Raw genomic sequence first — 72,089 nt, 5'->3', positions numbered from 1 at the left:
CTTCACGCTCTCGATCTCTTGGAGCTCCTCCTCTTCTTCTTCCACGGCAGCGATGGCGCCTCCCAGCGGCTCGTAGGAGGGCTCCTACATGACGGAGGACGACATCGACTGCCTCGTCCGCCTCTGCCGGAGCCCGTCGCAGGTGGTGACGCGGGCTCCGGGGACGGAGATCGAGCCGGACCCAGAGCCCGGCGAGCGCGTCGTCTTCGGTGCGCATTTCGACTGCGGGCTCGGGCTGCCGGCTTCACCTTTCTTCTGGCGGTTCTTGGAGTTTTTCGGCCTCCAGCCGCATCACTTGCCGGCCAATGCCTTCGTGCAGCTGAGCTGCTACGTGGCCTTCATGGAGGGCTATGCCGGCTTTTGGCCGGAGGTTGAGTTCTGGTGCCGGCTATTCTACCTCAAGGCCCAAACGGCAGACGGCAACCTGCGGGCCTGCGGGGCCGCCTCCATCTACTCCCGCATTGGCACGCCCTTCCCGAAGATCCCCACGGTCGACTCCGTGAAGAAGTGGCAGCAGTCATTTTTCTACGTGAAGAACGCGAACCCGGAATTCGACTGGGTGAACCTGCCAGAGTACGATCCGGCGCCTCCGGTTGCCCGCAGGAACTGGGGCACCAACTGCAAGCCGGCGGATCCGGAGGCGGAGGTGAACGCCCTCTGGAGCTATCTTCAGGACTGCGTCACCGTCGAACGGCTGTGCGCAGCCGACCTCCTCTGCTGCTACGCCGCCCGCCGGGTGCTGCCTCTTCAGGCACGCTCCCACAAGATCTGCCACATGTCCGGCCGGCTTGATCCGACCCGGACATCCAAGGTGGAGCTTACCAAGGCCCAGGTCGCCAAGCGAGTCAACCATATCTCCCAGGCGAAGCTGCCGGAGAACTGGAACTGGGGGCTGGAGCCCTACAACCGGCGTGAGCTGCCGCCCCAGGTGAGTTTCTTTCTGCTGGCCGAGTTCCGGCTTGGGGCTGTGAGGCTGGCTTTGACTTATTGTTGTTGTTGTAGAATTTTGCCCGGCAGCGGGCCGAGGATGGCGACCTGGCACGCAAGGAGTGGGCATCGGACCACGTCGACCCGGATGATCAAGCCGGCGACGACGAGAACCTGGAGGCGGCCGAGCAGGGGCACGACGACGTGCCGCCATCTCCGCAGCCGCACGAGGAGGAGCCGGAGCCGAACGTGTCGGCCTCTTCGGTGCCCATTCCCGCGGTGCCGCTGTCGGCGAGGCCGCCTGCCACCTCATCATCTTCTACAGCCGCGCCTCAGGGGCGGAAGCGGCCGACCGAACGAAGCACCGCCCGGCTCGAAGCGAAGGCGAAGAAACAGCGCCGGGCGGGTCCGAAGCCGGTCCCGGAGGCAGCCGGGTAAGCTTTCTCCCTTGCAATCTTGTTTGATTCCTTTTCTTTCCTCTATTGTTCATCTTCTTTCTGTTTATCTGCTTCAGGGCCGCCATCAAATTTTCCCAGGGTGCCGGCTCCGGACCGGCCCTTGGAGCGGAGTCGTCACTGCCACGGCGGAGGAGGGAGCCGACTCCGCAGCCTCCAACATGCTCGCGCACACCGCCGATCGTCCCGCCGCCTGCTACGGGGGCGGGCCTTTCTTCAGCTGCACCTTCGCCAGGTGCATCCACCTCCGGCCCTCGGGGCGAGCCGGCTCGTCGTGCCGGCCAGCCCACGCTGGATGAGATGTTCCCGCGCCGGGTCCGGCTCCTGGATCCTGCGGCTGGGGCCAGCAGGGGTGCGCATGGCACAGCCGGAGCTAGCGGGGCCGTGCCTCCCGCAGCCGGAGCCGGCGGGGCTGCGCCCGAGGTTGTGGTCCTGGACACGGGCTCGGATGAAGCGCCGCCTATGCCCGACTCTGCCGTCCCCACTGGGCCAACACTTTCAACCACGCTGCCTCCATCTTCGTAGCCGGCGAGGGAAGAGCCGGCGGAGCAGGAGCCGGCGCGAGATGAGCCGACGGAACAGGAGCCGGCGCGCATGGCTGACGCCGACGCCAGGGCACTGGTAACGGTGAGGGGCCCGGCGCAGGCGCCCCAGGGTCTTCATGTCACCAAGGCCGCTATGCTGCTGAACGTGGTGTCCGCCCCCGAGTCTAGCCTTGGCTCAGCCGGCACCATGGAGAAGGACTGGCACCGGGCGGACGCCTGCGAGGTGACTAGCAGAGAGGGCCGGCCTGGTGTGGCGCATGTGGAGATGTTCTTCTCCGGCCTCCGCGCTTTCGCCAAGAAGCAAGCCGCCGAGACTGAAGTCCGCCTGGCGCGGCTGGAGGCGGCCGAGAAGGTTAGTACACAACTGCGCTTTTAACTTTGGTATTATCCTGGTAGCCCTCCGAGGCATGGGCCGGCTGCTTCGAGCCGGTCCGGGTTTCGTTTAAACACTTATCTTTGTCTTTTCCTCAGGCGGTGTCGGACAGGCGGACAGCCTTGTACAACCGACTCGTGGTCAGCTAACATAAGGCCAAGAACGAGCGAGCTAGCATGGCCCGCGAGCTAGAGGCCGCCAAAGGTCTGGTTTCTTCTTTTGACTTGTTGTTTTTTTTTTTGCTTTTTGGTTCATCCGGCTGATGGCTTGCGCTTGCAGCCGTCGCTGCCCTGGTCCCTCAGCTGGAGGAGGATCTCCGAGTCGCCCGCGAGCAGTGCGCCGAAGCCAAGGAGGCGGCCAAGGCCGCAGCTGCCAAGGCGCAGGAGACGAACGGGGAGCTGGCGCGGCTGCGCTGGCTTGAGGCCAACCACGTCACCGAGCTCGAGGCTGCGAAGCAGGTTGGGCGAGAGGAGGTGGAGGCCCTCAGCAAGCGGCTGGAGGAGGTGGGTCGGCAGCGCCTGGAGCTCCGAAAAGAGGTGATCTCCAAGTCTGAAGAGCTGTCGGCCACCGCCAAGCGGTGAGTGGAGGAGATTAGCGCGCTCGACCGCCGCTTGGCGGGTGAGTCTTTACTTTTTCTTCCTTTCCTTCTTGCCGGCTTTCGGCTGTCGGCTGTCGACTTAGGTTGGCAGGCGGCAGCTGAAACTACTTCAACTTTTGATATCTCCACCTTCAGGCTAGGGACAGGCGGTTCTTGCCGGCTGCCGCCAGTCTTCTTTTTTAGACTTCGATATCTCCATCTTCAGGCTGGGGGCAGGCGGTTCTTGCCGGCTGCCGCCGGTCTTCTTTTTTAGACTTCGATATCTCCATCTTCGGGCTGGGGGTAGGCGGTTCTTGCCGGCTGCCGCCAGTCTTCTTTACTGAGACATCGAAAATTTGCATTTTTCTGTCCTTTCCCCGGCTTGCGGCTGATACGGTTGGCAGGGACCTGCCGGCTGCTGTCAGCCGGATCTTCAAATTTTTAACACTCTTTTTATTTTTGCAGCGGCTTTCCCGGAGGCGCAGGAGGCAGCGCTAGAGGCGGCCGGCAAGGCGCGGGATGCCCGGAGGCAGGCTACCGGCGAGCAGAGTTCCGACTGCTTCTCCATGGACGACTACCTGGCGTCCATGGCCGCCCGCGTGGGCCCAATTACCACGCTGGCTTGGGAGCTCAGGAAGGCGGCCGAGGAGCTATTCCGGCTGCTCTGGCCGATGGAGACGCTGCCGGGTGAGCTCACCAATCTTATCAAGTGGCTGGAGATGGCGCCTGACCGCTTCCTCGACTGGAAGGACTCGGCCGCGCGTGCCGGAGCCGACATGGCGCTGTCTTTTGTGATGTCTTGGTATAACGAGGTCAGCCTCGACCAGCTGAAGTACCGGCGAGCTGACGTGGAGGAAAACCTTCCTGCTGCGAACAAAACCGCCCGGCTTGCTCGCGCCTGCGCCATCGCCGACTTCGTCGACAAGGGCATCTTCATCCATGATCCGAATCCGCCTGCTGAGGACTCGGATGAGGAGTCCGAAGACGAGGAGATAGAGATGGAGGACGCACCGCATCCGCCCGAAACGGACCGGGCGGCCGGCTCGTCAAGTGCTCCTCCGGCTGGTCCTCCTCCAGCCGGTGCTTAGTTTACCTTTCTGTATTTCGCTTTTGCCAAGATAGATTGTTAAATCCCTGGAATGTCGGGTGCATATGTAAGACAGTGTTATTATCCTTTTATTAAGTCACATTTTAATGTGTTTGTTAATCATTTGTGTGCCGGCTTGTTTTCTTCCGACTCGCTCGCTTTTTCCCATCCGTCCCACTCTTTGGCTTTGTTCTTGCCGATCGCACGTCCGACTTGCGGTCCGTCGCCGGATCAAAAACGTGCCGCTGGGTGAGACTGATAGTATTTCAGCCAAACGAGCCGAGTTCGACAATCCGGCACTTTCATGAAAAGTTTGACAAGGTCAATTCGCCTTCACTCTTTCCCTTGGTCCTCTTTCGCGTGCCGGCTCCTTAAGCATCTACCCCCGCCAGCCGGACAGCCGGGTTGCGGTCTGTAGCTGGATCGGGAGTCGGCTGTCGGGAAGCCGGTTCACGGTACTAAGCCGGCCGCGTGAGAGGGTGCAAGCCAATCGGCGAAAGCAGTAGGGTACGCGAAAAACTTTTTGAAACCGGCGCTCTTGGCGCATGCTCTTTCATTAGCATAGATTACAAAAGGAGTTCAAGGGATACATACATTCCTTCTCTCAAGTATAAAATGGGCGAAGCAAGTTGACATTCCAGGGATGTTTAGTCTCCTCGTCAGTCTTGTTTGACTTGTTTTTCTTAACCTCTTGGGCATCTATGAGATAGTAGGAATCATTGCCTACCGCCTTGCTCACGATGAAGGGACCCTCCCATGGGGATGACAGTTTATGCTGTCCGGCTGTCCGTTGGATCAGCCGGAGCACTAGGTCTCCTTCTCGCAATGCTAAGGGCTGGACCTTCCGGCTGTGATAGCGTCGGAGGCTTTGCTGGTATATGGTAGATCTGGACGCGGCCAGCAGCCGGGACTCTTCGACCAAGTCGACTCCATCTTCACGAGCTTCTTTAGCTTCAGCTTCTGTGTATAACTTGATCCTTGGCGCATCGTGCTCGATGTCAGTCGGTAGGACGGCTTCGGCCCCGTATACGAGGAAGAATGGTGTGAAGCCGACAGAGCGGTTTGGCGTCGTGCGCAGGCTCCACAGTACATGGGGCAGTTCTTCGATCCAGCAGCCGGCTGCTCGCTCGAGCGGCTCCACCAGCCGGGGCCGGATGCCGGCTAGGATCAAGCCGTTGGCCTTCTCCACTTGTCCATTGGACTCCGGATACGCTACGGATGATAGGTCCATTTGGATCCCCATTTCCCCGCAGTAACGCTTGAAGATGCCTTCGGCGAAGCTGCTGCCGTTGTCGGTGATGATGCTGTGGGGGTAGTCGTACCTCACGATGATTTCATTGAGGAATGTGACGGTTGTGGAGCCGTCCAGCTTCTTGATTGGCTTGGCTTCAATCCACTTGGTGAATTTGTCAATCATCACCAGGAGATGTGTCATGCCACCTCGGGCAGTTCTGAATGGGCCCACCATGTCCAAGCCCCATACGGCAAACAGCCAAGTAATGGGGATGGTTTTCAAGGCGGAAGCCAGCGAATGCCTTTTCTTGGCAAAGCGCTGGCAACCATTGCATTTCTTCACCAGTTCTTCTGCGTCTCTGAGCGTAGTCAGCCAGTAGAAGCCGTGCCGGAAGGCTTTGCCTACTATGGCTCTGGAGGAGGCGTGGTGGCCGCACTCTCCCTGATGGATTTCTCGTAGGAGTTCAATCCCTTCAGCCGGCTCGACACACCGCTGGAGCACCCCACTTACGTTGCGTTTGTACAGCTCGTGGTTGATGATGGTATAGGCCTTGGCCCTTCTCTCAATCTGCCTGGCTTGAACCCTGTCATTGGGCAGCACACCATCGGTGAGGTAGGAGAGGAATTCTTGTGCCCATGACGGTACGCATTTTATTTCAAATTCGCTGACAATCAGAGCCTCCATCTTCGGAGCTTCCGTGTTCGACTGCATGGTCGCCGGGTTGGGCTGTGAAGCCGGCAGGTTCGGCTGAGAAGCCCCCGAGTTTGGCTGAGAAGCCCCCGGGTTGGACTGAGAAGCCCCGGGGTTCGGCTATGGAGCCGGCGGGTTTTGCTGAGAAGCCCCCATCTTTGATTGCGGAGCCCCTGGGTTTGGCTGAGAAGCCCCCGGGTTCGGCTGTGGAGCCCCCGGGTCAGCCGGCACGAATATTGATCCGAGTCCGGTAAAGGCGTGATGGACGGCTTGCGCAGGTGCTGCAGGGCTACGCTCGGCGGGATTGCCTGCCGGGTTGAGCCTATCTTGGACAAGGCGTCAGCCACCTCGTTGTTGGCCCTTGGCACATGGTGGAACTCGCACCCTTCGAAGAAGCCGGCTAGCTGCTGGACGTGGAAGCGGTATGATGCCATGTTGGCATCCTTCGCGTCCCAGTCGCCAGACGCCTGCTGCACGACCAAGTCGGAGTCGCCAAAGCAGAGGATGCAACGGACACCACTTTCTTTGGCCAGCTTGAGCCCATGGATGAGCGCTTCATATTCCGCCACATTGTTGGATGCAGCGAAGTGGATTTGCAGGACATAGTCTAGCCTGTCCCCCTTAGGAGAGGTGTGATGTCTACGTGTGGTTCTATTCTTGTAGACAGTGTTGGGCCTCCAAGAGCAGAGGTTTGTAGAACAACAGCAAGTTTCCCTTAAGTGGATCACCCAAGGTTTATCAAATTCAGGGAGGAAGAGGTCAAAGATATCCCTCTCAAGCAACCCTGCAATCACGATACAAGAAGTCTCTTGTGTCCCCAACACACCTAATAAACTTGTCAGATGTATAGGTGCACTAGTTCGGCGAAGAGATAGTGAAATACAAGTAGTATGGATGTATATGAGTGGTAATAGCAATCTGAATAAAATATGGCAGCGAGTAAACATGCAACAGAACAGTAAATAAACGGAGATTCGATGTTTGGAAACAAGGCCTAGGGATCATACTTTCACTAGTGGACACTCTCAACATTGATCACATAATAAAACCACTCTACACTCTCTTGTTGGATGATGAACACCATTAATTGTGTAGGGCTACAAGAGCACCTCAATGCCGGAGTTAACAAGCTCCACAACATTCGATGTTCATATTTAAATAACCTTAGAGTGCATGATAGATCATTGCAATTATACCAAGTACTAACATAGCATGCACACCGTCACCATCACACTATGAAAGGAGAATAAATCACATCAATACTATCATAGTAATAATTAACTCCATAACCTACAAGAGATTATGATCATAACCTATGCCAAGTACTTCACGATGCACACACTGTCACCATTACACCATGAAGGAGGAATAGAGTACTTTAATAACATCACCAGAGTAACACAACTAGATCACAAAGAGAGAGATGAACCACATAGCTACAGTAGAGCCCTCAGCCTCAGGGGAGAATTACTCCCTCCTCATCATGGAGACAGCGATGGCGGTGAAGATGGCGGTGGAGATGGCTTCCGGGGGCAATTCCCCGTCCCGGCAGGGTGCCGGAACAGAGACTTCTGTCCCCCGAATTGGAGTTTCGCGATGGCGGCGGCTCTGGAAGGCTTTCTGGTGTTTTCGTCAATCGGTGTCGATGTTTTAGGTCAGGACGGCTTTAATAGGCGAAGAGTCGGAGTCGGAGGGGCCACGAGGCCTCCCCACAATAGGGGGCGCCCCCCCTGGGCCGCGCCGGCCTGGCGTGTGGGCCCCCCAGGGCTCCCCTCTGTTCCCCCTTTGACTTTCTGGAAGGTTCGGGGAAAAATAAGATGTTGGGTCTTCGTTTCGTCGAATTCCGAGAATATTGCCTGAACAGCCTTTCTGGAACCAAAAACAACAGAAAACAGCAACTGGCCCTTCGGCATCTCTTCAATAGGTTAGTTCCGGAAAACGCATCAAAACGATATAAAGTGTGAACAAAACATGTAGGTATTGTCATAAAACTAGCATGGAACATAAGAAATTATAGATACGTTTGAGACGTATCAAGCACCCCCAAGCTTAGTTCCTACTCGCCCTCGAGTAGGTAAACGATAACAATGATAATTTCTTAAGTGACATGCTACCAACATAATCTTGATCAACATTATTGTACAGCATATTAGATGAATGCAGCGATTCGAAGCAATGATGAAGACAATGAGTAAACAACTGAATCATATAGCAAAGACTTTTCATGAATAGTACTTTCAAGACAAGCATCAATAAGACTTGCATAACAGTTAACTCATAAGTAATATATTCTTAGTAGAAAGCTTTGAAGCAACACAAAGGAAGATATAAGTTTCAGCAATTGCTTTCAACTTGTAACATGTATATCTCATGGATAGTTGTCAACATAAGGCAATATAACAAGTGCAATAGGTAAATATGTAAGAATCAATGCACACAGTTGATACAAGTGTTTGCTTCTAAGATGGAAAGAAGTAGGTAAACTGACTCAACATAAAGTAAAAGAAAGGCCCTTCGCAGAGGGAAGCATTGATTGCTATATTTGTGCTAGAGCTTTTATTTTGAAAACATAAAGAGAGCATAAAAAGTAGAGTTTCGAGAGGTGTTTGTTGTTGTCAACGAATGGTAGTGGGCACTCTAACCCCCTTGCCAGACAGACTTTCAAAGAGCGGCTCCCATGAGATTTTATTTTTGGGTGGCACTCCTTCCAACCTTGCTTTCACAAACCATGGCTAACCGAATCCTCGGGTGCCTGCCAACAATCTCATACCATGAAGGAGTGCCTTTTTATTTTAGTTTTGTTTAGATGACACTCCTCCCCACCTTTGCTTTCTCAAGCCATGGCTAACCGAATCCTCGGGTGCCGACCAACAATCACATACCATGGAGGAGTGTCTATTTGTAACTTTATGAAAGTTAATTAATTCGGGGCTGGGAACCCCATTGCCAGCTCTTTTTGCAAAATTATTGGATAAGCGGATGAAGCCACTAGTCCATTGGTGAAAGTTGCCCAACAAGATTGAAAGATAAACACCACATACTTCCTCATGAGCTATAAAACATTGACACAAATAAGAGGTAATAACTTTTGAATTGTTTAAAGATAGCACTCAAGCAATTTACTTTGGAATGGCAGAGAAATACCATGTAGTAGGTAGGTATGGTGGACACAAATGGCATAGTTTTTGGCTCAAGGATTTGGATGCACGAGAAGAATCCCTCTCAATACAAGGCTAGGCTAGCAAGGTTGTTTGAAGCAAACTCAAGTATAAAACGGTGCAGCAAGACTCACATATGAACATATTGTAAGTATTATAAGACTTTACATCGTCTCCTTGTTGTTCAAACACCTCAACCAGAAAATATCTAGACTTAGAGAGACCAATCATGCAAACCAAATTTTAACAAGCTCTATGTAGTTCTTCATTAATAGGTGCAAAGTATATGATGCAAGAGCTTAAACATGATCTATATGAGCACAACAATTGCCAAGTATCAAATTATTCAAGACATTATACCAATTACCACATGAAGCATTTTCAGTTTCCAACCATATAACAATGAACGAAGCAGTTTCAACCTTCGCCATGAACATTAAAAGCTAAGAACACATGTGTTCATATGAACCAGTGGAGCGTGTTTCTCTCCCACACAAGCATGAATTTATTCAAACAAAACAAAAACAAACAGACGCTCCAAGTAAAGTACATAAGATGTGACCGGATAAAAATATAGTTTCAAGAGAAGAAACCTGATAAGTTGTCGATGAAGAAGGGGATGCCTTGGGCATCCCCAAGCTTAGATGCTTGAGTCTTCTTGAAATATGCAGGGATGAACCACGGGGGCATCCCCAAGCTTAGGCTTTTCACTCTTCTTGATCATAGTATATCATCCTCCTCTCTTGACCCTTGAAAACTTCCTCCACACCAAACTTAAAGCAAACTCATTAGAGGGTTAGTGCATAATCAAAAATTCACATGTTCAGAGGTAACACAATCATTCTTAACACTTCTGGACATTGCCCAAAGCTTCTGAAAGTTAATGGAACAAAGAAATCCATTCAACATAGCAAAAGAGGCAATGCGAAATAAAAGGCAGAATCTGTCAAAACAGAACAGTCCGTAAAGACGAATTTTCCAGAGGCACTTAACTTGCTCAGATGAAAAAGCTCAAATTGAATGAAAGTTGCGTACATATCTATCTGAGGATCATGCACGTAAATTGGCAGATTTTTCTGAGTTACCTACAGAGAACCCTGCCCAAATTCGTGACAGACAGAAATCTGTTTCTGCGCAGTAATCCAAATCTAGTATCAACCTTGCTATCAAAGATTTTACTTGGCACAACAATGCAATAAAATAAGATAAGGAGCGGTTGCTACAGTAGTAACAACTTCCAAGACTCAAATATAAAACAAAAATTGCTGTAGTAAAATAAACACATGGGTTATCTCCCGAGAAGTGCTTTCTTTATAGCCATTAAGATGGGCTCAGTAATTTCAATGATGCACTCCCAAGAAATAAGAGTTGAAGCAAAAGTGGGCATCAAGAAGCAAATTCAAAAAACATTTAAGTCTAACCCACTTCCTATGAAAAGGAATCTTGTAAATAAACAAATTCATGAAGCATAATGCAACAAGCATAGGAAGATAAAACAAGCGCAGCTTCAAGATTCTCAACATAAAGAGGGGAAACTTAATATTATTAAGATGCATATAACCATGTTTCCCCCCTCTCATAATAACTTTCAGTAGCATCATTAATGAAATCCACAATATAACCATCACTTAAAACATTCTTATCATGGTTCATATGCATAAAAGTATCGTTAATTTTGGCATAAGAAGAGTTCTTCTCATTAATAGTAATTGGAGCAAGATTATTATCAAGAATTTGAACATGGTAAACAAGTTGCATACTAAGGGAATTGTTTTTGGCAATCCAATCATAACTATGACAAGTTTCATAAGGATAGTTATAACCTATATCATAGCATTCTTTATAATAATCATCAAAGATTGGAGGCACAGTGTCATCATAAGAAATAGAATAGTTATCTTTCACAGTATTATCGTCGTGGTGAACAGACAGATGCCATAGGATGGCTTGAGTTGGGGCCGAATGGACGCTAGAGGATTCGGGGGAGGGTTTGTGATTAGATGGGATGAACTTCCGGGTGGTTTCCTCAAGAACTTAGCCAAGGCTAGAGGTTGAAGAAGAAAGACAGAAGGAAGAACTCGCTCTAGATCATCTTCTTTATTGATCTCCACAGGTTACAAGTTTCTCAGTACATGTGTTCGTCGCCCGTGAAGAGGGCTGCCCCCTCTCCTTATATAGGGGGAGAGGGTGGCTTACAAGGCAAGAAACCCTAATGGCATCTTTGACTAGACAAACTACTTTACAAAGTTACTTTAATCATAGATGACACCGGGGTCCTCTTTAATCAGGGAGGCTGACGTTCTCCGGCTTCTTTCTTCGTCATCCTCCTCTTTATCGTCAGCCCTTCGTTTAAAGCTACTTTGCTTAGCTCATCTTTGTCCTCTAGCTCTGGAGAGAATCTTTGACCAGTTCTGCCGACATGCTCATCCTTCCGGTATCCCGGTATCTTCCTTACCCGGTTCCGGTATACCCACTTGGGGATACCGGCTTAGCTTTACTTAGCCAAACTCTTATCTTCGTGCTCTGGTATGAACATTAAACCGGTATCTTGATGGCCTAAACCATCCGGTTTGGCATGCCTTTGGCATACCGGGGGTGATCCCCCCAACATTAGTCCCCGAAGCTGGTATAGTCTGGCGGATTCTATCCAACAGACCATGCCAGGTTCTCACGTCTTTGGATACTGGTTTAATCTATCCGACGCTTAGCTTAGATCCGGCATCTTTGCCCGGACTCACGTTTTCTCTCCTGCAAGGCATTTTCCGGTATGTTATCCTCCGGCATCTTATTCATTAAATACCTCCTCGGCGAAGTCGAGAATATCTCGGGCCCCGCGCCTGTCAGAGACATGCGCACTGTGACTGACGCGCCAGTGTCAGGGGTCACTTCCCTTCGGCTTCCGCGCGCGTATTAATTGCTTCACAACGGATCCCAACCACTCCTCTGGATCTGTGTGTACCTCTTTGTGGCTTTTCATTGTTACGCGTGTATCGCCGCGCCACGCGGCGGCCCGTGGAGCGAACCGTCGCGGCCCGCGGACCGAACCGCCGCGGTTCGGCGGTTCTCGGCCCACCTCTCTCTCTTCCTTTATAAGGCAAAACCGCTCCTTCTTCTTCCTCTTCTCGCATTCCCCACTTCCTCGCGCTCTGTGTCCCTCGCTCTCGTGCCTCCGCCGCTTCGTTCGCCTCTTGAGCTCCGCCGCCCAGCGAATCTTCGCCACTGCTTCGCCGGACGCCGCCGGACTTCGCCGCGCGAAGAACGCCTGCGGTGCTTCTTTCGCGGCTGCAACATTGGTGTTTCCTCAAGGTTTTCTCCACCTCGCCGTCGATGGACCTCTCCGTTAACCGCGAGCTTGCCACTTCACCGGCGAGCTATTTCCTCTGCGACTCCGCCGCCTCAGGTTAGGCTTAATCTGGGTTTACCCCTCTTTTGCTTGTTTTCTAGATCTTGAGTTGGTAGTGTATTTACTTCTCCTTTTCTTTTGCTTTTTCTCTTACTCGTAGATCTTCGCGCGGGGGTAGATCGTGGGATTCTTGTTTCTCTGCATCAAATTTCATGTCTAGTGAGGAACCTTCTTCTACCTCTTCTTCTGCCTCTTCTTCCGCTAGCCGGCGTAGCCAATCCTCCGACGGATTAACCGCTGATCTTGTCCAGATGGACATTGATTCCGGTAGCAACCAAGAAACTGGTAGCTCTAGCGAAGCTTCCGGCGTAGATCCTGCCGGCATCACACGCGGGGCCTGGATGGGCTCCAACGTTAGCCAGTATGAAATCGACTGGCTTTACCGGTCCAGGAGGATTCCGGAAGGAGTATCCTGCCGGCTCCCTCGCGACGAGATTGAACCGGTGCCTGAACCCGGTGAACGCGTTGTCTTTCTCGCTCACTTCGAGCGCGGCTTCGGCCTTCCTGTCTCTGATTTTTTCCGGACTTTCCTCAATTTTTACCAACTCCAACCTCACCATCTTCCCGGCAACACCATCTTCTACCTCTCTTGCTATGCCACCTTTATGGAGGCTTACATCGGCATTCGTCCCACTCGCGAGACGTTTGCCCGTTTCTTTGCTCTTCGGATCAACTCCGTTCAGGGCAAGGAAATTCCTAAACCCAAACCCCCCGTACAATGCGGGTCTTGCATCATTGGCTCCCGCCAAGGGAGCCCTTTCTTCAAGTTTACCGGTCTCGAGTCATGCCGGCTATGTCAAGGGACCTTCTTCTATGTGAAGAACAACGGCGCCGCAGATCTCATCGATTTGCCGTGTTTTAATCCGGCGCCGCCCACGAGGGCCAACTAGAGCTACAATCTGAAGGACTCTCACATAGAGACCAACCGGATTATACGCTTCATGAAGCAGCTGATGAAGGACACCAACATCTGCTCCGATGATATCATCCGCGCCTTTATCTCGCGCCGGGTGCTTCCTCTTAAGCGCCGCATGCATAAGATGAGCGCGATGTACGGTCCCGGTGATCCTACCAAGATCACCGGAATTCCTCTCAGCAAGAAGGACATTGTCCTCAAGGCTAGGCAGATCTGCCAGACTGCCATGCCGGAAGATTGGGAATGGGGCCTCCGGCCTCTCAGTTCCACTAACCCCCCGACCCAAGAAGTAAGAAATTACGCAACTCGGGTCGGTATACCGGTAGCCTTTGCACTGTGACTAACCCTTTTTTCTCTTTTGCTTTTCAGGCCAAGGACCGCTTCCCCGGCATTGATTCTGACCGGCGAGGCCCTTGCCGGAAGCGGGCTCTAGAAAAATTCAACCCGGACCCCGTTATTCATTGGCAGGATCTGAAGATGGGCCGGACTCCAGCCTCGCGCCTCGGGAAATCTCCACCGGAACCATCCGGTTCGTGTGACGACCTGAACTTGCTTGAGGTAGCTCTTCTTTTTGATCTCTCATATTCTTCTGTTATTGTTTCTCTGTAGATGTTCCCTCAGCCAAAATCAACCCACAGGTCCATGAGCACGTCGCTCCCCTGCAGGCCGAGGCAGGCCATGAGTTTGTGGAGAAACTCATGGCCCAAGGCCAAAAGAACAAGGCCCCGGCCTCTGACGCCGGTTCGAGCCAAGCCCCTGCATCCAAACGCTTCCGGACTGAACCCTTCGCGGGGAAGGTCGCAGGCGTGAGGCGCTACAAGGGCAAGCAGATGCCGACCTCTTCCGGGTAAGGCCCCGTTTTTCTGCTTATTTTGTTTTTACCAAGCTTTTTTCCGGTTCCTTTTTTCCAACCCTTTCTTTTTCTCTCTTTTAGCGCCGCGCTCAAGCTTGGCCCCAGGCCTGAGGGCTCTGCCGGATCCGCAAGGACCTCAACTCCTCCTCCTCACTCAAGCCCGGCACCATCTGGTGCCGGCAACACCCCTGCCTCCCCTCTGGGAGGCACTACAAGTTCGGGGCGCGCGGCCCCTACACCGCCAGATCACCACGCGGAGGAGAACCTTGTCTCCCCTCCCGAGAACCAAGATACCGGCGCCAGCAACATCGGCGCCGGAGAAGAAGCTGACGGGCGGGCGGAACCTCTGGTTCCTCCCGTCCTATAAAAGAAGAAGAAGAAGACCAAGATGTCTTCCCCCTCCAGAGTCGTGCCGGAAACTTCCGCGCCGGCAAGCTCCAACCCGGGTGACGCGCCTGACGCTCCCCCTTCTCCCAGGACTACGCCAACGCCACCACCGGAAGCTCCTCATGCCGAACCAGCCGGTGCCACTTCAACGACACCGCCGCCCAACACCTTGACGCTCGTCAAGGGGAAGGAAACGGCCCCTAGCGCCTCCTCCAGCGGCCAGCGGCCCTTGGTGCTGCACGTCTCCCGCGCCGCTAACGCAGCCGGCGAGAAGGCCACCGGCCTGCTTGGCTGGATCACCACGTTCCAGCGCGAAGGCCGGGAGCTGGGGCACTTGCTGCTCTATGCTGAGAAGTGGAACGCCGCGGACATGTCCAAGGCGACCCGCGGCCTGGGCAAGGACCGGCTACCGGCCACGAACAACATGATGGTAAGTCTCACAAAACCTGTTTTACTTTTTGATTTATCTTGGTTCCTCTCTTTCTGGCTTTTTTCTATCTTTCCTTGAACTTTCAACTTATGCTGGCTTCTCTTTTTTGCTGAATCTTGTCTATCCTCCCAGTCCCCGAGTTTCGTGTTGAGAGCGTAGCTCTTAGCGCGAAACTTAACTAGAAACGCGTGAAACCGGCATGGCCAGTCCCCGAGTTTCGGGTTAAGGTCTTTGCTCTTAGCTCACATCATTTTCTTGAACAGACCACGGCTGACGCTCGGAAGATCCTCTTTGAGGAGCTTCTTTGGGAGCACCGGGATCTCGCTGAGGCACATAGCAAGTGCCAAGGTAAATTTCTGCACCTCCGGCATCTTTTTACCGGAAAGCCTTCTTTCTCTCAATTCTTAACACTTATGATATTCTGTTTCAACAGCCATCCCGGAAGCTTCTATTGATGCTCTCAAGATGCAGCTTGCCGCCGCCCAAGGTACAACTTCCTGTTTTCCGGTTAACTTGCTTTCTCTGCATTGTATCAGTACAACTTGGCTAACAGTTTCTTTCCGGGTTTCAGAGGAGAAGGACAAACTTAGCCGGAAGCACCAGGAGGAGCTGAGCGCCCAAAAGGCCAGCTACAAGGAGCTCAAGGACCAGCTTATCCAGCTGGGTCTTGACCATGCCAAGGCCCTCAAGGCTGCTGAATCCGCCGCGGAGGCCAAGCTGAATGAGGCGCTGGAGGATGCCGGCAACGCCAACGTGGTGTTGCAGGCTGAGCTGGAAGAGGCCGCCAAGGCGCGGAAAGCAGCCGAGGATAAGGCCGCGCGGCTGGATGCGGAACAGAAGGAATATGACCTTCTTGTTACGCAGACTGACGCGCTTGCCCTCCGTAAGTTTCTCTTTTTTTTTGGTTCCTGCTTATATAAGCTTATCTGTTCCGGTAGCATGTACTTAGCTTCTTTTCTTTGTCTTGCAGGGCTCTTCTCGGACTCCCAGGCGCATGCTGCAAAGAAGGTTGGAGAGCGCCGGGTTGCCCAGGCATACAAGAACCTGGCTGCGCCATGGGACCCCTATGACCATCTGGTTGCGCTCAACGCGCGGGTCTCCCACATGCGCTGCGTGGATCGGAACCTTTCCGACGTTCCGCAGGTGGCCGCCCAGCTCTACAGGACTCTCTGGCCCGGAGAAGAAGTGCCAGACAGCTTCTCCCTCATCTGCGATCGCCTGAAGGGTGCCGGTCGAAGGATCCGGGAGTGGCAATGCTCTGCTGCCCGTGCCGGAGCAGACTCAGCGCTTCGCGTTGCCTGCTCCTGGTACCCGGAGCTGGACCTGGACGCCCTCACCAGCGTGCGCGAAGGGGCTCCAACCGACCTGGACCCGGTCCTCACCGCTAAGCGGCAGGATCGCGCGTACCATATCGCGGAGTTCGCTGAAGTGCGCACCTTCATCCCCCCTCCTCCAGACGTCAAGGACTATCTGAGCGACGAGGAGGAAGATGAAGACGCTGATGAGGCCGGAGCCGGTGATGCGCCTCCAGAGGGTCCTGACACCCAAGACGCTCCTCCTGAAGCCCCTGTTGCTTGAACTTTATCTGAATGTTGCCTGTGATATGCTTGTCTTGTTGCACTTGGAAACATTGCCCGTTAAATTCTACCTCGGTATGCCGGGGTTTATGATGTAAGATAATACTTAACCTCTATTTTGGTTGTGGTATAACAGCTTATGCCGGTACACTATATCGGTAGTTAATTAAGTTATGTTTGCCTTAGCATATTTGCTTGTTGATTTGCTTTTTCTTGCACTGCAATGATTCCGAAATTGTTTCCGCATCCAATTTGATGCATACTTGGCTCTTTTGCTTTGGCTCTGCCTACCTTCTCTGGGCATTTTTTGGCGTATGAGCACAAAGTTCTTTTACCAAGCAAGCACTTTCTTGAACTTAGAAATAACTCGAAATTTTTGCAAAAAACCGGTATAACCGGGGTTAGTTAAATTTTCCGGATTGTTCTTTCCTGCTCTCCCTCTTCGCAGTTCATGTGCTTATCCCCTACCGGTTTATCTTGCTTGCCATGAAGCCGAGTTACGGACAACAGCAGAGTCGAAGATTCCGGTAGGGTCTAGCACACTACTAAACCGGAAAGAAAAAACGTTCAATAAGCAACCGGTAAACTGAAAAAATAAACATGTTTCATGCAACCTTAGTAGGGGTAGTCCCCGAGATTCATTCGAGGTTCCAACATCTTTTATTCATAGCAAATACGGTACAAAAAAAGGAACTTCTTACACCACAACTTCAAGAGTAGAAAGGACGCAACAGAGCAACATTCCACGGACGCTTGGTCTCCTCTCCGGACCTGTCCGCCTTTCCTTTCTTCCATTCCTGTGCATCAATCAGGTAATAGGCATCGTTGTGGAGAGCCTTGCTCACAATGAAAGGTCCTTCCCATGGGGGGGGGGAAAGCTTGTGCCGGCCTTCAGTGCGCTGCACTAGGCGTAGCACCAGGTCTCCTTCCCGGAATACCCTCGGGTTAACCTTCCGGCTGTGATAGCGTCTGAGGTTTTGCTGGTAAATGGCTGTTCTTGCCAAAGCTAATTCTCTTGCTTCTTCTAGCAAGTCCACATCGTTTTCTCGGGCCTCCTTTACCTCTTCTTCGGTATAGAGTTGCACCCTTGGTGAATCATGGAGAATGTCGGTTGGTATGACCGCTTCTGCTCCATAAACCATGAAGAATGGAGTGTATCCGGTAGACCGGTTTGGAGTTGTTCTTATACTCCACAATACGGATGGTAGCTCATCGAGCCAACACCCCGGTGACTTTTCCACCGCATCGATAAGTCTTGGTTTGATACCGGAAAGTACCAAAGCGTTTGTTCTTTCAACTTGGCCATTACCTTGTGGGTGTGCCACTGAGCACAAATCCAACCGGATATTGTTGTCTTCACAAAATCTTTTGAACTCACCTTGAGCAAAGTTTGTGCCATTATCAGTGATAATGCGATGCGGGTAACCATACCGCAAAATTACATCTTTTAAGAACTTCACCGCTGTGCGCCCATCACATTTTGCGATGGGTTTCACTTCTAGCCACTTGGTGAATTTATCCGCCATAACCAAGATGTGGGTCATGTTTCCCCTTGCTGTTTTGAATGGGCCAACCATGTCTAGGCACCAAATAGCAAACGGCCAAGTTAGCGGTATGGTCTTTATACCAGATGTTGGGGTATGGTTTTGCTTGGCGTACCTCTGGCACCCGTTGCATTTTCTTACCAGATCCTCCGCATTTTCCAAAGCCATTGGCCAATAGAACCCATGGCAGAACACTTTTGCCACCAGCGCCCTCGACGAAGCGTGATGCCCACATTCTCCTCGGTGAATTTCCTCGAGCATTTCTTTTCCCTCTTCCGGTTCCACACACCTTTGGAGGACACCGGTGACACTTCTCTTGTACACCTCGCCATTGATGATAGTGTAAGCCTTGGACCTCCTCTGGATCCTTCTGGACTCATTTTCGTCAACCGGCAAGGTGTCGTCGATCAGGAATTCCTTAATAGGCTTAACCCATGATGGTGCCTCCCGAACCAGGAACACCGGTACGTCTATGTCCATGTTATCCACCAGCATTGCTTCTTCCGGTACCGGCACAGCAGTCTCCGAGCCTACCGGAGCAGTCCCCGAGCTTCCTTCGTCGATATCCATTGGTACAACATGTGATTCCGGTACAAAAATTGACTCCGACTCCGGACTCGGTTTGATCGATGGTACTCTTAAGTGTGCTAAGGCTATTCCGGGAGGAATTTCTTGCCTCGACGAGCCCAGCTTGGACAAAGCATCCGCGGCTTCATTTTCTGCACGCGGCACATGGTGAAACTCACATCCTTCGAAGAATCCGGCAATCCTCTGCACATGAAACCGGTACGAGGCCATGTTGGCATCTTTTGCGTCCCAATCTCCGGAACATTGTTGTACCACAAGATCTGAATCTCCGTAGCAAATGATCCGGTGTGCACCGATTTCTTTTGCGACCTTAAGCCCATGGATCAAAGCCTCGTATTCAGCGACATTGTTTGATGCCCTGAAATGCACCTGTAAAACATACCGAAGATGATCTCCCTTTGGTGAGGTGAGCACCACACCGGCACCTAGACCCTCTTTGAGTTTGGATCCGTCAAAGTGCATCTTCCAGTATTCTATCTTGTGTTCCGGCGGCTTGTATTGCATTTCCGCCCAATCAACCAACAAATCAGCTAAAGCTTGTGATTTTATGGCATCCCTTCTTTCATACACCGGTACATATGGTGATATCTAAATCGCCCATTTTGCGATCCTACCGCTAGCATCTTTGTTGCACATGATATCGGAGATGGGTGCCTCACTCACCACCTTCATGGGGTGCTCCTCAAAGTAGTGCTTGAGCTTCGTGGCGGCCATGAACATGCCATAAGTCATTTTCTGGAAGTGCGGGTAGTTTTGTTTTGAGAGGGAGAGCACCTCGCTCAGGTAGTATACCGGCCTCTGGACGGTTTTTCCTTCCTCTTCTCTTTCTACTACCACAACCACACTCACAACCCGGTTAGTTGCTGCTATGTATAACAACATGGGCTCTCTTTCCAGCGGCGAAGCCAGTATTGGTGCAGTGGCTAGCATCGTTTTTAGCTCCTTAAACGCCGCGTTTGCCTGAGGGGTCCAGACGAACGTATCGGATTTTTTCATCAGAGCGTAGAGCGGCAAGGCCTTTTCTCCTAGCACGTGTATTGAGGTAGGCAGTATTGGTGCTGGCATCTTCATCTTGAGGTAAGCTGTATGAGTTGAGGCCATGAAGGCTGCCAACGCTGGTCTCCCCAACAATGCATGGTACGGGCTATCCAGGTCCACCACCTCAAACTCAATGTTTTCAACCCGGCAATTGTCACGTCCTCCAAACGATACATCCACCCGAACTTTTCCTACCGGCGCGCAAGACAGACCCGGAACGATTCCGTGGAATGTTGTACGAGTTGGCTGTAGCATGTTCTCTGTTATGCCCAGCGTATGCATGGTGTGCCGGTACATTATGTTTATGCTGCTCCCATTGTCTATCAGCACTTTGCTGAACTTGACGCGAGTCGTTGGCCCTTTCATGATTGGGTCCACCACGAGAGCGTAACCTCCTGGGTTCGGCATGATTTTGGGGTGATCTTTGAACGACCAGGTGATTTCCTGATCTGACCACAGCATGTATTTTGGTACTGCCGGCATCACCGCGTTCACTTCCATGGAACGGCGACGTAGGCTTTGCTTGTCTGTCGGCTCAGTGACGAACACGACACAGCACACATCTGGATCCTCATAAACATTCCGGCCCAAAGGCGCCGGTGGAGGTGGTTGGCCATAGCCTTCTCCCACCTGATTGACTTGCTGGTACTGCTGCCTGTTTGCCTGAGGCTGTACCGGTAAGGCATTTGGTCCAGTAAGTGGCGGTGGTGGCGGTAGTTGTTGCTGGCGCAGCATATCTTGTGATGGTGGCAACATTGTGGTGCACCCTTGTGCTTGCGCATCCTTTACTGCTCCCTTTTGCATCAAGTACTTGGTCCAAGAACAATCCTTCGTCGGGTGGTTTGATGGGTGAGCCAGGTTTGGCGTGTGCCACTGGCAAGGTTGATCCATGGCGGCTTCCATAGTGTATTTTACGGGTTCTTGCCAATTCTTTTTCTAGCCCCAGGGTTTCTTTTCGACCTATTGCTTTTTAGGACCTGCCCATGGCTGCGATCCGGTTTTCTGCCTCTGGCTGCCGCTGGCATCAGAGTTTTCTTGCACAGCAGCAACTTGCTGCGGAGCGTACCTTCGATCCGGGAAATCTTCCCTTCTTTTGTTGCTCTGGTTGTCCCGGTATTGTTCCTGGCGCTGCTGAGGCGGGTTTGTCTGTTCCGGCTCAGCTTGCACTGCCGGTTGCATTGGGTCTCCCAACGCATAGTTATCCGCCACACGTATCATCTCCGCCAAAGTTGTTGGCATGTTTCGCTGCAGCTTTTGCCACAAAGGCGAACCTCGCAGGCATCCCTGGCTAAACCAAGCAATGGCTTGTGCTTCTATCACTCCTTCACAAGAGTTTCTAATGGAGTTCCATCGGGTCAGGTAATCCCGGTATGTTTCCTGCGGGCGTTGCACGCACAAAGCGAGCTGCTGAGGCCTGTTGGGCCTTCGGTAGGTGCTACTGAAGTTACTGACAAAGGCTTCCTCAAAGTCCAGCCAGCCATTTATGCTTCCTGCCGGCAAGTTGTTCAACCAGATTCTTGCCGGTCCCACTAAAAATGTTGGCACAATTCTCACGGCCCAACGCCGGTTTCCTCCTCCGGCTACACATCCTCCACCGCCAGCGACGTATACCGCGGTCACGTAATCCGCGAGCCAATCTTTCGGCTTAGTGGTGCCATCGTATGTTTTGGTGTCACGGGGCAACTGGAAGTTGCGAACCGGTGGTGGCTCTTTCATGATCCTTGGGCCAAAACACTTTGGACCCGGAGGACCTTCTGCCTCTATCATTTCAGACAGGTACACTCTATCCAAACGGTGCCTCGCATCCCGTTCTGGCAGGTGTCTTTCTCCCACGCGCTCTCCCAAAGGATTTCGGTAAGCGGTGAATCTTGTTGAGTCAGCTTCATCGTAGCGTTCCGGTGCCGCGGCCCTTGCCTGCCGGTACCTTGGTGGAGGCATTTCCTCCTCATCATACGCTGCCCTTGCAGCTGGATAATTTTGCCCGGTTTCATATCTACCGGCATGATTGTTTCCGGCATAGCCTCCTTTGGCGTAGCCTCGATCTGCCCCTTGGCTTTTCCTACCGGCATCGTGTTGCCCGGCTTGTTGTTTTCCGGCAAGAACCGGATCGTACACAGTCATCTGCTGTGCGTTCATTTCTTTTTCTCTCCTTCTGTCCGGATGGGGCGACGAAGCCTGCCCATGGGACTTGCTTCCGACGTTCTTTGTCGAACGCGCGGATTTTGAGGCCGCAGGCTTGTTCAGCTTAGCCAGCTGCTCAGCATTCTGCTGCTCGATAGTTTCTAGCAGCTCTCTAACACGCTCTTGCTGTTTTGCCAAAGCATCTCCGGAAAGCGATTCACATAGCTCTACTGCAGCTTTAGCAGCTTTTATAGTTTTATCCGGGCTGCTGTACTTAGGTTTTTCCACGATGCTAACAGATGCAGAGGTACTTTTGCCGGCAAGAACTTCCTTACGCAAATCCTGATCTAGATTGCGAGCCTTAAGCCGGTTCTCCGGTACCCTAGCAGCATGAGCGCTAACAGAAGCAAAGCCATGGTCAGCGTTGTACTCACGTAAGGTTAGGTTCAGCTCGCACTGCGCCCGGACGATGTCGGCGCCGTTGGCGAGCAGCTTCTGGCGTTGTGCCTCCAGCTCCGCCTGAGCCGCTGCCGGGTCGATGTTCTGCGCGATGGGCGTTGCCAGCACGTTCATCGCCGCTTGGAGTGGTGTTGCCGGTGGTGCGGATGATGCTCCCGCAGCGCCAGCGTCGCGCTCCAGCGGTGGCTTGGCCGCACGGGTCGAAGCCGCACGACCAGCACCTTCATCCACAGCTTCTTTTCCTGCACCAACCACGCCGGTCATCATTACCTCGACGCTACCGGCAGTGCGGCCAGCACAGAGCCACCTTGGCGGGTCCGGTGCCACCAGCACCGGCGAGAGGCGCTGGCGCACGGGGACGGTGCCGAAGTAGATGCGGTGGCTGCCGAACTCGATGATGCGGCCGTTCTTGGGGGAGATGCCGCCGTTGGCGAAGCAGCCCGCGTTGTCGTTGATGAAGTCCATGGAGTAGATGCGCTGGACGAGCGCAGACACCGTCCGCTCGCCGGCGACCTCGAGGATGCCCGCCCGAATATGAACTCCTGCAAGCGCCACTTCATGCCCCACGGTGGGTGCCAACTGTCGTCGTGGTGAACAGACAGATGCCATAGGATGGCTTGAGTTGGGGCCGAATGGACGCTAGAGGATTCGGGGGAGGGTTTGTGATTAGATGGGATGAACTTCCGGGTGGTTTCCTCAAGAACTTAGCCAAGGCTAGAGGTTGAAGAAGAAAGACACAAGGAAGAACTCGCTCTAGATCATCTTCTTTATTGATCTCCACAGGTTACAAGTTTCTCAGTACATGTGTTCGTCGCCCGTGAAGAGGGCTGCCCCCTCTCCTTATATAGGGGGAGAGGGTGGCTTACAAGGCAAGAAACCCTAATGGCATCTTTGACTAGACAAACTACTTTACAAAGTTACTTTAATCATAGATGACACCGGGGTCCTCTTTAATCAGGGAGGCTGACGTTCTCCAGCTTCTTTCTTCGTCATCCTCCTCTTTATCGCCAGCCCTTCGTTTAAAGCTACTTTGCTTAGCTCATCTTTGTCCTCTAGCTCTGGAGAGAATCTTTGACCAGTTCTGCCGACATGCTCATCCTTCCGGTATCCCGGTATCTTCCTTACCCGGTTCCGGTATACCCTCTTGGGGATACCGGCTTAGCTTTACTTAGCCAAACTCTTATCTTCGTGCTCCGGTATGAACATTAAACCGGTATCTTGATGGCCTAAACCATCCGGTTTGGCATGCCTTTGGCATACCGGGGGTGACCCCCCCAACAAGTATGTTCATCTGTGACCATACCATCATTATTACTAGAAGGAGATGTATCAAACATATAATGATCAGTAGCAAAAGGATTTTCAAACACCTCATCCCCAAGCTTAGAGCTTTCTATATCATTATGGGAGGAAGCATGGATAGTACTGATACTATGGCAATTATTAACATTATCATTTTCAGAATTAGTTTCCCAGAGATTTGCAATATCAAAAGTAGTGTGCTCTTTCAAATCATGATCACTAATGTAGGTAAAGGGCATAGGAAGATCATTGTACTCAGATTCATTATCATAATAATCATCAGGAGCAACATACTTACGGTTCCCTATCGTTATCTCATACACGCGGGGATATGCTGTTACCTCTTTCTTTTTATTCCCCTTCTTCTTCTTCGTTCCCTTCTTCTTCTTCTTCTTCTCTTTCTCCTTCTCCTCGTTCCCTTCTTTAGGAGGGAGAGGCTTGATGAGAGGCTTCTCCACATAACCTGCTTTATTTCCAGAAACAGTAGAAGAAACTTGGGAGGATTCCTCCTTTTCATTAATAAGTTTGAAACACACAGCGGTCCTATCATATTTTGGCAAGGTGTCATCTTCTAAAATATTTTGTATGTAAGTATTTGTATGGCAATTATCAATGCAATAAGAAAAACACCCATGCAGGACATCATCAACATCAAGATCGTTAATATCTAACAAAGAAATTTTTCTTGATAACTCTTCACACCACAAAAATAAAGTAAGTTCATCATGTTGATTAGGAGTAATTTCATCATCACAATACAAATTTGCAGCACTCAGTGGGTTCGAATTATCATTGGAGGAGCATTGAAAATTAAAATGACCCACTCTATGGCAAAGTTCACAAATAAAAGGATAGAGGACACAAACTTTTTTACCAAGATCATCTAGCGCCCTAGACCACTTTCTAGTTTTTTCATTAGTATGATGGATACAATATTCATTTCGATTTGATTAATTCCACAAGGTCTATGCATTCCACAAAAATTAACATGCTTATAGGAAATAGCATTCTTAGGAGTTTGAGCATGTTTATTGCAATCATTAACAACAATTTCATCCTTCATACAAGCGTCTTTAAAAGGTTCATGATACTTATCAAAATTCTTCCTAGGCAATTCAAAATGAGAGGCAAAAGCTTTATAAAGATTTGCAACAACTTGAGAGTCAAGACCATAAGTAGCACTCATATTTCGAATTTTATCAGTATCCATAAAAGTTTCAATGCATTCATAATCATAATTTATACCTGACTCTTTACCTTTGTTGTTCTCCCAATCTTCAGCGTTCTCCTGAATCTGATTAAGAAGGTCCCATTTAAACTCTTCTTTATTGCGCGTGAATGATCCAGAACAAGCAGTATCCAGCAAGGTTTTATCTTGAAAAGAAAGTCTTGCATAGAAATTATCAATGATGATATTACCAGGAAGCTCATGATTGGGGCATTTGAGCATTAAAGACTTCAATCTCTCCCATGCTTGGGCAATACTCTCTCCATCATGAGGCCAGAAATTATATATTCGGTTTCGGTCTTTGTGAATTTCACTTGGAGGATAGAATTTAGAATAAAATAGAGGCATAATATCCTTCCAATCAAGAGAATGCTCATCCTTCAGCAGTTTATACCAATGCGCCGCTTTACCAGACAACGACATAGAGAATAATTTATTCTTCACTTCATCCATAGAGATACCTGCACACTTGAATAACCCGCATAATTCATGCAAAAACAGTAAATGATCTCCAGGATGGACAGTTCCATCCCCTTCATAGCGGTTATTCATAACATGTTCAATGTTTTTTATAGGTATTTTATATGGAATACTTTCAGTAGGTGGATTTAAAATATCACAAGCATCATTAGAGTTATCGCATATGGGAGATAAAGTATTATCAGAGCAAATTTTCTCCCCTAAAGATGGGAAGCTAAAAAGATCACAAAAACTAGCTTCCCCAAGCTTAGACTTCTCCATAGCATTAGCAGTAATTGCATTCATACTAATAACATTGCTACTAGCATGCAAATAAGGTTCCATAGGTTTTTTAATTTTCGCATCAAACAATTCTAACTCAGGAAAAAGATTAAGAAGCTCATTGTTATTTTCCATTATGCCTTACTAGTGTAAAACAAGAAACAAAAAGATGCAATTGCAGGATCTAAAGGAAATAGCTTCGAGCACTCACACACCGGCAACAGTGCTAGGAAATAGCTTAGTAGTCGGAGGATGTGAATACCTTTTACCTTACCTCCCCGGCAACGGCGCCAGAAAAGTGCTTGATGTCTACGTGTGCTTCTATTCTTGTAGACAGTGTTGGGCCTCCAAGAGCAGAGGTTTGTAGAACAGCAGCAAGTTTCCCTTAAGTGGATCACCCAATGTTTATCGAACTCAGGGAGGAAGAGGTCAAAGATATCCCTCTCAAGCAACCCTGCAATCACGATACAAGAAGTCTCTTGTGTCCCCAACACACCTAATACACTTGTCAGATGTATAGGTGCACTAGTTCGGCGAAGAGATAGTGAAATACAAGTAGTATGGATGTATATGAGTGGTAATAGCAATCTGAATAAAATATGGCAGCGATTAAACATGCAACAGAACAGTAAATAAACGGAGATTCGATGTTTGGAAACAAGGCCTAGGGATCATACTTTCACTAGTGGACACTCTCAACATTGATCACATAATAAAACCACTCTACACTCTCTTGTTGGATGATGAACACCATTAATTGCGTAGGGCTACAAGAGCACCTCAATGCCGGAGTTAACAAGCTCCACAACATTCGATGTTCATATTTAAATAACCTTAGAGTGCATGATTGATCATTGCAATTATACCAAGTACTAACATAGCATGCACACCGTCACCATCACACTATGAAAGGAGAATAAATCACATCAATACTATCATAGTAATAATTAACTCCATAACCTACAAGAGATTATGATCATAACCTATGCCAAGTACTTCACGATGCACACACTGTCACCATTACACCATGAAGGAGGATAGAGTACTTTAATAACATCACCAGAGTAACACAACTAGATCACAAAGAGAGAGATGAACCACATAGCTACAGTAGAGCCCTCAGCCTCGGGGGAGAATTACTCCCTCCTCATCATGGAGACAGCGATGGCGGTGAAGATGGTGGTGGAGATGGCTTCCGGGGGCAATTCCCCGTCCCGGTAGGGTGCCGGAACAGAGACTTATGTCCCCCGAATTGGAGTTTCGCGATGGCGGCGGCTCTGGAAGGCTTTCTGGTGTTTTCGTCAATCGGTGTCGATGTTTTAGGTCAGGACGGCTTTAATAGGCGAAGAGTCGGAGTCGGAGGGGCCACGAGGCCTCCCCACAATAGGGGGGTGCCCCCCCCCTGGGCCGTGCCGGCCTGGCGTGTGGGCCCCCCTGGGCTCCCCTCTGTTCCCCCTTTGACTTTCTGGAAGGTTCCGGGAAAAATAATATGTTGGGTCTTCGTTTCGTCGAATTCCGAGAATATTGCCCGAACAGCCTTTCTGGAACCAAAAACAATAGAAAACAGCAACTGGCCCTTCGGCATCTCGTCAATAGGTTAGTTCCGGAAAATGCATCAAAACGATATAAAGTGTGAACAAAACATGTAGGTATTGTCATAAAACTAGCATGGAACATAAGAAATTATAGATACGTTTGAGACGTATCAAGGTGATGACGACTCCGGCTCCCAAGCCGGTGCGCATCTTCGAGCCGTCGAAGTGCAGCTTCCAGTGCGTGGAGTCCGGCACAGGCGGCAGGTACTGTATCTCCGCCCAGTCGACGAAGAAGTCGGCTAGGATCTGCGACTTGATGGCTGTTCTTGGCTCGTAGCGGATGGAGTGTGCCGCCAGCTCCAGGGCCCACTTGGCAACCCGTCCATTGGTGTCCTTGCTGCCAATGATTTCTGCCAAGGGCGCTGTGGCCACCACCTTGATGGGGTGTTCTTGCAAGTAGTGTTTGAGCTTCTTGGCCGCCATGTACACGCCGTAGGTGACCTTCTGGTAGTGGGGGTAGTTTTGCTTCGACTGGGAAAGCACCTCAGTGAGGTAGTAGACTGGGCGTTGAACCGGCTGCTCCTTGCCGGCTTCCTTCCGCTCCACCACCAGGACAACGCTAACCACTCGGTTGGTGGCTGCGATGTACAAAAGCATCGGCTCTACTGAAGCCGGCGATGCTAAGACGGGCGCAGTTGAGAGCATGCGCCTTAGATCACGGAAGGCTTCATCCGCCTGGGGCGTCTAGCTGAAGGAGTTTGTCTTCCTGAGCAACTGGTACAGGGGCAGTGCCTTGTCCCCCAGCCGGCTGACAAAGCGGCTCAAGGAGGCCAGGCATCCGGTGAACTTCTGGACGTCCTTGAGGCACTGCGGCAGTTCCATCTTCTCTATTGCACTGATCTTCTCCGAGTTGGCTTCGATTCCTCGCTGAGAGACGAGGTAGCCCAGGAGTTGGCCGGCTGGCATGCCAAACGTGCACTTGGCCGGGTTGAGCTTCATCCGGAATCTTCGCAGATTGGTGAAGGTTTCTCTCAGGTCATCAAGGAGGGTAGGCATCTCCTTGGTTTTCACAACGACATCGTCCACGTATGCGTGAACGTTTCTGCCGATTTGATCTTGCAAACATTTTTGCATGCACCTTTGGTAGGTGGCGCCTGCATTTTTCAAGCCGAATGGCATAGTCGTGTAGCAGTAAGCCCCGTACGGGGTAATGAACGAAGTCTTTATTTGATCATCCGGATTCAAAGGAATCTGGTGGTAGCCTGAGTAGGCGTCTAAAAAAGACAACAGTTCACAGCCGGCAGTCGAATCTATGACTTGATCTATGCGCGGCAGGGGGAAGGGGTCCTTCGGGCACGCCTTGTTGAGGCTGGTGTAGTCGATACACATGCGCCAGGAGCCGTTCTTCTTCAAAACCAGGACCGGATTCGCCAACCAGTCCGGGTGCAGCAATTCCATGATGAAGCCGGCTGCGAGCAGCCGGGCGATTTCTTCACCGATGGCCTTCCTTCTTTCTTCGGCGAAGCGGCGGAGAGGTTGCTTCACCGGCTTGGCCTCTGGCCTGACATGGAGGTGGTGCTCAGCCAACTCCCTCGGCACACCCGGCATGTCCCTTGGAAACCATGCGAAGATGTCCGGATTCTCACGGAGGAAGCTGGTGAGCTCGCTTTCCTATTTGCTGCTCAAGCCGGCACCGATGTTGACGAACTTGTCCGGCTGCGCCGGGTCGAGCAGGATCTTCTTGGTGTCGTTGGCCGGCTGGAAGTGAGTCGTCCCAGCCGGGTTGCCCACAGCCGGCATGTCCGACTGCGCGGCTTTGGCCATGGCGACGGTGTCGTGGATGAGCTGCTTCTCGGTAGCTATGACCAGAGTCTGGGCCATCTTGGAGCTCTGGGTGGCGCATTCCATGGAGCGGCAATAGTCGCCGGCTATGGTGATGACCCCCTTTGGGCCCGGCAGCTTCATTTTTAGGTACCCATAATGGGGCACCGCCATGAACTTGGTCAGGGCTGGCCGGCCCAGGAGCGCGTGGTAGGGACTGACCAAGTCCACCACCTCGAATTCGATGTTCTCCGTGCGGAAGTGATCCGGCTTCCCGAACATAACCTCCAGGGTGATCCGGCCGATCGGCTGGCACGAGTGGCCTAGCACGATGCCGTGGAAGACGGTGGGGGTGGGGCGCAGCTTGGCCTCCTGGATGCCCAGCTTGCGAGCAGTGTCGCGGTAGAGGATGTTGATGCTGCTGCCGCCATCGATGAGGACACGCGAGAAGCGTAAGCTGCGCCGGGTTGTGCCGATGGTGGGGTCAAGGACCATGGCATAGCTGCCCGGCTTCGGCAGGATAGCCGGTGTGTCACGGCAATCGAACGTGATGGCCTGCTCTAACCAGTTTAGGTACTGGGGGACCGGCAGCATGACCGTGTTGACCTCGAGGGAATGGCGCTGCTGGCTCGTTTTGTCCTCCGGCTCGGTGGTGAAGATGATGTAGGTGGCATCCTCAGGCAGGTATCTACCATGGTGCACTTGGTTAGCCTCGTGGTGCTCGAGGTTGGCGTTCTCTGCGCCGGCTTGGCCACCCGGCCCGCCGGCTGGTGGAGGCGGGGGTGGAGGCGGAAGCGGTTCGCCGCTTGTCAGCCGCTTCATGAAGTGGCAGTCGCGGGTGGTGTGGTTGGAGGGGTTCTTGCCTCTGTGGTACTTGCACGGTGAGTCGAGCATCTGCTCGAATGTGTACTTCGGCTTCCAGGGCCAGTCCTGTTTCTGGCGCCGGCTGCCGCCGGCGCCGGCTGCCGCCAGCGCCGCATGGTCCGACACGGCTGCCACATGGGCGGAACCGTACCAGCGGTCCGGCTGATCGCTGTGCCGCTTGCCGCGGTAATTGTCCCGCCGGCCGCCGTGAGAGGCGCCCTCGGCCAGCTTGTGCTCGGCCGGCTTGTTGTTGTCCGCCTGGATGGAGCCGGCGAAACTTCGGCCGGAGCCTTGCCGGCTTCTTCAGCCAATGCGTACTTGTCGGCAATGGCCATCAAGGCGGCCATCGTCTTGGGCTCGCTGCGGCGCAGCTTGTGCCACAGCATGGTGTTGGGCCGACAGCCTCCCATGAAGAAGCTGATGGCCTGGATCTCGTGCACGCCCTCGCAGGAGTTGTGCATCTCGCACCAGCGCGTTAGGTACGCGCGATCCGTCTCGTCTGGGCCCTGCTTGCACATTTCCAGCTGCTGGGGGCGACCCGGCCGGCGGTAGGTGCCGGTGAAGTTGCTGACGAAGGCCTCCTCGAAGTCTAGCCAGCCGTTTATGCTGCCGGCTGGCAGGTAGTTGAGCCAAGTGCGGGCGGAGCCGAGCATCATCAGGGGTGAACAGCGCACGGCCCACCGCTTGTTGCCCTTGGCGATGCCGACTGCCGTGGAGTAGTTCAGCAGCCAGTCCTCCGGCTTGGCGGTGCCGTCGTACTTGGGGGTGTCGCGCGGAAGCTGGAAGTCGTCGATCATGGGCTCGTTGAGGATCCGCGGCCCGAAGCACTTTGGGCCGGCTGGACCTTCTTCCTCCGCGATGCGGGATTCGACCAGCCGGTCGAGGCGGTCTCTAGCGTCTGCCGGCTCGATGCATGGGCCCAGCCGAGAGTGTGCCGGCTGGCGCGGGCCGCTTGCTTCTGGGGCCGGCCGGTGCGGGCGTCTTTGCGCCGGCTGCTCGGAGTCGTACTCCTGGTTCCGGCTTGGTGGAGGCCGGCGGCGGCCGCTGTGGCCACTCGGCGGACGGCTTGTCCGGCTTGAGCTTGCGTGCGTGGCCCGGGAGTCACGGTGCCGGCTTGGCGCTGGGGAGGCAGACTCGGCCGTGTCCCTGGCGCCGTCTCTGGCATTGCCTGCGGCACCACGAGCGTGAGAAGCTCTGGGAGCGTGGGCGTACCTGGGGTCCTTCGACTGCCGGGTGGCAGCACGCAACAGCTCAGTTACCCGCTCAGTCTGGCGGCGTAACTCTTCTCCTTCGAGGCGGTGCAGCTCTTCTGCGGCGGCTTCGGCCGCGAGCATGTTCTTGTCGGGGGTGTTGTAGAGGGGCAGCTCCGTGGACGGAGCCGGCGCTTCCGCGCCGTCGCGGTCGATCTCGGCGCCTAGGTCGCGGCCCCTGCGGCGGATCTGGCCGGCTCGGTTGGGATTGTCGCCGCCTGGAGTGAGGCCGTGGGCGCGGTTGTACTCGCGCTGGGTGATCTCCCACTGGCGCTTGGCGGCAGCCAGCTCTTCGGCTTGCCTGAGGAGGAGCTGGCGGTGCGCCTCCAGGTCCTTCTCGATGGTGGAGGGGTCGCTGCCTGCTGTGAGCGGGGAGCTCAACTTTGCCCAGACTTCTTCCAGCCGGGATGGTGGTGGTGGCGCTTTTGCGCCCGAGCTGGATGCGCCAGCCGCGCTGGTGCGCTCCAGAGTCGGGCCGCGGACGCGCGTGGACTTGTCACCGGCGTCGTCACCGGCTGCCATGACCTCGTGCATGATGCGGGGGCTGGCGGTGGTGTTGATGATGCCGGCTCCAGGAGGAGGGCTTGCGCAGCGTAGCACCTGCCGCGGGTAGCGCAGCGGTGCGACGGTGGCGACGTAGACGTCGAAGCCGCCGAAGGAGATGACGCTGCCGCCGGCTGGGAAGGGCCGGTCGGCGAAGCAGCCAGCGTTGTCGCTGACGCAGTCGAGGGAGCGGAATCTCCAGACCAAGCCTGAAGCGACTCGCTCGCCGGTGGTGATGGTGAGGCCCGTCCGGATGAAGACACCGGCCGCAGACGCTGAAGGCCCCACGATGGGCGCCAAATGTCCTGGTATCGTCACGGCATATGCCATAGGATGGCTAAAGAGAGTGGTTCCTAGATGATCTTACGGCGGTATCCGGATGCGGGTATGGGCACGAGCGACACGGCGACGTACCCAGGTTCGAGGCCCTCCTGTGGAGGTAACACCTCTACTCCTGCTATGACTGTATATGATGTATCACAGTACAATGGTGCTCCTAGAGCTGTATCCGGCTGCTCCTGGGAGGCTAAGGAAGAAGATGATCTCTCTCACAGGGCAGCGCTAAGACTAGAAAGAGTATGGAATGATCGATCCCCTGTAAGAGAGGGGGTAGTGCAGCTTATATAGGCGCTGGCACTTTACATAGAAGTCCCTAGAACCTAGTGGCCGGCTTGGCCGGCTTCGGCTCCCGCTCCTTCCCGAGGCGTTGACGTCAAGAGCCGTTGAGGCCTTATGGCCTGTCCCATCCGCCTGCCGGACTCAGCGGTATGGAGAGGAGGTGTCTCTGTCGCCATCATGCCCTGTAGCCGTACGGATCGGCACGAGCCATGATGGCCTGTCGAGCGAGGGGCACTGTTGCTCCACAGTGCCCCTTACTTTACGGAAGGGGAGGTCAGGGTGGACCTTTGAACCCGGACCACCTACCCAGCTCCTTCTCCTGCGAGACCCGCCAACCTCGAGTCGGTCAGGAGTGTAAGAACCCAGTCGGATATGGCTTGTAGAAGCCGGCCCAGTCACAGCGCAGACGGCTGTTGCCAGTCCGACTAAGACTTAGAGACAGCCGGCTCCCAAGGCAGCCGGCCACGACTCCAGCCGGCCGCTCCTCAGCCGGCCGCTCCTCAGCCGGCCTTTGCCGCGGGCCAGCCGGCCTTGAGCCAGCTGCTCCTCGTCTATTGCCCTACCCGGGGTCTTCCCCCCGACACACCCCCCTTCGCAGGCGTCCCTGCAGGGCATGACGTATGGGCTAACTTCAGACTCCGCTACGCTTCGGCCCAAGCCTCCGGCGACGGGCCTCGCTCCGCTCGTCAGAAGTTAGCCTCCCTTTAGTATATGAATTTGAATCACAATACAACAATGTGTATGCATTGACATGCCTTGGGGGATTTTGATGATACGTTTTCTTTAATTCCAGATCCGATCTCTACTACCAGGCTACCTCAGATAAGATTCATATATTCTGTGTTTCAAGCAAATATATTCTCTGTTTTCAGTTTACTTTTGCCCAATGATCCAATAGGATATGAGTACAGAAACTATGTTCTTTTCTGTTGGCTAAACCTCTGATTGTACTATTTGCAGAGAAAGAATATTATGCATTCAAGATATCAAGATTCAAGCAAATATATTCTCTGTTTTCAGTTTACTTTCGCCCAATGATCCGATAGGATATGAGTACATAAACTATGTTCTGTTGGCTAAACCTCTGATTGTACTATTTGCAGAGAAAGAATATTATGCATTCAAGATATCAAGAAAGTGGCCTCTTGATGCAGCAACCAAGAGATACAACATTGATGCTGAGGTTATCATCTTAAATGTTTTTCCCGAGTTTCTACCTTTAATCACTCCAGCGACGATGATACTAAATTTCATAATCGGCTCTATATTTTGTTTTTGAAACGAGCCAAAAGCTTTGCCTTTCATTGATATAGGAGAAAAGAGTTGGCCCGTTTATGAGGAAAACTGACCGAAAAACCGTTACAACACGACACCACACGCCAGCCCCGAGGCTGCGCTCCACACGGGTCGACGACCAACCAGGTCGACACCACACCTCAACGCAACAGGCGGAGGCGAAAGACCGGAGCTACCGCTCCAACTACCACACCGGCCCCGAGGCCGCGTCCCGCCTGGCCAAAGACGAACCCGCCTCCGCCGAAACCACCAAAACACTCCACAAGTCCCTTTGTCCCGTGGACATCCAAAGCGAGGCCTCAAGAGGCAAAGCGACGCAAGAGCGCCGCCCACGCCCGATCCCGTGAGGGATCTAGGGTTTCCCCCGGAGAGCCCGAACGGAGAACAAGAAACACCCGCTTCGACGACGCCTTCAAGAAGGATGCGGCGCCCACAGGCGTCGCCATCGTCGGTCCTGGCCGGCCGCCAAGACAGAGCATTCGCCCAGCGAAGAGTTCCAAGACCTCGCGCCCGCCAACAAGGACCGGCACAAACCACCACCTCCAACCGCTGAGCAACCTCCAAGCCAACCTGTAGCCGCCGACGCGCAGAGGGCAGCCCAGCCCGAAGCCAACGGAGTACCGCCGAAGAACACCGTGGGCGCCGCCGGAACGCCACATAGAGGGGACGCCGACCAACTCCGACACGGGGGTCGATGACAAACACCGAAGTCCGCAGACATGAACTCCCCGCACCACCCGAAAGCCGCCACCACACAGCCAACCCGGCCCATGACCGGCCAGCACCGCGCCACCCCAACGCCGCCAACGCCAACAACGGCCGCGGTTCGCATGGCCCGACAAGCCCAGATCGGGGCCCGCCCATCGCCGCAGCCTCCCGAAGCAGCACCGCCGCCAAGACCTCCGGCAGGCTCCTCCTCCCAAGCGGCCACCGCAGCCACCGCACATGCCCACCATCACGCCGCCGCAGCACGGGGCCGCCGCCCCGGCATCACATCAGAAACTCGCAGCCGCCAGGAGCACCTCGCCGCGGCCGCCGCCGCTGCCCGGGGGCACCGCCCCGGCACTTCACCACCCAGCTGCAGCAGCACCTCGACGGCCAGGGAGGCCCGCGCCGGCCAACCGCCGCGCCGCCACGGCCAGCCGCGCCCCCAGCCGGCCCGCCCGGCCCAGATCTGGCCCGGCCGCCACGACCGTCGGATCCCCACACGCCGCCAGCGGCCAGGAGAGCCGCCGCTCCCGCCCGCAGCACGCCGCCGAAGCCACCGCACGACGCCGCGCCCGTCGCCCTGGCCGCGCCCGAGCGAGCTCCTCCTCGCCAGGGACGCGGGAGGGGAAGAAACTCCCCGCCGCCACCTTCCTCGGGGAGTGCGCGGCTTTGCCGGCCCCCCTCCGGCGGCGGCGAGGCAAGGAAGGGAGGAGGTGGGGGGGCTAAGGCGGCGGCGGCTAGGTTTGCCCCCCGGCCGCCAGAGGAGGGCGACGCGAGGGGTCGTCGACTCAGCCGTAATCGGCTCTATATTTTGGCAAGTTGAACAGAACAATCTGCATGTAATAATCCCTAACTTGAAGGTTGGCTTGAATGGCTTCTACAACCAGTCTTTCTGGCGACAATGCACAGAACACAGAAGAAGGGAAGAACTAAAAGAATGCAAGAACTACAGTTTTAGGCTTATTTTGACTTTTGGCGTATCATGCAACAAAATATTCAGGTAAACGCCATAACCTTCACTTACAAGCCAAGATGCAACAGCTTCGGTTAATGTAGAACATTACAGACTCTGGGCATGTTCTTTAGTTTTATAGGTGTGACATAGATAACAGTTTGTGGAATACATGAAAATAGAGTTTCAGTAAAATCTTTTGGGTGAACGTCAGGTAACTTTTACCTCTTGCATTCTTTTCCGTTTCTCGAAACAGTAGTTCAGTTTCATAGATCTGTGGTCAAACAATACTATGCATGTTTACTGAGCTCTCATGTAAATCATCAAGGTGGGAAAATATTGAGGAATTTCTTAAGAAATTAAGCAGGATTGATAACTGCATGATTTGAAAAAAATATCAGTCTATAATGCTCATCTCGCTCTTAAGAACATGTATGATGTATAAAGGATTGGGTAAAATATTTAATAAAGTGTACATAATCATTGGAAATAATTTGAGTTCTTTTGTTTTGACCTTTAGAGATGCGTAAATTTTAGAAGATGAAGAAATTCAAATATGGCACTTACAGCTATACCTAAATTACTGTTAGAAGTGATACATTTTTGGAAAACTCATACAAAGCTAGGATGTCTGTGTAAGTGTGCCATGTTTAATCGTATACTTTTGTGTCTGACTATTGAGTTTCTATCTGTTGTATTACTCACATGAGTCATGCTGGCCTGGTGCGTTGGGTAACTTGGGTTGGTGGTAGAAGATGTGTTTGAAGTCTGAACTTGAAGGTAAAATAATTCACTATGAAGTGTGTAATTTCAACTGTTTTTAGTCTACATATTATGTATTATATTTTTAGATCACTTCACTGATAATGCCATTAAATTTAAAATGATCATCATTTTGGTTAGTATGCTGCACACAAAACAACCTTGCTTGCAGATGTGGCTGGGTGGAAACTACCACAGATCTCTTTTTCACAAAAAAAGAAAATCCCTTAATGGATCCTGCTCAGTTCACGTAAAACAATACATTATTTGTTTATGGATCCTTTTACGTAGTGGTTTTTGGAACACGTGGCAATATAATTTAAGTAAAATTATTTGGGAAAATGTCAGGTAGCAATTACTTCTTGCTTTTTCCCTTGCAGTTAAATGTCTGTATGATCTAGCTCTGTCTCAGAGAGTTCATGTCAGCTTAAAGTAGCAGGCAAGTGACATGCTGGAAATAAACATGTAGTATGTCAGGTAAGAAGAACCGGCAAATCCATTCCAATGTATCTGTATTTAAGCGTGTGTATTGTACAATCAAATAGAAGGAGTGTTGTATTAACAACAGGAACTACTCACTTATGTGAGTTCGAGTAGATACTATGAACAATGATTACGTGCATGAAGAGAACAAAAGGTTTACGTATAAGCCACATATATTTGGATTTAGTTTGTGATGAATATAGGAAAACAATGCACCATCAGGAAAATACTAGCAAAGATAGGCGCGGCGGCACGCCGCGCCCAGCCAAAAGTTGAATAAGGATGCTTACATGTTAAATCACAAAACTGTGATGGATGATAAGCAATGTGTTAAAATACTTAGAAGCGGGTATTATTCTGTATGTTGAGAAAATCCAAGGTGAAACTGATCATCTTTATTTGGACATCCCACTTTATTTGGACATCCCATATGAATAGCTGAACAATAAAATATATGATTTCAAAAGAATCAAGTCGTTGAAGCCGTGCGAATATTCTTTGCATCTATCAACAATAAAACTTATCTTGATAACAGGAGAGGGGCATAACTCTTCAAAGGTAGATGCTCATGAGTCATGGGTAAGAATAAGCTAGCAAAATTGTAGTACTTATTTCTGTCTCAAATCTAGGAAAAAACATGTCAGCCACTTTACCTCAATAATTGGTGGCTGATAGTCCTTGAAGATTCCAGCAAAGCTTAAATATCTATAAGTTAATACTAACGTGAATGAGTTACAGTGTGATGGGCTCAACAATCACAGTCAACTATCACAGTGCATGAAAATTGGGAGCAAGCTAGTTTTGGGTGGTACCACACCAGTCCTACAACAACCAAGCATAGATGCAATACAACAGGCATGCTTGATGTTTTCTGTCACGAATCTGCACTCGAAGAGAAGAAAAGTATGCTAAAGAAAGGAAGGCAGTAGTTCTAGAATCAACCCGAAACAATTCGAATTCGAAGATGGAGCGGGGGATCAATACTATCCCGCTATATACCAAAACATATCAATCTAATATGAATCTATAAAACCGCTACAAAATGTGCACTGCCAAAATATAGCATCTCTTTCAGTATCTAGCTATTCACTTGTTCAGTTATTCAGATGTTAAGGCCATGAATAGAAGAGAAAAGGAGTGTTTTCTTGCGGATTATTAAGTGAGCAGCTACACTGCAAAAGCAAGCCGAGGAACAACCAAGCCTAGCACCGCTGAAAACAATTCAGAAGCTGACATGTTTCCTAACAATTGTATTCAAGGATACAAATACATAGTGCAGCTAGAAAGACGAAGAAGAAATGAGATACATTTAACATGTACGGAGAAAATGTAGTCAAGTACAATGCTTCAAAATTTCTCCCTCTGGTTGACCTTTGGACCCTCAAAATGAAGCTTCATTAACTACTTTTTAAGAGAAGGCTGTGATAACACACTTCTAAGGAGAACTTGATTGTGACAATGAACATTTATCTATTAGAATTTACAAATATAGGTACCCAGTGCGTCGACAATAGAGAATATAGGTTGTTGCATCACACATGTTCAATTGTGCAGTCGTGAAGAATGCCCCAAATTAATGATTTCAATAACAACAATGATGACATATCCCAGAGTGTACCCAGTCCACAAGTGTGGCAAGCCTAGACATTCTAAAGTGATATCAAACTGCAATAACAATATTTACCATTGCATGTCAGAAGTTGCTCTGCAGCTAAGAAACCGCTAGTTAACACAATAGTCGCTCCCAGTACTACTCATGTAAATGAAAGAAAGAATACGGTGAGTTACGTAGCATCTTCACTTGCTTGTTGTTCGCTGAACAACACAACTTGTGAGCCCATATTAGGGACATGCCTACTTTTGTTTCGCCTGGAGACGCTGCTATCAACATCACACCATGTTGAAGCATCTCGCCTATCATAAAACCAATATTCAGTATAACACAGTTGTGTAACCATGATGTGTAGAGTCTGCTTTCATTGCATATATTGCTAGAACACACAAAAAAGGCTATAACCTAGTTTTTTTTATAAAAAAAACTGAACCTTTGAAATGGCATATTGAATAGTGACTGGTCATGTACACATGAATATTTATGCAACACGGTATAATACTAAGCAGTAAGCATGCACTATTTTGTAATGCTACTCAGATAAGCTTTATATAAAACCAATGATTATGCACTTCCAGGACAACAAAATCAAACGTGTGTGCTGATTATTAAGTGAACAGAAAGCGTCAAGCTTTTGGTTCCGAGGGCATACCAGTGGTGAGTGATACAGGGAAAGTTAATTTGTCCGCGAACTACTCTGTACCTGTAGAGATTTTCATGTAATTAGCAGAGGTTTGTAAAAGGCTAACCGCTTAGATCATAGCTCCTCCTTCATGGAGATTGGAATTCAGTTAACCACATGGCCTACGTATCATGAACTCGTCCACAAAGAGCAAAGCCTAATGGACCAACCAAAAATGAGCAGGTACAGTTGTTTGATAAGTTACTTTTCAAATAGTCGAAAAGGAAACAAAGAGGGTATATATATTATATGTTTTGTTTGCAAGGACATGATGCATTATGTCTGAGTGTAATAATCCGTCTAGACAAAATAAAAGACAGAAGATACTTATCTGATGGCTGAATCCAATTTTTTGTTTGTAGATGAGAAATCAAAAGTATGTCATGACAGTCTTTGCCCTTAAGCAACCTTCATAATTCTAAGAAAACAAATGTTATAGCCCAACTTTATGATGGATAAAGAATAGGCATATAATAAATGAAGAAATATAACATTATCATCACCTAAAAAGGCTTGCGCTATGAAACACCAATGCAGAAGCTGATGCAAATACCCTAGATATGCTATGGAACAAAAGAGAATGACCGGGACAAATCTAGGCTGAACAGGAAATGCTGGGTCAAAATATTACTTAGGTTACACAACAATAACTGAGTTTAGGCTGCATCAGTAGAATAGTATTGTTGAATACATGCTTCCATAACATCAAATGGATAAGCCTTATATGCAAACAGAGGCATATTCTCAGGCTGAAGAGTAACTTCATGTATCGTTGTACATTGAACAAAGTTGATGATGTACGGATGCTCTGCCGTTCTGCACTTCTTCCGTGCCCCCGCAGCAATGAACATCTCAAATGTAGATCAAGCCTTCCTTCCATTAGTCTCTGAATTGATCGACGCAGTTGGCTGGTACACAGCTCCCTCTATCGTGTTCCCCTAAAATGGCGGCCAGACTTTAATATTAATTGTACACGAAAAAATTAAGTTAGTTACCAAAGCATTCCAGGGGGAATTTTCTATGAGCTTTAATGAGGAAAATTAGAACTTTAATCGCATTTTTTTTCATTGTACAAATAATTGGAACTGAGGAATAACGGGGCATCTTTGCTCTATATAAGTACCTCACATATACTGGGTTGCATACGGCTTAAATGGTATCATCTATGCGTAACTCAAAATTCAGGCAGTGGCCAAACCATTTTTCCTTAATCATGTACCATATTATTATCAGGTGGACATTTCAGTAGCTTAGAAAGACAGAGTAAATAAATGTTGATCTATTTATAGCTGAATGAATAATAGGGTTAAGTACTTATAGAACTGTAGCATTATAATGGTAAAAATAATACTATCTTCTGTGAAGTTTAAGTACCATAGATGAAGATAATCAGATAATAATATATTTGTTGGCAAAAGGAGGCCACATATTGGTTCCAACAATCCAAGCGGTTTATAACAGAGGGCGAGTAAACAAAGTGTTTGAATTTTCAAGAGTATATACCTCATGGTCAACGGCAATAAAATCCAATCATGTAAGTCATGTCGTGTGTCCTGATCTCTATATTCCTAGTGAACTACACAATCAGAATGTTCAAACATAACTACTGTAGGTCAACAACAATATATAGGTTGTAAAATACAATTAAATATGCCTATTGGTGCAGAGTAAAACAATTGACATACCTATTCTCCATTAACTATTCGTTTACTCATTATTTTCTTAGCATAAGCAGATATAAAGAAAGGAACATAGAAAAATTGTATTCAATGCTTTATAAAAGGGAAGGACGAATCTAAAAAAAAATCAATTGCACAGTCAGCAGAAGTTCAGTATTTGCCAGCAGAAGGATAGGATATTACAAACTAATTATTTTTACCTCCAATGCCTCCTAATAATGTGTTTCTCAAAAGAATTAGGACATTACAGTAAGCAAGGTTTACTTACAGGAAATGATAATAGATACAAATAGAAGAATATATAGTGCAAGATAAAGAACGTATGTAGTTTTTGCAGTTTCACAAAAATTAAATTGGGTAATGAAGGACGGGACAAATTAAGTAGCAAGAATCCAAGAAGAAAAAGGGAAGAAGGGAGATTATTTTTGGTACCTAGCGATTGTTGACTATGCCATTGGCAGGTTCCTCTTCCGTCGAAAAACCAAGCTTCAGAGCCAAATCGTCCTACCAAATCTTAGTTGCTAGTGAGCAGCAGAACCCTGGTAAGGACCACAACGACAATTCAAAGGAAAGTGAAACCTGAAACGCTCGTCAGAAACAAATGACAGGAAACCACCTCTCATCGACCAAAAGCGAAGCGTCGACTGATGAACTGAAGCAACTTCCTGTACTCAAGAGGAAACCATGTGGATATAAGCAAACATTAAGTGGTCTCCCAGAGTCCCAGTATGCGGCGGCCAAGAAAAAAATGAACAGATCTGAAGAGCTGGGGACAAACACGCTAGAGAACCTGCTGTGGAATGACGGGGAAGGCAGCGGCCGGTCCTGGAGAAGACACGGGGCCTCGACGCGGAGGGTTTCGCACGGCGAGTTCACCCGCAGCCTCGCAGCGCGCGTCACCTCCTTCACACTCCAGCGAGGAAGGAGAGGAGACGACCGGACCAAGGGGCGGAGGAGCAGCCGCCATGAAAGCTTCTTCCAGGGTTCTACTATCTTGGTCGCAAATAGAAGGATGGCACAGGTGGAGAATGATTGGGGGAGCCGGAGCATCTCCTCGACGGCCGCTACACCGGAGCCGACCCTCTCCATGGCCGCCTGACACACAGCTCTGCCAGGGTCTCGCTGTAGGGCAGGGCCACCGCTCATATTCGTTCGCTCAGCCGGCGAGCACGTACACGTCCACTACACTTAAATCCGCACGGAGCGGCGGACAGAGCGAGAGAGGAAGGCGCCGGCCCTGGAAGGATGTGGCGCCGGCGGCAATGGAAAAGAGGAGAGCGGAGAGAAAAAGGAATCCGAGAAAAGAAAAGGTTGAGGCAAAACGAACGCTTGAATCATTCGGTAGTGGGCACCGCTTTGACCAGCCGATTAACTAAATCCACGTACGTGGCACACGATGAGGAGCACAGCGGGCCAGAGAAAACGAAACTGCTACATCCACCCAGGCCATAACGATGCCCACTACATAACACAAGGAAAGAAGCACAAAAATTCCAAGATAGCTTTGAAACTGTACACTAAAAACTCACTGCGGAAATTAACCACAATTTAGCATACGTGTCAGCATGTCGGTAGTCTCAAAAAAAAATCAAAATTGTAAGAAAAAAGAAGTTTGTTACCAAATAAGTATAGTACTAGCAAGGTCTGGCGCGGCGGCACGCCGCACTGAATGTGGATTAGAATAAACGATGGTCTTATTTTGAAGTGCATTTCTATCAGGATGTCACTTTCACTAATAGTCAAATTGGTTACTTTCGCCCATATTCAAACTGGATGTCATAGAAACCATCCATAGAGACATTATGGGTGTATTAACATAAAGATTAGCTGGTAAGTTTGTATCTCGTCACAAATTTCATTACACCATCAAACAAAAATGAAATTGTACTATTCAATTTAAAACAAGTTGCACACTTCGTAATATAACCAGAGGCTAAAAACACAGTGGAACACATGCTAGGACAATCATCTTGATTCTTTCTACTTGGTTCAATTTCCTTGACTTCAGATATTGTACGAAGGAACAGTGCCACTCGTGAATTCCTCGTGGAAGGCTCAGCGTTGCCATCATTTGGGCAGCCGGCATCTATCCCAGTCGAGGAGATGCTCTCCTTCCTTATGTGTCTCCTTCCTTCTAATAGGCTGCAAAGATTGCTTGTGCAGCTTCGATATCTAAGTTTATGCCTGATATGTGATTCTTCTTTGATCTTTGGCCTAAGCTCACATATTCAAATCAAGGCTGCAACCCGAACTTTGAAAAAAAAAAGTATTTTTTGAACAACTCTAAGATCACAAAGCTGCATACATTTATAGATGGAAAAAATAAATAATTTACAAAGGTTGAGTTGCATGAAATGAATAAAACAACATTCACATAGCACGTAATAAAGATCATACCAAAAATGTGTGGGGGAAATGATATTTTCCTTCACATTTCCCCCTCTCTTAATCTTTCATTCTCCAGGGAGAAGGCAGGTATTCTTTCGGTGTCTTCCATATTCATCTCGTCTGCACAACATGGCAGCAACAGGCAACAAATCTTTAAAAAATATGTAGTTTAAGCCAGCACAACAAATAAGTTGTCTACAGATCTGTTGCATAACCTTCTCTAAGATATTGTTGCAAAGTCTCAACTTCGTTCCACACCCAACTCTTTGACTAACAATTTGGATTCAACAACCTATTGTCGTTCCTCATTGTGAGATTTAATAGAGAAAGAGAATGAAAATTCTCATATCTTGACTAAGTTAAGCAAATACATGCCACTGGAATAGAGCAAAAACCGACCTTATAAAAATTTCCATTTTCTCCATTCCAAAATACTTTATGTGGAGGTCATCGGTATCCCTCATGTGTATTATCACATTAGGTTATGACAGATTTAACAGTATTATAACCTGAATGGTGAAAAATTATTGTATTATATCTAAAACTTAATCATTTATATGTTCCAAAAAAATTATTTAAAAGAGAATTTTTTGAGTAAAGTCGACCATGTCGGCCTACTACTACCTCTGTGATACCTCAAAGTAACTGTTTAGTTCTTAAACAACCATCTTTGATTATCAGTTGGCTAGATATGACAACATGCTAACCGCACTGCCAACTGGATATATGAATGTATGCGAATGTCAAATGGTAATACACACAATGGTACCTCTGGACCACATATCACAATTTACAGCAATATCTTGGGACTGAAATATGGACTCATCCAATGCCAACACAAGCAACAAAAAACTTGCTAACAATTGTTACAGAACCACGAAAAATTAGCAATTCAACGTTCTAAGGGGCAAACTAACATTTCAATTTAGGATCAAACTAAGTAGGACTGGGCTTGAGTGTACGTTGGGTACTGACTGACTAATTGAAGGAGGCGGTGTTATACCTCTTGCAACCCAGCATAGTGCTACAACCATTCCAGAGTATGCATAGCCTTAGACTTATTCCCTAACACCACCTTCATCTAATAATTAGTGGTAATGAGTGTGCAGTCAATGTGTCTCATGCTATGAGTGCCTCCAAAAAAATAAGGAAAGGATTTGGTGCATTCATCACATAGAATTGCATGAGCAGGCTTTAAAATCTGTAAGAGTAAGCGAGTTAGGAATTGATAAACATACCAAGCAATTATGTTCCTGTAACAAACTCTTCCTATAACCAGTGGAAACTACTCACATCTTAATAAATGGAGAGAACAACATGGATACTACCAGTACTTATTCATCCCTACCTTGGGTTCCTCAATAAAAAGAGCCTCTCAGGAAAATCCACCTAATTCCAGGAACACTGGGAGTGATTTCCTGGAGAATCTGCTTTCTCCCATTAACCAATATAAGCATGGCACTCAAATATTCAGATATCCATTGTGCGTAAGTGACCAGCGCCACTTAATAATTAGTCTTCAGCGAGGCAATGCAAAGCTGGCGCATCTAGAATTGAATATAAATTCATTATGAGCTATTCTAACATGAATTTACACACAACTTGAAATCATTGTGGTCAGTTTGAATGCCCTCTCCATATTTATACACAAAGTTCTAATTTCTATTTGAGATTCCTTAATTTTTTTCCACCTATGCACATCTAATATGTCTCCTTCCAATATACAGTGACACAAATACCCCATTTTAAAAAGGAGATTTCTAATATATCACAGAGTAGATAAAATGATAGTGATACACAACTAAAAACATATAATCCGTATAAATTTACTAATACTTACATAAATTAGTCTTCAACAAAGGAAGTCATAGTTGGCAACAGAATGCTTGCTTCAGAATTTTCATGAAGTGGAGTTTGCCGGGATGCATGTAAGACATGAGAAACATGACAGAAGTAGATTCTTTGAGAAAGTTCTTATGGTAGAAGTAACCTTATTGGACTGCACAACATGTTTCCCACGATCTAGAGTTATTTTATGGCAAATGGAAAGAAATTTGTTGATTGGATTGTATCTGATTATAAAAGTGTATATTCACTGGTCAGCATTGTATCATGTGCTTACATAATTTGCATCTAGTCCTGACTTGCTTAAAGAGTCATATGGAATAAAAAATAAGAACTGAAGTAACCAGAAAAAGTAAAATATTGATGTATATTGATGTTCCAGGACTCCTGCTAGAGTAACAGAACTGTTACTCTAGCAGTCACAATACAATTCTACTCTATTGCGAGAAATGTAATATTTATGTCACAATTCGAGATATACACCTCACATAAAATATATAATTTAGAGCAAAACAAATTCACTTCAACAACTACGACCTGTGCTAGAAGAGGTCTGCTATAGAGGCGAAGAAAAACATACACAGATGCTTTTCTAGTTTGATATACCTTCTATTACATATTCTTATGATTTTGACACAGAAAAACCCCGATGACATCTGTAGTGCAGAATAAAGGAAACCTTAAAGTATGCATCTGGTATAAATGCTTCCAGAAGATCAAAACGATAAAATGCAAACAATGGGAAATTATCAGGCTGAGGAGTAACTTCCTGAATCATTGTGCATTGATCAAATTTGATTATGTATCGATGGATTGTCATTCTGCACTTTTTCTGTGCTCCCGCAACAATGAACATATCAAGTGTAGATCAAGCATTCCTTCAATTAGTCTCTGAATTGATCGACGCATTTGGCTGGTACACAGCCCCATCTATGGTGTTTCACTGAAATGGTCACCTGACTTTAATATTAATTGTACACAAAAATAAATTAAGTTTGCTACCAAAACATTGCAGGGGGAAATGTCTATGAGCTTTAATGAGGGAAATTACAACTTTAATCGCATATAGTTTTTTTCCTTGTATAAATAATTGGAACTGTTATATCAATAACATGGCATCTTTGCTCTATATAAGTACCTCACATATACTGAGAAGCATAAGCCTTGAACAGTATGCTCTATACATAACTGAAATTCAGATGGGTCTGCATTTCGTATTATCTTGCAGTGACCAAACCATTTTTTTTCTTCTTCCTTTACCAAATTATTATCAAGCCAACTTTTCAGTAGCTTAGAAAGATAGTAAATAAATGTTGACCTATTCATAGCTGAATGAATAATAGGGTTAAGTAATTATAGATAAGTAGCATTATAATGGTTAAAATAACACTGTCATATGTCAAATTTAATTACAACAAATAGAGATAATCAGATAATAATATATTTGTTGGGAAAAGGGGGCAACATATTGGTTCCAACAGTTCAAGTGGTTTATACAGAGGGCGAGTAAACAAAGTGTTTGAAGTTTCGAGAGTATACCTCATGGTTGATGGCAATAAAATCCATCAACTATAAGTGACGCCGTGTGTCCTAATCTCTATATTCCCAGGTGCCCGCAGCACGCACCATTTCCATTTGTAGCGTCCGCATGGTACATCTTCCAGGAAGAAATGCATCCTTACTTTCCCAATATGCCTACAATTATAGGTTATTAGTACAGGTAAAATTAATGCAATTAGAGAATGGTAGTTGCATAATACAGTGAGTAGAACGGAAAGAAAAAGTGAAGGAAATGATATAGAGGAAGAAAGAAATAAACAAAATGAGCGAGCAAGAATTCACCTTATCGATCCAGTGGTTTTTGAAACTACCGAAGGACTTCTTGCCTGCCAATTGCAAGATTTCCTGCCTCCAAGCTTTGACGTCAGAAAAAGCACAAAGTACTACCAGAGAAATAGCCACTAAATTGAGAGAATAACCAAAAATAGCACGATTAGAAGATGGCAACAATTGATTGATCTCAGAGCCGCACCGCACCTTGAAGCATGGCAGTTGTGCCTGGAACGGGAGGAACGGCAAGCGGAATAGGCCGGACACGGCCCCATGGAATACTTGTAGGCCTACCATGCCTTGAGCGCGCGTCCTCGGGCGGGTACGAATGACGACGCAGAGGCGGAGGAGACCCATAAGGGGGCCGACATCGCCGCGTGCGCCGCGCCACACGGTGACCATGGTCGCACGAAGCCTTGAGCGCGCGTCCCCGGGCGGGCATGAACGGCGACGCAGAGGCGGAGAGGGCGACGAAGAAGGGGGGCGACCTCGTTGCGTGGGCCGCGATGCCGGTTGACGATGGTTGAACGGAGACAGAGCGGCCGCAGCAGCGCCTGATGGAGCAAAGAGCGGCCTGCCTGCCGTAGGGCCTTCCTCGGCGGCAGCGTGGTTGAATGGAGGCGGAGCGGCGCCGGCGCCCGAATGAGGAAAAGGCCGACGCTGTGGCCATGAAATTAGATGCACATGAGCATATATGCGAGGAAAAAACAAAGGGAGAAATCAAAAACTAAATTGGGGATCTGTGTTGATAATCAAGGAACATACCTCTATCCAAATGTGCAGCCTTCCAGGAGATGAAGAACAGTGGCAGCCGGAGGTGGAGACGCATAAGAGCAGCGCCGTTGGCAAGCCTTCATGGACTCGGGCGACGCTGCTGGCTTTGATGGTGGCTGGCCGCCGAATCGAGCGGCGGCGGGCATCCCGTGCAGCCCAGCTTCATCTCAATCGGCAGCCGGCGGGACTGCATCGGCCATGGCAGGAAGGGCGGTCCAGCGGCAGCAGCACAACAACCGAGTCCAGCAATGGAAGGGGGGCGGCTCTATGGCGGGGAATAACGGCGCGACGGGCTCCGATCGTCCGGGAATCCTGTGGGCTCGGGGGAGGCAAACCGGACTGCTGGCGCCGGCGCGCAAAGGGAAGTGGCGTGGCTGGCCGGAGCGAGTCTCCTACCGCAGCGGCACCATAGAGAAGACCGAAAACCACATTAAAATCAGAAAACCAAGACCCCTCCCGCAGCTTCCTTCCAAGCAGGAGAGCTCTAGGCATGGAGAAATCGAGGCAGGACCGCATGAGCGAGCTCGGGAGGAGCTCCGGTAGGGGAGGGATAGGAACTGAGAGATAGAAAGAAAAGAGAAAAATAGGATGGAAAGAGAGTCCAGAGGGGACAGAAACGAAGCAGCGCCGCTTTGACCGACCCAAAATCCCAAGCCAATCCATCGCTAGAAGCACACGGAACGTCCCTGAAAGAAAACAAATAAAAGTGCCAGACAAAGTGTGAACCCTTAGCCACCCCAAATTCTAAGAGGGCACCAAAACTGTACACAGATAAAACCTAGCAAAAACTAACAATCCAAAACACATACGTGTCATCCCCAGATTAATTCTCAAAAGATCTCAAAATTCTGAGAAAAAAGATGTTTGTTCCCAAATAGTATAGTAGTTATAATATAATATTGTAAAATAAATCTAGCCGCACAAATGTGCGGGTCACCAAGCTAGTTAAATTTAAAACAGGTCGCGGTGGTTGGTGATGGTACGTCAAACGTGTATACAACTCACCCCGAACAGAAAAAGTAAGGTCAGCGTGACCGGCTCCATGAGGAGTTCTTATCAGGATTAGTTAGGTCACGACCAAAATCCAATCCGTAGCACTAGGTAGCAAAATCAGCATCCCTTTCCTAATTCTAATCGGTAAAACAAGCATAGATCGGTTCAGCCACACATCTTTTTCGTTCTCTCCCCTTTTTATTCTCTAACGAATATTCTCCTTAACGAGCGTAGATTGATGGAGATGGTTTTTGTACCGGTCAATCTTTATATCCTTTCTGGCATAGTTTTGTAAAAGATCGGCAGGTGATCCGTCCTTTCTCCTCTGCCGTGGTTCATCAACGCGTGTCCGGCAATCCCGATTAGATCGGCACGATCGGCAAAAAAGAAAAAGACCAAAAGAGACCCATTGATTAGGCTCCTCTTGCCGTGCTACTTTAAATTTTCTAACTTTTCTTTCATTCGCAAACATACATTGACAACCTATGTGACTCTAGGTTTCTTTTCCTAATTTTTGCACGTGCATGCATTTTCCCTTTAAAATTCGTAGGACATACAAATCTCAACACTTATGCAACTAAAAATCCTTCAAAAACAAAACTTTCATACCCTGCGGCTTTTAGGAGGTTAGTGACAAGAATCAACCACATGTTTAGGAGCGCAATGACATTCTCGCTAAAAAAACCATGTTTCACACGTGGGTGTTTCACTAATAAAGAGAAATATATGTTCAGTTGGGGCCACGTTTCGACGTGTGTTCTCGACGAATCAGTTTCTCAGACAAAGTATGTCGAAGGTGTTCATAGAGGTAGCATGTGCATTTGTGCGTTCATAGGAGCGAGTGTATGTACTTAGTGAGCATTTATATTGTACCGTGTTTTGTTAAAAAAGATGGTGTAAAACGGGCACCTTTTACGATATACTCCCTCCGGCCCAAAATGTAAGGCGTCTAAGGATTGGTCAAAAGTCAAACCTTACAAACTTTGACCAAATATTTAAAAAAAAATTACATCTACAATATCAAATTGACATATTAAGAAAATACACTTTAGGGTGAATCTATTGATAATGATTTAGTATTGTAAATATTTATATTTTTGTGTATAAACTTGGTCAAACTTTAAAAACATTGACTTTTAGCTAATCCTTAGACGCCTTATTTTTGGCACGGAGGGAGTATCATTCAATAAATACTATGAATTATTCGATCGTTTGTTCAAACATGTCAATTAGATCGGTCGATTGATCAACTCGGATCGGTCGATCGAGCATCAGAGTTGTCTCAGTGGTGACTAAAAATAATGCACATTGTATGAGACTGACGTACCACAGATTCTAAAGAAAAATGAGGACCATGTGGCCACACATCCTGGACATAGACATTGTGATTATATTCCATCTATTCTATATTTGGAGAGAGACATCTTTCGTTATTAACCCGTTGCAACACACGGGTATTATGCTAGTATCCCCTAATTCAGATCACATGGACCATGCACTTCATCTTGTGATGGCATCACACCGACTCACGTCAAGCAACGACGCCGCACCCTGCTTGTTAGGCTGACACCGACTTCATATTAGATATCATGTAGTACATGTCAAGTACCAAATCACTGAGAACCAACCTGTGGTTGGATGGTTAGGAGGGCAGTGGCACCCCAGATTTCACGCTTTGGTGTCTCAAAAATGGAGGAATAGTCTTCTGTGAGATGCGGCGTTCCCGATGACATTGTGGTGCTAGTGGTGACTTCGTCAATCTCAATACCCGTCGGATCAGTTTCTTGGATGCAGTTTCCTGGAGGTGCTCGAAGGGGTAGAGTGTGTGTGCGTGAGTGATGAGTGTATGTATGTACGTGTGAGCGTCTATGATTGTACTGTGTGTTGCAAAAAATAGTATTAATTTTTATCTTGTTCATACTAAGACTAGCAAAGCGTTCCCTGCTCTATAAACTCTCAAGAAACACCCCTATAATATCTATCTAGTTCATCCTAATGTTAGAACAGTAATTGCATGCTATGTAATTCATCTATTTTTGATAGGAAATCTACATGTTTGTTTGCTTTTCTTACTCTCAGGTGACAGGTTGTGTGTTGGGACCATAGCCACCGTCTGTTTTATTAGTTGCAAAATGTTGTTTTATATTCCGCCATTCTGTGCTCTTCTGTGTTCACAAGGTTTTACATTATAATTTCATCTGTTTTGTTGTAAACAATGACGGTAAATGCCAATTACTATTTCCTTTCTGCTATCCTTTTGCCATCCTGTAGTACATGTGTGAACTCATTGCTCTGGTACATTTAAATTCTTCATTGTTTTTGTTCTTCAAGAGCTGCAACCCTAACTCTTTGCTGTAATTTCATGTTGCACTATCACATGGAACACAGCAAATCGTGGAGTGAATCACCCCTATAATCCAGTAAGTACCTTTCATTTTTGTATTGATATGCTTATCGTGCTGGAACCAGTTTGTGTTTAACACATTTACTCTCCATATAGATAGGATAACTGGTTTGAAATAAATCATGCTATTTGTATGACTGCACGTCTTCGTTCATTTTCCTGCTAGCTTCTCAAATTTGTTCTATTGCATGTCTAATCTTTTTTTTTGTTTCATCATGATTAAACCAATTTAATTGTTCTGCTTAACTTAAATGATCTGGCATTTTATTCCAGCCACATAATGTTTGATTGCTCATGCACTTCCTCATACCGTTATGTCTTCTGGATTTCATCCATACATGATATGAATGTTTTGCTTGGTGAATATGAGTCAGATGATGATTCAATTGGTTATTAGTCCTTGATTCATTGAGTTGACTGATGATTAAAACATATAAACCTTGCCACTTTCTGGCATGCTTGTTGTGGGATATAATGAGCATATTTGTTTTTTGTAAGACTTTTTTCTGATTTCACTGTTGATTAATCCAATGCCACCTTCTGTAGTAGGAAATCCACCTTCAGTAGGTATCATAAATAAGATTTGTTGTTACTTTTTGGCTGACCCATCTTTTATTTTTAGGCACACAATGGTTCATTTGTTTGTTTCTCCTTCCCTTATATTGCGCTCATGGGTTAAATATTGAAATAATATGTCAGTTTATATGAATCCCAGAATGGTTGTTGTCTAATCTGTCTTAATTGGTCCTGCTCGTTTATATTTGGCACCAAATGGATATATTTCTCGTTTATCTGAGGCATTCCCATGGCTGGCCGATGATTAAAATAATGAAATTTAGGGGGTTGGAGATTCTCCAACTGCACAATGTCTGTCTAGTTTTGTCCACATGACCACTTTTGTGGAACTTAAGGGATCTGAAGCACCCCTTCCAAGTGACAATTTTAATTGACAGACTTCTGTTATGCAGTTTCCTAGCTTATTTTATTAGGCACAGACTGTCTAGTTACTTGATTTATTTTGTTCATATTTGCCATCCGGTTGCTCTGCCTGTTGCATTGGGGTTGATATATAGCTTGCTTTGTTATATTATGTCTTATGCTTTGTGAAAATCTGCCATCTGTTTTGATGCTTTGCAAAAATCTGTGACAACTAAGATGGTTGTTTTCTCAAATTGTATGGTTCTGTAACTTGCACTGTCTTGTTTTCATCCCCGGAACAGAGCAAGGAAGGCAGATGGCAGGGCATGTACATCAAGTGTCCAGGTCTTTCCACAGCACAGCCGTGACAATGCCAATTCATCTGATAGTCAGATGATATCTACTGTCCCAGCCATTCCAGTGCAAACAATCGCTGCCTTTGCACACGAATCAATTGATATAATTCAGCAGCAAAGAGATGAAAGAGATTCAAAAATCGACATAACAGTCAATGAGATACATGAATTGAAAAATAGGCAAGCTTCGATTGAGCAGATCCTTAATAATCTACTCTACAGATCTAATGGAAAGCCAGCTGTTACTTGCACTCCGATGAATTCTACCTAACAGAAATGCAGTTTTGCCGATGATGCCATTTGTATGGCTTGTATCATTTGAGTTATTTCGACTTGTTGTGGTATTTGAGAATTTTTCCTGTTATTGTAATACTTGAGCTTTTTTTCCTGCTATTGCTATAGTTTGCAATCATTGTAACAAATTTTCAATGTAATGATTATTTGATCTTGCACTCGGCCTTAAACAGAACTACTAGTATGGTCTCACAATTTTTTATCATTATACTTTGCAAGATTTAGCGGATGCCCCAAATTCAGAGCATCTCCACTGGCGGCCCCGATAGCGATTTGGGGGCCGGTGTCATTTTAGGGCTCGCACCGGTGCGCTCCAAACGGCGCCGGCCATTTGTCGAGCCCAATAGAATCGTCGGCATCCCCGTGTCGGCCCCTTCGCCAAAGGCGCGAATCGGGCGCCCCTGGTGCCTCGCGGAACGACGGTTTTCGCTGGTGGGCGCGCCTTGTCAACGAGAGGACGCGACGATTCGCATCGGCCGCGACGCGGGAAGGTTGGTCGTCGGCGTTTAATGGCCTCCCGCGCGGAAACCGAGGCAGCGACTGGCCACGAGGGCAGCGACTGGCCACGCGGCGTCCAGTCGCCGTAAATGTGGATAGTTGCCACCGCTAGATAGGACGTACGCCGTCCGCCACCGCCGCTCCATTCTCTCCTCTCCACCACCGCCGCTCCATTCTCTACTCTCCACATCAAGATGCCGCACCGTCTGAAGACCACCTACTCGATGCTTGGCCTCAACGGCCGCGCGCTGCCTCCACCACCACCGCAGCCGCAGCCGCAGCCGCAGGCCGACAACGAGCACAGCTCCGACGAGGACGAGGACCCATGGTTCGAGGCGTGGCATGATGTCTACGTAGCAGAAGCGGAAGCAGAGGCGGCGGAGGAGGCAGCGCAGTCGGGCGAGCCGCCGCAGGCCCCCGCCGACCCGGAGCAGGCGGCAATCCTCGCGTCGTTGAACGCACAACGATACCAGCGGTTGAGGGAGGAGGAGCGCGAGTTAGTCAACGACCCGAACCTCGAGCACGTCCTCGAGATATCGCGCCAGCGAGCGGTCACGGAGGAGGCGGGACGCCGCCTCATGGAGGCGGAGCGACAGAAGCTCGCAGATCTCAATGCTTATCACCACTACGACGCGTTCGCTCGCCAGCAGGCGAGGCGCGCTGAGATCGAAGCTTCTCGGGAAAGGCTGGAAGCGCGGGGACAGCGCCGCCAGCAAGCCCCTGCGACGCCGGCCACCATGCTCCACCGCCAGATGCGCGAAGCAACGGAGGAGAAGCGGGCACGGACGCATGCGGCAATGGCGAAGAACAACGACGAGGAAGGGCCGTCGAGCGCTGATGCGTGCAGTTAACACACGTCCGTTGGGAACCCCAAGAGGAAGGTGTGATGCATACAGTAGCAAGTTTTCCCTCAGTAAGAAACCAAGGTTATCGAACCAGTAGGAGTCAAGGAACACGTGAAGGTTGTTGGTGACGGAGTGTAGTGCGGCGCAACACCAGGGATTCCGGCGCCAACATGGAACCTGCACAACACAATCAAAGTACTTTGCCCCAACGTAACAGTGAGGTTGTCAATCTCACCGGCTTGCTGAAAACAAAGGATTAACCGTATAGTGTGGAAGATGATGTTTGTTTGCGAAGAACAGTAAAGAACAAGTATTGCAGTAGATTGTATTTCAGACGTAAAGAATGGACCGGGGTCCACAGTTCACTAGTGGTGTCTCTCCCATAAGATAAATAGCATGTTGGGTGAACAAATTACAGTTGGGCAATTGACAAATAGAGAGGGCATAACAATGCACATACATGTCACGATGACTACTATGAGATTTAATCAGGGCATTACGACAAAGTACATAGACCGCTATCCAGCATGCATCTATGCCTAAAAAGTCCACTTTCAGGTTATCATCCGAACCCCTTCCAGTATTAAGTTGCAAACAAAAGACAATTGCATTAAGTATGGTGCGTAATGTAATCAACACAAATATCCTTAGACAAAGCATCGATGTTTTATCCCTAGTGGCAACAGCACATCCACAACCTTAGAACTTTCTGTCACTGTCCCAGATTCAATGGAGGCATGAACCCACTATCGAGCATAAATACTCCCTCTTGGAGTTACAAGTATCAACTTGGCCAGAGCCTCTACTAGCAACGGAGAGCATGCAAGAACATAAACAACACATATATGATAGATTGATAATCAACTTGACATAGTATTCTATATTCATCGGATCCCAACAAACACAACATGTAGCATTACAAATAGATGATCTTGATCATGATAGGCAGCTCACAAGATCTAACATGATAGCACAATGAGGAGAAGACAACCATCTAGCTACTGCTATGGACACATAGTCCAGGGGTTGACTACTCACGCATCAATCCGGAGGCGATCATGGCGATGAAGAGTCCTCCGGGAGATGATTCCCCTCTCTGGCAGGGTGCCGGAGGCGATCTCCTGAATCCCCCGAGATGGGATTGGCGGCGGCTGCGTCTCTGGAAGGTTTTCCGTATCGTGGCTCTCGGTACAGGGGGTTTCGTGACGAAGGCTTTAAGTAGGCGGAAGGGCTGCGTCGGAGGGCTGACGAGGGGCCCACCCCATAGGGCGGCACGGGCCCCCCTTAGGCCGCGCGGCCCTATGGTGGCGGCGTCTCGTGGCCCCACTTCGTATCCTCTCCGGTCTTCTGGAAGCTTCGTGGAAAAATAAGACCCTGGGCGTTGATTTCGTCCAATTCCGAGAATATTTCCTTTGTAGGATTTCTGAAACCAAAAACAGCAGAAAACAGCAACTGGCTCTTCGGCATCTCGTCAATAGGTTAGTGCCGGAAAATGCATAATAATGATATAAAGTATGTATAAAACATGTGAGTATCATCATAAAAGTAGCATGGAACATAAGAAATTATAGATACGTTTGAGACGTATCAAGCATCCCCAAGCTTAGTTCCTACTCGCCCTCGAGTAGGTAAACGATAACAAGGATAATTTCTGAAGTGACATGCTATCATAATCTTGATCAATACTATTGTAAAGCATATGAGATGAATGCAGCGATTCGAAGCAATGGTAAAGACAATGGTTAAACAACTGAATCATATAGCAAAGACTTTTCATGAATAGTACTTTCAAGAACAAGCATCAATAAGACTTGCATAAGAGTTAACTCATAAGCAATAAATTCTTAGTAGAAAGCTTTGAAGCAACACAAAGGAAGATATAAGTTTCAGCAGTTGCTTTCAACTTCAACATGTATATCTCATGGATAATTGTCAACATAAAGCAATATAACAAGTGCAATAGGTAAACATGTAAGAATTAATGCACACAGTTGACACAAGTGTTTGCTTCTAAGATAGAAAGAAGTAGGTAAACTGACTCAACATAGAGTAAAAGAATGGCCCTTCGCAGAGGGAACCATGGATTACTATTTTTGTGCTAAAGCTTTTCATTTTGAAAACATAGAAACAATTTTGTCAACGGTAGTAATAATTCATATGTGTTATGTATAAGACATCCTATAAGTTGCAAGCCTCATGCATAGAATACCAATAGTGCTCGCACCTTGTCCTAATTAGCTTGGATTAACACGGATTATCATTGCATAACATATGTTTCAACCAAGTGTCACAAAGGGGTACCTCTATGCCGCCTGTACAGAGGTCTAAGGAGAAAGTTCGCATTGGATTTCTCGCTTTTGATTATTCTCAACTTAGACATCCATACCGGGACAACATAGACAACAGATAATGGACTCCTCTTTTAATGCTTAAGCATTTAACAACAGATAATATTCTCATAAGAGATTGAGGATTTGTGTCCAAACTGAAACTTCCTCCATGATTCATGGCTTTAGTTAGCGGCCCAATGTTCTTCTCTAACAATATGCATACTCAAACCCTTTGATCATGAAAATCACCCTTACTTCAGACAAGACGAACATGCATAGCAACTCACATGATATTCAACAAAGGTGTAATAGTTGATGGCGTCCCTAGAAACATGGTTACCGCTCAACAAGCAACTTATAAGAAATAAGATACATAGCAACATATTCAATACCACAATAGTTTTTAAGGCTATTTTCCTATGAGCTATGTATTGTAAAGGCAAAGAATAGAATTTTAAAGGTAGCACTCAAGTAATGTACTTTGGAATGGCAAAGAAATACCATGTAGTAGGTAGGTATGGTGGACACAAATGGCATAGTTTTTGGCTCAAGGATTTGGATGCATGAGAAGTAATCCCTCTCAATACAAGGCTTAGGCTAGCAAGGTTGTTTGACGCAAACTCAAGTATAAACGGGTACAGCAAAACTTACATAAGAACATATTGCAAGCATTATAAGACTCTACATTGTCTTCCTTGTTGTTCAAACACCTTAACCAGAAAATATCTAGACTTAGAGAGACCAATCATGCAAACCAAATTTTAACAAGCTCTATGTAGTTCTTCATTAATAGGTGCAAAGTACATGATGCAATAGCTTAAACATGATCTATATGAGCACAACAATTGCCAAGTATCAAATTATTCAAGACATTATACCAATTACCACATGAAGCATTTTCCGTTTCCAACCATATAACAATGAACGAAGCTGTTTTCAACCTTCGCCATGAACATTAAAAGTAGCACTAAGAACACATGTGTTCATATGCAACAGCGGAGCGTGTCTCTCTCCCACACAAAGAATGCTAGGATCCGATTTTATTCAAACAAAAACAAAAATAAAAGCAAACAGACGCTCCAAGTAAAGCACATAAGATGTGACTGAATAAAAATATAGTTTCACTAGAGGTGACCTGATAAGTTGTCGATGAAGAAGGGGATGCCTTGGTCATCACCAAGCTTAGATGCTTGAGTCTTCTTGAAATATGCAGGGATGAACCACGGGGGCATTCCCAAGCTTAGACTTTTCACTCTTCTTGATCATATTGTATCATCCTCCTCTCTTGACCCTTGAAAACTTCCTCCACACCAAACTCGAAACAAACTCATTAGAGGGTTAGTGCATAATTGAAAATTCATATATTCAGAGGTGACATAATCATTTTTAACACTTCTGGACATTGCACAAAGCTACTGAAAGTTAATGGAACAAACAAATCCATCAAACATAGCAAAACAGGCAATGCGAAATAAAAGGCAGAATCTGTCAAAACAGAAAAATCCGTAAAGACGAATTTTTCTGGGGCACTTAACTTTCTCAGATGAAAAAGCTCAAATTGAATGAAAGTTGATTACATATCTGAGGATCACGCACGTAAATTGGCAGAATTTTCTGAGTTACCTACAGACGGGGCTGCTAAATTTCGTGACAGCAATAAATCTGTTTCTGCGCAGTAATCCAAATCTAGTATCAACATTACTATTAACTTCCAAGACTCAAATATAAAACAAAAGTGTTGTAGTAAAATAATGGGTTGTCTCGCATAAGCGCTTTTCTTTAACGCCTTTCAGCTAGGCGCAGAACGTGTGAATCAAGTAACATCAAGAGATGAAGCATCAACATCATAATTTGTTCTAATAATAGAATCATAAGGTAACTTCATTCTCTTTCTAGGGAAGTGTTCCATACCTTTCTTGAGAGGAAATTGATACTTAATATTACCTTCCTTCATATCAATAGTAGCACCAACAGTTCGAAGAAAAGGTCTTCCCAATATGATGGGACAAGATACATTGCATTCAATATCCAAGACAACAAAATCAACGGGGACAAGGTTATTGTTAACCATAATGCGAACATTATCAATCCTCCCCAAAGGTTTCTTTATAGCATTATCAGCAAGATTAACATCCAAATAACAATTTTTCAATGGTGGCAAATCAAGCATATCATAGATTTTCTTAGGCATAACATAAATACTTGCACCAAGATCACATAAAGCATTACAATCAAAATCATTGACCTTCATCTTAATGATGGGCTCCCAACCATCTTCCAACTTCCTAGGAATAGAAGTTTCAAGTTTTAATTTATCTTCTCTAGCTTTTATGAGAGCATTTGTAATATGTTTTGTAAAGGCCAAATTTATAGCACTAGCATTAGGAATTTTAGCAAGTTTTTGTAAGAACTTTATAACTTCAGAGATGTGACAATCATCAAAATCTAAACCTTTATGATCTACAGCAATAGGATCATTGTCCCCGATATTTTGAAAAATTTCAGCAGTTTTATCACAAACAGTTTCAGCAGTTTCAGGCAATTTTGCACGCTTTGCACTAGGAGTAGAAACATTGCCAACACCAATTATTTTACCATTGATAGTAGGAGGTGTAGCAACATGTGAAGCATCAACATTACTAGTGGTTGTAATAGTCCAAACTTTAGCTATATTATTCTTTTTAGCAAGTTTTTCGTTTTCTTCTCTTTCCGACCTAGCATGCAATTCAGCCATTAATCTAATATTTTCATTAATTCGAACTTGGATGGCATTTGTTGTAGCAAATAACTTAGTATCTTTATCTTTATTAGGCATAACTTTCAATTTTAAAAGATCAACATCAGCAGCAAGGCTATCAACCTTAGAAGCAAGAATATCAATTTTACCAAGCTTTTCTTCAACAGATTTATTAAAAGCAGTTTGTGTACTAATAAATTCTTTAAGCATGGCTTCAAGACCAGAGGGTAAACTCCTATTATTGTTGTAAGAATTACCATAAGAATTACCATAACCATTTCCATTATTAGAAGGATATGGCCTATAGTTGTTACCAGAATTATTCCTATAAGCATTGTTGTTGAAATTATTACTTTTAATGAAGTTCACATCAACATTCTCTTCTTGAGCAACCAATGAAGCTAAAGGAACATTATTAGGATCAACATTAGATCTACCATTCACAAGCATAGACATAATAGCATCAATCTTATCACTCAAGGAGGAGGTTTCTTCAACAGAATTTACCTTCTTACCTTGTGGAGCCCTTTAAGTGTGCCATTCAGAGTAGTTGATCATCATATCATCAAGAAGCTTTGTTGCCGCGCCTAAGGTGATGGACATAAAGGTACCTCCAGCAGCTGAATCCAATAGGTTCCGCGAAGAAAAATTTAATCCTGTATAGAAGGTTTGGATGATCATCCAAGTAGTTAGTCCATGGGTTGGGCAATTCTTCACCAAAGATTTCATTCTTTCCCATGCTTGGGCAACATGTTCATTATCCAATTGCTTAAAATTCATTATGCTACTTCTCAAAGATATAATTTTAGCAGGAGGATAATATCTACCAATGAAAGCATCTTTACATTTAGTCCATGAATCAATACTATTCTTAGGCAAAGATAGCAACCAATCTTTAGCTCTTCCTCTTAAGGAGAAAGGAAACAATTTCAGTTTTATAATATCACCATCTACATCCTTATACTTTTGCATTTCACAAAGTTCAACAAAATTATTAAGATGAGCAGCAGCATCATCAGAACTAACACCAGAAAATTGCTCTCTCATGACAAGATTCAGTAAAGCAGGTTTAATTTCAAAAAATTATGCTGTAGTAGCAGGTGGAGCAATAGGTGTGCATAGGAAATCATTATTTGTGCTAGTGAAGTCACACCGCTTAGTGTTTTCAGGAGTATTCATTTTAACAATAGTAAACAAAGCAAACTAAATAAGGTAAATGCAAGTAACGATTTTTTTTGTGTTTTTAATATAGAGCATGCAAACAAGACAGTAAATAAAGTAAAACTAGCAACTAATTTTTTTGTATTTTTGATGTAGAGAACAAACGAAGCAGTGAATAAAATAAAGTAAAGCAAGACAAAAACAAAGTAAAGAGATTGGAAGTGAGAGACTCCCCTTGCAGCGTGTCTTGATCTCCCCGGCAACGGCGCCAGAAAAAGAGCTGCTGGCGTGTAGTTGACGTGGGAGATAGAAATCTTTGTGGTGTAACTTTCTTCAGGTCCCCGGCAACGGCGCCAGAAAAAGAGCTTGATGCGTGCAGTTAACACACGTCTGTTGGGAACCCCAAGAGGAAGGTGTGATGCATACAGTAGCAAGTTTTCCCTCAGTAAGAGACCAAGGTTATCGAACCAGTAGGAGTCAAGGAACACGTGAAGGTTGTTGGTGACGGAGTGTAGTGCGGCGCAACACCAGGGATTCCGGCGCCAACGTGAAACCTGCACAACACAATCAAAGTACTTTGCCCCAACGTAACAGTGAGGTTGTCAATCTCACCGGCTTGCTGAAAACAAAGGATTAACCGTATAGTGTGGAAGATGATGTTTGTTTGCGAAGAACAGTAAAGAACAAGTATTGCAGTAGATTGTATTTCAGATGTAAAGAATGGACCGGGGTCCACAGTTCACTAGTGGTGTCTCTCCCATAAGATAAATAGCATGTTGGGTGAACAAATTACAGTTGGCCAATTGACAAATAGAGAGGGCATAACAATGCACATACATGTCACGATGACTACTATGAGATTTAATCAGGGCATTACGACAAAGTACATAGACCGCTATCCAGCATGCATCTATGCCTAAAAAGTCCACTTTCAGGTTATCATCCGAACCCCTTCCAGTATTAAGTTGCAAACAACAGACAATTGCATTAAGTATGGTGCGTAATGTAATCAACACAAATATCCTTAGACAAAACATCGATGTTTTATCCCTAGTGGCAACAGCACATCCACAACCTTAGAACTTTCTCTCACATCGTCCCTGCATTCAATGGAGGCATGAACCCACTATCGAGCATAAATACTCCCTCTTGGAGTTACAAGTATCAACTTGGCCAGAGCTTCTACTAGCAACGGAGAGCATGCAAGAACATAAACAACACATATATGATAGATTGATAATCAACTTGGCATAGTATTCTATATTCATCGGATCCCAACAAACACAACATGTAGCATTACAAATAGACGATCTTGATCATGATAGGCAGCTCACAAGATCTAACATGATAGCACAATGAGGAGAAGACAACCATCTAGCTACTGCTATGGACCCATAGTCCAGGGGTGGACTACTCACACATCAATCCGGAGGCGATCATGGCGATGAAGAGTCCTCCGGGAGATGATTCCCCTCTCCGGCAGGGTGCCGGAGGCGATCTCCTGAATCCCCCGAGATGGGATTGGCGGCGGCTGCGTCTCTGGAAGGTTTTCCGTATCGTGGCTCTCGGTACAGGGGGTTTCGTGACGAAGGCTTTAAGTAGACGGAAGGGCATCGTCGGAGGGCTGACGAGGGGCCCACCCCATAGGGCGGCGCGGGCCCCCCTTAGGCCACGCGGCCCTATGGTGGCGGCACCTCGTGGCCCCACTTCGTATCCTCTCCGGTCTTCTGGAAGCTTCGTGGAAAAATAAGACCCTGGGCGTTGATTTCGTCCAATTCCGAGAATATTTCCTTTGTAGAATTTCTGAAACCAAAAACAGCAGAAAACAGCAACTGGCTCTTCGGCATCTCGTCAATAGGTTAGTGCCGGAAAATGCATAATAATGACATAAAGTATGTATAAAACATGTGAGTATCATCATAAAAGTAGTATGGAACATAAGAAATTATAGATACGTTTGAGACGTATCAAGCGCCCCAACCGATGGCCAGTAGACCAGGATTAAGTTTAAGTTTAGTTATGTTTAAATTTGAGCTACTTTGGTATAAATTTCGTATGATTTTGAGTTTTTAAATGTCAATTTAAATTTTAAAATGGCTGCCTTTTGGGGCCGCCGGTGTGGTGTGGGAGCAGCATCCCTAAATAGAGGATGATGTGCCGGAGCCCCCCAAACGGAGGTGTCGGCGCCCCTGCCGGTGGAGATGCTCTTATAGATAGATCATGATCATGGTAACAGAAATCGTCAACCTGATGATGATTTGATGTTGCACTCGACCTTGAACATAAGTACTAGTACGGTCTCACAATTTTTTTAATCATTATACTTTGCAACATTTAGCGGATGCGCCAAATTCAGAGATAGATCATGATCATGGTAACAAATTTTCAACGTGATGATGATTTGATGTTGCACTCGGGCTCGAACAGAAGTACTACTACTGTCTCACAAATTCTTTATCATTATACTTTGCAAGATTTAGCGGATGCGCCAATTTGAGAGATAGATCATGATCATGGTACGTAACAAATTTTCAACATGGTGATGATTTGATGTTGCACTCGGCCTAGAAGAGAAGTACTAGTACGGTCTAACAATTCTTTTTATTATTATACTTTGCAAGATCTAGCGGATACACTAATTTCAGAGATAGATCATGATCATGGTAGTGACCGATATTCAAGGTGATGATGATTTGATTTTACACTCGACGTTAAACAGAGGTACTAGTACGGTATCACAATTTTTTATCATTATACTTGGACCTTAGCCAAATTCAAAATCTCATAGCGGCAAAACTTCCCGCCCACAAAATACAAAAATTTCACAAGCTTCCAAATTCCCATTCTACCCCTGTGGAGATGACAGCAAAGTCGGTTGGTGGGGGGGTCTGCCCGTCATTTTTTGGATCACCACCTCCCTAGCCCCGGAAACCCTCCCAAAAAAATACATTTCCTTCAGTCTCTCCTCTGAGACCACCCACCGGAACTTCTCAAGTCCCTCTCTCTCCCACCTCCACGACCACCGCACCGGAACATCCCCGCCGGACTTCCCTGCCCTACCCGAGGCCTCACGATCCTCGTCATTCGGCTGCCTGCTGGAGCCGCTTCATCGACGTCGTCATCAACCGGACCGGATCATCCCCGCCGAACCTCGAAACCATATACTCATCCAGCAGTCTACCGCAGTCGCTTTAGCTGCGGTATCGTCCACCCCACCGGAGCTGCTTCGCCGGATCCGTCGTCCACCGCATCGGATCTTGCTCACCGACACCACTGTGCATGAACCGGATCTGCTTCACCGGCGCCGTGCATGATCCACACCTATCTAAACTCTTCTACTGTCACTTTTCTATTGCTGCCTGCAAGTTCTTGTTTAATCATGGGGGAACCTGTTTGTGCTAACGACGCGTCGTTACGTTTTTGCAGATGAGATGAGTAACCATGAAGTGTAATGGCCGTCTCTCCAACCCCAAGTAGCACATGTAGTGTACGGACTTGATCATCAGATCTATCAACCTCAGGAAGATTGATTCCCACAAAGTGCTTCTCCTAATGTAAGTCCTTTCACTCCCTTGTTTTAGCGCCATGTTCTGCGTTCAGATACTTGTTTGTCTGAAGCTCTTTTAGTTCATTCCTAGCTATGACAGTAACACCTTGCTATTTTCTAGTTCATTGCTAACTTTAAGCGATTAAACATTTTGGTTTGCATTCCCTGCTCTGTAGATATAGCCATCATAACTTCTATCTTGCTCAGTCGTTGTTACAAAAATTATAGCCTGCTACTATTCTGTTCATGCCAATCTTGTTCTCCCTGAACATGTTGGTTCGCATTCCCTGTACTACAGGTGATGCCATTGTTATTTCTATCTACTTCATCGTAAGCTAACAAAGTAACTGCCTGCTATTAGTTCCTGCATGCTATCGCTCTGCCATCATGCAGTACGAATTTATTTGAACTCGTCACAGTAGCTACTTCGATCATAATTTTGTCTGCCATCTGATTATTGAAAAGCTGCAATATTAACTTGTTTCTCTTACTTGGCATGGCGCTCACATATGGAGTGCTGAACATATTGGTGTGCATTCCCCCTTCTACAAGTTCACAGGTGATCCCACTATATTCCGTTTCTGGTCCATCCTAAGCCGTAGCATTAACTATCCTCTATGTGTTGCTCATTACAACTTTATATCCCGAAGCAAATTGATTTGCATTCCCTTATCTACAAGTTTATGAGTGATGCCATTATAACTCCTATCTGTTTTATTCCTAGATATTATAGAAGTTTATATCCCGAAACATCTTGATTTGCATCCCCTTCACCATAAGTTCAGGAGTATTATTTAGTTCACGGCCAATTTGAAGTAATTGCACTTGGCACATGTTGGTTCGCATTCCCTCCTCTTTAGCTTTTGCCATCGTAACTTCTATTTTTTGGTTTACATTCCCTGTTTGTAGATGTAGCCATCACAAATTTATCTTGCTCAGTCGTTGTTACAAAATTTATAACCTGCTACTATGTTGTTCATGCCAATTTTGTACTCCCTGAACATGTTGGTTTGCATTCCCTGCACTACAGGTGATACCATTGTTAATTCTATCTAATTCGTCGTAAGCTAACGAAGTAAGGACTTAGTTGGCACACTATCACTCTGCTATCTGGCCTGTAGTACAAATAAACTGTTCATACTACTAGATAATAAATTTGTGTGCCATCTTGTTCTTCAAAAGCTGCAATACTGACTTATTACTCTTAGTGTGGCGCTCACATAGGCCTGCCAGTGTGTATATATGCATGAACACACATTCTAGGGAGATTCATGCCACATCGCTCACTATTTTTGGTGTTCAATGCATGAATACCACCGGGACGGAGGGAGTACATAATTATGTTTATCATGCTGGAACTCGTATGTATGACTGATCGTATCTTCATGCAGAGTAACAAATAACTCCCTTCAGAAACCAAGCGAAATCGCATGGCCCGGCCCAACAAGTAAAAACAGTTTTAACGCACGTCGAACCACCAATTAAACGGGCTGTCCCATAGGCTTACTAGGCCAGCCCAATTGCGTTTGAAGTGGACCCCAACTAATAACCGCAAACAGAAAAGTGGGGCTCACGTCCTTATTGGGCCAGCCCACTTGGTTTCAGGTGGATCCCACTCATTAACTCGGCCGGCCTGGTAACAGAACAGTGGGCCCCACCTTTTGTTTTGGAAAGTGGGACCCACAGGCTTATTGGGCCGGCCCAGTTAGTATGTGGGGTCCACCTTAAAGCAATTGGGCCGGCCCAAAACAATTGGGCCGGCCCAAAGCAATTGGGCCGGCCCATAACTGGAAAGTGGGACCCACAGGCTTATTGGGCCGGCCCGCTAACTGATTGGGCCAGCCCACTTGCTCTAGGGTGGACCCCATTTACTAAATGGACCGGCCCCATAACAAAAAGTGGGACCCACATTCTTAAAGGGCCAGCCCACTAACTTATTGGGCCAGCCCACTTGCTCTATGGTGGACCCCACTTACTAAATGGGTCGGCCCCATAACAGAAAAGTGGGCCCCACGTTCTTAATGGGCCGGCCCACTAACTTATTGGGCCAGCCCACTTGCTTCATGGTGGACCCCACTTACTAATTGGGCCGGCCCACTACCTTCTTGGGCCGGCCCACTTGCTTTAAGGTGGACTCCACTTGGTAAATGGGCCGGCCCGGTAACAGGAAAGTGGGCCCCACTTTTCTTGTGGGCTAGCCCTTTTGCCTGTTGACCGGTCAAACGAGTTCATTCGGCCCGGCCCACATGCTTAGTGGGCTGGTCCATTTAAATTTTGACTAGTCAACCTTAGAGGTTAGGCCCGGCCCACGTACCTAATGGACCAGCCCAGCTATATAGTTGACCGGTCAAACTAAGTCAGCTGGCCCGACCCGCAAACTAAATGGGCCGGCCCGCTTAAGGCGTGGCAGGCCTCGTGTGGGCCTGCCATCTACCACGGGGGTTTAGCCGGTTAACGGCGTTAACTGGCAGTTAACGGCGTCTGCCACGTGTCAGTTTGCATGACGTCAGCAGTCAACGGGCTCCCGAAAACACTTCTGCAACGGTCCGATTTTTCGTGGCGAAAGGGCGCCCAAACGCGACGGAACGAAAAAAAACGTGGTAGGACTTTGCCTGACGCAGTTTCGACCGCAGAACCCATATCGTCGAGTTAGGCCCATAGGCGACGAAAAATGGCCCTTAGTGGACGATTTTGGGACGTTGTGTATCAGAACTTTTCTTGTAGTGCACCCTCTTTCTCTCTCTGTCGGCGGTTAGCTTCCACCCTCTATGTATGCTAAAGGGCGGTTACCCAGTACGCTAAAGTTTGGTTTTCTGCATTATTTTTCACGAGCTAAATTATAAACTCTTTTAGGCATTATTTTTCACGCAAAAATGATAAACCATCACCGATTTGTTGTAGCCTTTACTTTTCACGCAAAAAATGATACACGATCACCCATTTCTTGTAGCCATTACTTTGCACGTAAAAAATGATAAACCATCACCAATTTGTTGTAGCCATTACTTTTCACGCAAAAATGATACACCATCACCCATTTCTTGTAGCCATTACTTTCCACGCAAAAAATGATAAACCATCACCGATTTCTTGTAGCCATTATTTTTCACGCAAAAAATGATACACCACCCATTTCTTGTAGCCATTACTTTCCACGCAAAAAATGATTAGCCATCACCGATTTGTTGTAGCCATTACTTTTCACGCAAAAAATGATGAACAATCACTGATTTCTTGTAGCCATTACGGTAAAATGATAAACTATCACGAATTACCATTTCTTTTAGGCATTACTTTTCACGGTAAAATGATAAACTATATCACGAAGTTCCATTTCCGTCAAGATAGTCCGCATTACTTTTTTGTTGAGATATATACCCCCACAACGGTCATCTCCTCCTTAATTTATTGTATAAACCCCCACAACGGTCACCTCCTCCTTAATTTATTGTGTAAACCCCTACAACGGTCATCTCTCCTTATAAACAGCCACAACGACCATCCCTTGTGTCAATAGGTTCTGCCTCTCTCTTCTTCATTCACATACACTTGATCCATTGCCATGGCTTCCAGGTCTCGGACGCGGACCGAAGGGGAAGGGGAAGGGGCGGCCGGGGTGGTGGATCATCATCATTTCCACCACCACCGTCAACACTGCCATTGATCATAGAAGAGTTCTTCATCGTCGTCTATGAAGACCCTTTGGTCAAGAAGGTATGTACGCGTTCCCAAATATAAGATGCATGTGATTAATTATGGGCATGTTCTAAAGAACCTTTAATTTCAAACGATCGGCGCTCGATCTCTTTGCAGGCACTCCCAAAAAAGTTTGCGGACTATCTTGACGGCCAGGAGCCAGCTAAGGTGTATCTGCGAGCAGCTGACTGCGGTCCTCGTCTCTGGACCGTGGAGGTCCTATTTGACGGACAAGGCCGGATGTACCTCGACAAGGGCTGGTAGAATTTCGCCATCACGCACGGTGTGGATTTCGGCTGCTACGTACACTTCAAATATGAAGGCGATGATGTGCTCACAGTGAAGGTGTTCGACGGAACAATGTGCAGGAAGTACTACTACTCAGACGACGAAGATACTGACGATGAAAGCGACGACGACGTGAAGCCATGCATCCATCCCCTTTAGATAAGGGGATTATGACCAAGAATACATATGTAGCTTCATATGCATCGATTTAGAGATCTAGCTATTTTCTATATATTATGCATGTTTAGCATAAGAGTCACTTTAGATTAAGCTGCGAAAATAGTCACCTGCCATGGGCTGAGGCGGCCCCACAGAGCGGTTCTATATTATATTCTCTAAATAAATAGACGACCCCAGCGGTCATTGGCTGCGGAGGCCCCACAGAGCGGCAATATATGATTTTCTATAAATAAATAGATGACCCCACTGGTCATTGGCTGCGGTAGCCCCACAGAGCGGCAAATATATGTATTTTCCTAAAAAAAATAGACGACCCCACTGGTCATTGGCTACGGCAGCCTCACAGAGCGGCAATATATGACTTTTCCTGAAAAATAGACGACCTCACTGGTCATTGGCTGCGGCAGCCCTATAGAGCGGCCCCATTTGTCATTGGCAGCACCGCGTATACAATCAGGAAATAAAACGGCTCACGCGTCAGTGATAGATGGATGGCTACCCGTCAGCACGAGACGGTCAGAGAGGAACTGCCCTCTGTGCAGCCCCACCCGTCAGATTAACAGTAACGGTAAGGCCTCTGACCTGACGGCAACCCTCCCGTCCGAGCGTCTGCGAGGGGTTTCAAACTAGAGGGAGGGGAAAACTGAGGAAAAACTAACGAGCTGGGGAAAACTGAGCACAACTAAGGACCCGAGGGCACGGAAATAGAAATCCCTTGAAATAACATGGTCTGTATTGGGGCGGTGCCATCCATGGTCCCGGTGCCCATTGCCCATACGGCCTCGCGTGTCGTGGAGACCTCTCTCTTGGAGGTGATCTTGGACGCTTCACATGTGATGATCGGTTATAGTTGAAACCGGTTGCTTGGTTTGCATATTTGGACAGCAACATATCGAAGGTTGGCTTTGCTTGCTTGCGCTGCACCTTGACCTCATTGGTCTTCTACTTGTCAACTTCTGGACTCTTGGGCTTAATGAACTTAGTAAGTACAACCCTTTGCACTTGTGATTGCCCCCCGAATGCAGGATTTTTTATAGTGATCTTTAGCGTCTCCTTGCCATTGGGTTTCTTGCCAAGAACAATCTCTCTTCTCAAGTCCTTGTCGCTCTCCTCGATGTTCCTGGGTTCACCAACAAAAATATTATTTTTATTAGCGGATTTGGCCGCCTCTGGCCGAATTAATACCTTCTTCCCCTGCAGCTCTAAAGTGTTCATCGGAAATGGCTGCTTGTCAATTTGCATATCAGCAAAGCTCAATCATCTATCATTTATAGCCGATTGTATATGTCGTCCAAAAACATTGCAATCATTAGTAGCATGAGAAAAAGAATTATGATATTTGCAATAAGCACGCCGTTTTAACTCCTCAAACGGCGGTAAAGTGTGAGACGGACGAATGTATTTGTATTTTAACATAGCATCAAATATCCTATCACATTTGGCTACATCAAAACTGAATGTCATCTCACCCTCAAGATTCTTCGAATCGGCATAAGAGCATCACATGTATAAGGTTTGGCCTTTGAGGGCCAAAATATTAGCTTCATTGTTCGAATTGTCACTATTGTATTCAAATGTGTTTATGCGAGGATGATCAGACTTAGATCTATGCACTTATTTTCTTTCTTTGCTTCGGTTTTCTTGAGCTAAAGCTCTTTGCAATACTTGTCTAATACTCAAATACTTATAAGATTCAATTTTTCTTTAATGTGAGTTCTTAAACCATTAAGAACCAAATCTGCCATGTCTCTTTCCGTAACCACCAAACTATAACATCGGTTTTTAGTATATATGAATCTCTTGACGTAATCGGTAACCGATTCATCATGTTTTTGTCTAACCGATGTAAGATGCGACAACTTAAGCTCATTATCACCACTATAAAAAGATTCATGGAATTTATTTTCTAGATGATACCAAGTATTGATAGAACCATAAGGTAAAGCAGAAAACCATGAAAAAGCGGTACCGGTTAAAGACAAGGGAAATAAACACCCTTTTAAAGGACCGGTTTTGCCAACTTCTCCCAGTTGTGCTAGATATTGACTAACATGTTCCCAAATTGTCTTATTGTCTACCCCATTAAATTTAGCAAAACCAGGCACCTTGTAGCCTTGGGGGTACAGTAAAGCATCGAAATATTCCGGATAAGGTTTTTGATACATCTGGCTTATAGGCTCAATTCCGAAGTTATCATAGAACATTTTTTGCAATTCTGACCTAAGTGTGGCCATGTTTTCGTCTATGGCAGACGAATTTACTTGTGGTAATTTCACAGGAACAATATCATTACTAGCCATGGAATTTACTCACGCTGCTGGTACCGAATTAAAATCCGGCGCATGTTCGTGGCTACTAGGCGTGGGACCTGGTTCGGTGGTATCACCGAATAAGGCACACTCCTAATAGGAGTAGGGCATGCTGGCGCGGTCATGATCTGACTATCTTGGCTAAAGTAAGGATTCATCGGCATCTCATGAAGAAGTGCCGATGAAGTAGGTAATGTTGGATTAGGGTTTTCTACAACAGCGCTTGTACCAACATTAACAGAAGCATCACGAGGCATGTTTTTACAAGCTTTCAAGTATTCTACCATGGCATCGTAGGCTTGACGACTAGATTCAGTAGCATAATGATTAATTGCAGCCAGTTGATCAGTAGAAAATAAGCTAGTATTTACAGAGGGCTCAGCTGAATCGCTGAGCATTGGTGGAAGTTTGACCTCCCCAAGCGAAGTTGCGCCGCCTTGGCGGTCTTTCTTGAAGCTTGCAAGGAACGTCTCTCTGTCTTCCTCCTCTTGCCTCTTCTTCAAAGCCTCAAACTTCTCCTTGCGCTGCCTTTCCAGTGCATCAAGTTTCTCTTGACGCTTCCTCTTGAGCGCCTCATAGGCTTCGAGTTGTTCAGCCGAAAGATCATCGAAGCTAGTCTTGATGATGTTTTCGGCGCTAACCTCAGCAGGCTAGGGTAGCTTGCCGTCTGACATGATGATCTTCCCCAGCGGAGTTGCCAAAAAGTGTGTTCGCACACGAACACGTCACCGTGTACCTCCGGCGTCGAGCGCGATACGCAGGACACGTCGCCGGAGGAGGCTCGCCGGAAGCGCGATACGCAGGATAATCCGACGGGCTCTTTTGAAAACCCGAAACCCCACAGGCCCAGGAGAGACCCCGTCTGGGCGCACGGTGGTGATGGGCTGCCCTAGGTTGGTTCGCCCACCCCTAGGACCTCGCAGATCGAAGCTCTCCAACATGAAGAACACCAACAAACGAAGAGCAGAAAATAAGGAGGGGAGAGAAAAAGTAAAGGTTTGTAGATTGGTTTTGCGATTGTGTGTTGTTGTCCAATCGGCCATCACCCTTCATGTATGATAGACGGTTGGATTCACGTCACAAACCCTAATTAGGGTCTAACTCGAACAAGTAAACCTGCAATTTCCGTAACTGTTCAGTCAGAAACCTTCCTGCACCTTTTTGAGGCAGCGAACGATCTCGGATCAAAATCTCGTAAACAGAAAAGTTGTTCGTCTTGAAAAAACGAAGAACTTTCGTGTTCACAACTTTTTCATCTGAGCATAGCTTGATCGTTTTGGTGTCTATCATTTTTTCATTTGAGGCCATCTTCAAATTTTCACTCTTTAAAGGCAAAATTGGTTGTCAACACCGTTGTTATCCTGATGATCATTATATTTTTCTCTGTACTGATCACTGCGTCGATCAGTATGACTGGTTGTAACCATGTTGGTGCGATCTGTTGCTTTGTAGCCGAAACCTCTTCTCCTCTTTCGACGCTCTCGTCGGTTCCCGAAGTTATTCAGGTGCCTTTGATTGCTCTCACTATCGTTGTTGTGTGGGCGAGGTTTTCACATGTGGTCTTCGCCATCAGCCTAGCTATTGGTAGTCTCCATCAATTTGGTGATGGACTTCGATAGGTTAGCCGCCAGTCGACGTTGATTGATCTCTGATTGCTCTTTGACTAGTTGAACACACCTTTGCGCTGCATCCCACTCCGTTTGAGAGACTAAGATGGTGGTGTTGGCGTCGCTATTGTTAGCTCTTTCTTCCTGTTGTTGATTATCCCCGACACGCGCAATGTTGTCGGCCGCAGTAGTTTTGGTTCCTGCCTCCGAATCGAAGGTAACGCAGACCTGGTATTGCGCTGGTCATGCCACGATTAGAGAAATAATACGCTTGCCAATGCTTTCTTCGTCAGAGGAGTACTCGATGGCGCACACAAAGGGAAGAGCGTTCGAAGCGAGCTCATGTCTGGTGTCGCAGTCGAGGAAGTAGTACGATGTCAGATCTGATGATTCAGACTCATCAGATCCGACAGGCATAGTGGACATGGTGCGTCGTGATGATGACGACGGTGATGTAGTGGTTGTTGAAGAAGCAGCCGATAAATCTACCTCGGTCGATGATGGAGCGGTGGACGTAGCAGTCGATGAAGTCACGGCTGCTGGAGAGCCCAAAGTGATCGGGTTCGGGAGGCGAAGAATGCCACCAGCGCTGATGTTGATGTGGACGCTCCCGAACGTCATGTCCATCTCGCCACGCAGGCCCGAGAAGGC

The 72,089-nt window shown here is 47.4% G+C and overlaps 1 protein-coding gene across 1 annotated transcript; it reads right to left on the bottom strand.

The window, feature by feature from the left end:
- Positions 1 to 42,214: 42,214 nt before the first annotated feature.
- Positions 42,215 to 71,864, bottom strand: LOC127332880 (uncharacterized). The gene is made up of 9 exons (XM_071825362.1): positions 71,708 to 71,864; positions 70,061 to 70,411; positions 47,721 to 47,832; positions 47,267 to 47,435; positions 46,709 to 47,161; positions 46,514 to 46,576; positions 44,667 to 46,366; positions 42,836 to 44,373; positions 42,215 to 42,735 (listed from the first exon to the last, which is right to left on the bottom strand). Exons 1-7 carry the CDS (start codon positions 71,862 to 71,864, stop codon positions 46,262 to 46,264), a joined length of 1,410 nt encoding a protein of 469 aa, XP_071681463.1. The 3' UTR covers positions 42,215 to 42,735; positions 42,836 to 44,373; positions 44,667 to 46,261.
- Between the last annotated feature and the right edge of the window lie 225 nt (positions 71,865 to 72,089).

The sequence above is a fragment of the Lolium perenne genome, chromosome 2, assembly GCF_019359855.2.
Source record: "Lolium perenne isolate Kyuss_39 chromosome 2, Kyuss_2.0, whole genome shotgun sequence".
Taxonomy (NCBI): Eukaryota; Viridiplantae; Streptophyta; class Magnoliopsida; order Poales; family Poaceae; genus Lolium; species Lolium perenne.
Note: the sequence above shows the minus strand (reverse complement) of the source record. Positions and strands in the feature narration are given on the sequence as shown.

Excerpts from the sequence above, each read along its gene's own strand:
- LOC127332880 (XM_071825362.1), bottom strand. The coding sequence starts at position 71,864 with ATGTCCACTATGCCTGTCGGATCTGATGAGTCTGAATCATCAGATCTG. Across the intron at positions 47,833-70,060 it reads TGATGCTTCTGTTAATGTTG|TTCCTATCCCTCCCCTACCG; the intron begins GTACAAGCGCTG and ends TCTATCTCTCAG. Across the intron at positions 47,436-47,720 it reads AAGCTGCGGGAGGGGTCTTG|CTGGGCTGCACGGGATGCCC; the intron begins GTTTTCTGATTT and ends ATTGAGATGAAG.